Consider the following 71,306-nt stretch of genomic DNA (forward strand, 5'->3'; position numbering starts at 1 on the left):
CAGACTGCAAGAAACTGATTTTTGTTTTGAAGGCATGTTTGGAAATTTTTATATATATATATGTGTGTGTATGTGTGTGTGTGTGTGTGTGTGTGTGTGTGTGTAACAATCATGCTAATCAACACTATTCAGTAATATAATAGAATAAATATTAAATGTACCCAGAAATGGGTTGCTGTGAGTCACAAAAGAACTGACGTGAGCTTTCAGTCCAGGCCTGAATCTAGTCAAAGCAACATTCCTCTAGAAAAAAGCATGGCATCTGTAACAGTGTGCTCAAAATCAAGGATCTAAGCACACATATATTTTTATTTATTTATAATATATATATAGATATGCACACAACAAAAAAGTTTTTTTTTTTTTTTAAAACAACAAAAGGTTTTTGAAAGAAATGTCTTGTTTACCATGGCTCCTTTTATTTGGTCAAAAATAATTAAAAGGTTACATTGATATATTAAAAAAATATATGTATTTTAAAATGTTATTCATTCCTGTGATGGCAAAGCAGAATTATTAGCATCATTACTCCAGTCTGCAGTGTCACATGATCCTTCAGAAATCATTCAAATATGCAGATTTGATGTTCAAGAAACATTTATTATCATCCATATATTCTCACTATGAACTAGTTGCTTACAAGAAGTAAAATTACAGTTGTTGCAAACATATTTCAGTTTTACACTATAATCGAGTGCATATTTACATAAAATCAAGAATTTATAAAAATAGCTGTTGCAGCTATATTTTAAACCAATAAAATCTTCAATTAATGGTAACAGTATCAAAGAGCATGTGACAAATTACCATCAGTTCTTCACAAATAACGTTATCCACTACATCAACCAAACACAACTAAAAGCCTTGGAGAAAGTTGTTGTTTTGTACTGCCAGCAGCTGCGGATGCAGGTCATGCAGAAACTCTGTCCGCAGGGAATCGGTGCAGGACTGCAGCGTTGCTCTTGAAGCAGCAGATCTCTCAGCTCAGCCGTTTTGATGAAGACAATGCAGTGGAGTGACCAGGAATACTGCCAAAGGCAGGTTTTCTGCTCTGAAAGCAGAGACTGTGGGGGTTGGATCTGTGCTGCTGGGAGTCGAGTAGAGATGCAGGGAAAATAACATCCCAGAGGGTACAAACTGATGATGTTCAATATGTTATGACACAATATTGATAGTTTGTTTTAAACAAATGCTGAACATTTACTGTATTTGTAAGGTTTCTGTCTGTCTGTTGCCGAGTTTGATTTTGTCCTGCAAGACAAAAACTACATTCGACATAATGATTTGTTTGAGGGTAAAATTAGTAAGCTGTCTCTGTACATTTCCCGATAGCTGTAGCAGTCAGAGAGCAGGTCTATCACTCAGGACAGCTGTACCCTGTCGCTTGTTGATCCCAGTAGTCTGATGCAGGCCGTGCAGTAGCTGTTCATCCTGGAGAAGGTGAGAAGGTTCTCTAAAGAGTCTTCAGAGCTGAGCGAATCTCCAGCATCCATTATATTAGGACAGATTCAAAAAAGAAAGGTAGACGAAACCCTGTTGCTCAGATTCCTTTTGACACATGAGGAAACTAGTGAGCTGCCTACTGCTTACTCAAAATCTATTATATATTATGATGCACCTTCCTTATGATTTTACAACAAAATTATGCACCGATTCAGTATTCATACCACACATAAAAAAGCCTGAGTAAATGAAACATTTTGACAGATCTGAGATGTGCTGGGCTGATGAAGGCTGAATTTAGTTACACAGTGACTAAAAAAAGACAACCTCAAAAACAAGATCGTTGTTTAATTATATACTCCACTGATTCAGAATATACAGAGCATAATATTGAGCATTTCTGACACTAAACATCGATAAAGATTAAAAAAAAACATGATAGAATGACAAAGGCACTCTAAAATGAGTATAAAAATACAAAAAAAGCAAATACTTGTTAACAGAAAATACTGCATAAAAATTAAAAAAATTAAGTAATCTTTTACAATCAGTATTATTTAAATCCTGATTTACATTGCAATTTGATTTACATTTGTAGGAAGGTAATATATAAAAAGAAGTAATACACAATTTACTAATTATTTGTGGTCTTAATGATTTGTATTATTATTCTCAAGGTCAGGATCTGAGTTGATCTTGACTGATTGCAGGTACTCCTTCAATCCCATGAGCCACCAGTGCCTCACGCAAGCAAGCAAGGTATGTGGAGTCTGGATATCCTTCGCTGCACACAAAAAAATCGTTCACATTCACACAAAAAGTTAAACTGGAATTTTTTGATATCAAATTAATGCATTCTGAGAAACTAAGTTTTCTTTCTCCCGTTCCACACTTATTAAATATGATAAACTAATGTTGATTTATCTTTCTGGCCTACAGTTTTTTTTTATTTATTTTTTACTTTCTTAAAAGATTTTCCCTAGTAAAAGAATACTATTAGTAGATACTAATACTATTAGTAGAAAAATCTATGCCATAATTTATTTAAAATACATTTATTTCAAACTAAGTATAGTTTAAATCTAATGACATATTTATTAACATATCATTTAAGACTTACTGATAAAAAATGTAAACTTTATTTAGAGTATTTCTTTAGTGCACAATACAAATTTCTTAATATTAAGCGTAAATGTTTTTTAATATCACTATTAATAATTTATAATATATATATAAATGCAAGTGTTCCACTTTAGCACAATCAAGTATATCTTTAGTTTGACCTCAGCACTACTTCTGCTGTAAATGTAAATGCATTTGTAGTATACTTAGCACAAAATGTATTTCAAATACATTTTAGTATATATTTCTTCACTAAGGTTGTCATGTCACTATTTGGATTGTTTTGTTGTTAAGAAAATTACAGTTAAAGGTCAGCTATAATTAAAGTTCTATAAATCTATTTGAATTTAATTAATCTTCCTCGTCATATTCAAATAACCAATATGATTCCTTTTTGTTAACCTTAATTTCAATTCAGAAATGTAACTGGAATTTAAAACTAAAACTAAAAGCATGACACCTCAGCTGGCAATAGCTGAGGGACAGCACATGTTTTGAAGGATTAGTTTGTGGACACTGTAGTTGGGGCAAACATCCCTGTGGTTATGCACAATCAACACATCCTTGCTAAAATGCTTATTAAAAGTGTTAGAAAAACATGCACAATAAGATAAATGGTGCTCTCTAAAATCATAGAAATCACACATTAACATGTCTATGCCACCAGCAATGGCATAGTTATCTTTGCAAGCTTAGCATCTGGACTCACCCACTCTTCCCTCCATCCACCCTGGTCTTGTGAGGGATCCTGCCCCAGGTTACTTTTGCATCACCAATACCCTTCTTGCTTGAACTTACAGTAAATGTTAGACCTTGATTAAATGCCTTTTCCAGGCATGGCAATAAACTCTGTCCCTTTAGGTCGAGTGGCAGATAAGCCACAAATTGACCACCCTCGAATGGTGACCCAGGATAAGGATCCTTGTCCTAGAAAATATGTGTAAGACACAGAAATTACAAAGTGATATTATATATAATAATAATAATTTGGATATTTTTGGACGGAAGCAATATGTCTTTAATGCTTTAATTAATAAACTGTACAATACCCCTTGAATGCCATCAGGTATGCAGTAAGTGATCTTTGCCGTTGTGTATTTGTTATAGCCTGGAAGACTAAAAGTCATCTCCACACATGTCATAGTGCCTTGGATGCCTTTATGTACTTTGCTGTCCTCTTGTCCTGAATGCTGATCTCTCGTCTGATATTCCTGCTGTGTATTTTTTGAGCTACAACTTTGAAATGGATCCCCTAGCCCCTTCTTCTGAGTGTTCATCTCTGCTTTTCCACACACTAGGCAGTATTTATGCATTTGTACGCTGTCAGAACAATGGATGACACCACTAGTTGTCCGTTTCACAGATGCATTATTTGCTCCACACATGCATTGCTCTGAAGTGGTATGTGACAGCAAGTCGGTCAGTTTCAAAGCCATTGAGGTGTCTTGTTTTTTGTGTGCTTCAAGTGCTAAAGAAGTTGGCCCATAATTTTTTTGTCTCATTGTGTCTTCTCTGGGTTTAGCAAATTGGTTTAGAGAATTTGTCTTGCTTAATACATCCTTAGTATATCTAGGGTTTTCCAACCCTCCCATTGTAGCCGTTTTTGGTTTGATCGATTGACCTCCACTTTTGCAACTGCTGTTAGCCACTTGGCTTGTATCCTGAAAAGAAAACTCATTTAGACTTTGTTCAGACTTGAAGTGATCAGCTTTTGTTGACCATACGCCCAAAGAAGACTTTGCTGGTCCCTGATCTATACCCTCCTGCATGGTCTTCATCTGTGGTAAGGAAGAAGACTTCTGCCCAGAATATACTTCCTTAAATATATCCCTGGCTTGTGAGCAGAGCAGTTTTGGGCCAATCAAGTAAATGCTGTTCTTCACGGTGTGCAAGGTGACTTTAGGAAAACGTGACTGCACATTCAAGCAGCAGGTTTCAAACAGTTTATCTTTTTCAACTCTGCCAAGCCCTGTCAAACTTAACTCCTGAATGCAAAAGTCGCTGGCTACCAAAGCCACTAGATTCTGAAGCTCCCGATGACTTTCTCCAACCTTTGATGAATCTGTGCCCTTCAGTGTAATGCTCATCTCACTTTTGCCTGCTTGCTTCTCAGTCATTTGCAAGCCAGATTTCATGGAGTCCAGTTGGTTGCAGTAGACCTCCTGTATGTAGCCCCACATCAGACAAGACACACTAAGTTCTGCTTCTACTGTAGGAATCTGGCAATCATCATTGGGTTTACCGCCACTGAGGCTATTGGATCTTGCTCTTTGATGGGCATAAGCACTAATCATTGGCTTAGCTGTAATCTGGCTATTTTTCACCTGATCTTTTAGCTGTGGCCGACCTGAGAAACTATTGGCTCTTTTTAAGGGGGATTTGGAAATGGGCAGCGATGTTGAGGAGGGAGCAGCTGTCTTCACTTCAGCATTCCTGGCTGATAGGGCGTTCACACTTGTGTTTACTGAAACTTTGACTCCTGTGGTCAGTGTTGAAGCGAGTCCAGCGGGAGTAGTTGGTTTGGCTATGGATGTGTTGAAGGTGGTTCCACCAAATGTATTCACAGATAACGGGTCTTGGTTTTTAAACAGGACATCCTCTCCTCTACAGCTTGGACTTGTCATCCTGAAGGTTTCAATTCCTTCCCCTGTCAGTTCATTACTGAGTGCGCCTGCGGTGCCAAGCGAAGACCTAAAGGGTGGTGTTGAGTCTAACATTAGCATGTCCATTTTAGCCGTGAAACTCCTTATGTCTCCACCCATCTCTCCTAGCCCAGAGCTCTTAAACCGTGCCGCTAGTTTGTATTCTTTTGTATTCCCAACCTCCCCTTTTCGTTCAGTGCTAGAGCCGATCAGTTTAGGGGGCACTAGAGTATGTACTTGACTTTTTCTCTTACCCTGTTGCTCTCTCTCCAAGGATTCAAGGGATGCTGATAGAGAACTGGAAGAGGATGGTGGCATTTCTGTCAAGTTCTGCATCACGTCTTCCTCTCTCCCAAGCAGTAGCATTTGTTTGGCCTGAGATACCTCACTTTTCTCCCCAACTATATAAATGCTATCCTGGTCATAGCTAAGCAGAACATTAGGCAGTAATAACTGCACCTTTTTTAATGCTGAAGTCAGTCCGTCTGGCATGTAAAGAGCACTCTTTTGAATCTGGTCTTTTCTCAGACAACCCTCTAACCGTTGGTAAAGCTGACTCAGATCCTTATGGGCTTGATGCATGTTCTGTTTAACCCCTGACCTGGTCGGGACCTCTGACTGTAGGTACAGGGTGGTGACCCCCTCGGATGTAACATGAACCACTTGCACTCCATGAAGACACAGTATCTGCTTGTACTCTTTAAGGTTCTCCAGGTAAGCGAACGCATCAGCTTCCATGATGATTGAAAGATCTTCTAAATTAGCTTCATCTATCCTGCACTCTGCCCCCTCCTCTACTTTGCTTTTCTTAGTCCGAGTACTGTGTTCAGTGAGAGCTTCATTGTTATCTTGCAGTCCGAAGTGTCCTAAACCTGCCGTGGATATAGAGCTGACATCTCCAGGTGACTGCGATGTGAAGCTGGCCCATTTCTTTACACTTGCCAGGTCTTCCCTCTTCTCAAGATTTTGACCTCTGTCTCGACTAAAATTAGGATATCTGGCTTTTGAAAGGTGATGATTAACTAACGTCTGCATATAAGGAAAGGCGCCTTGAAAATCAGAGTAGCAGCCTTGCAAGGTGCATGTGTCCTGTAATAAGCCACGTTGTGTACGTAGACCTGGAAACTCACTACGCAGGATATTCAGAGTCTCCGCACCCAGAGGAAGCTGACTGCAATCCACAGTCACAGTCATATCGAGGATCACCTGAAGGAGTGCAAGAGCATCAGTTGTGTGATTGGGAAGTGGAACTTGTATTTTTTTTTCCAAGTTATATGGTCAGCAAACCTTATTTAGACTCATAGACTCTTGTCTTGGGAGACTCAGGGAGAGTTCATATTTTATGCCACCCAGCTGTAAAATGTGAGGATGATGACGAAGTACGCGCTGGACCACTTAATAAAACCAGAAAGAGAAGATCATTCTCATCTGAGAGGCAAAAACTGCCTCAGCTGTTTGCACACTAACAAATAAGATGTTAGCGAACACAGACGGAAGTACATTTTTCATAATGGCTGATCAATAAAAGTATCAATTCTCATTTTCTCTCTGTCTCACCGAAGATCTGGCTCTGCTGCAACACACACACACACACAAGCACAGTGTAAACTCACTTACTTGAGTGAGTGCTTGATAGGGCATAAAGAATACCCCGTCACAACCTGGCCACCCCCCATTCATATACTTTATCAGCAAACTGACTACACAATTAAAATGTTGCCTTGGCAGACCAATCGGCCAGCAAGAGCCAGAAAATTCATTAGATATATGCCAGCTGTCTGGCTGACAATCAGTGCATTTTGGATTTTTTCCCAACTACCTGCTACTTTGGCAATGACATTTGAATGCACTGAAATTCAATGTATGCACCAGAAATGGATTAATATGTGTCAACATTTTATTCTAAAAAGTAAATGCAAACATACCCATGTACTAAAATATATACAGTATCATACAATGTTGGAAAATTTCAGTGTTTAAACCATGTTAAGTGTTTTGCTTATGAATATCCATGAATTATTAATTTATGCATTTTAAATTACAGTAATGTGTGATACAACCAGATACAAATATATATATATTTAATGACATTAATTATGCATGTTGTGGATTAATCTATTGCTTAAATGAATCAGCTATTCAGTTAAATAATTTGATTTTAAGGTTCTAAGAAAGACAAAAAGATTGTATTATTACATTATAATACAAATATAAGAATAATCAACTTTTTGGGCATTCAGCTTTTGCTCTGCAATAAAACAACTATTTGTGTAAACACAAAAACACACACGTTTGTTTTTGTGAAAAGTGGGGACATCCCATAGGCGTAAAGGTTTTTATACTGTACAAACTGTATATTCTATGGTCCCTACACCAACCCTTCACCTAACCCTAGCCCTCACAGGAAACTTTGTGCATTTTTCCTTTCTCATTAAAAAAAAAAAAAAACTCATTCTGTATGGTTTATAAACGTTTTGAAAAATGGGGACATGGATTATGTTCCATAAGTCACCCTCTCCTTGTAATACCTGTGTCATACCCATGTCATTATACAAAGATGTGTCCTGATATGTCACAAAAACATGCCCATATATACTATATGGTTCATGCTACAGAATCTTTTTCCCCCAGAAACAGAATTTGATTATGTTTTATCCTTTTTTTTTTCTTTTTTCCAGAGTAAAGCCTTAGGTTGCAAAGTGGCAAAATTTCCCACATTTCTCCTAGTTATTCCATCAATCCATTTATTTATCTTTTTACACCATTTACTCAGATGTTTAATAGCAGTCATCATTCATAAACATGTAAATAATACCTCTGCTCTCCTCAAATGTGACGAGGGCACGCGGAGGTGTCCGACCGATGATAGTGACTGACATGACCTCTCCTCCTCCGTTCTTCTGGCGTAGGAAGTGAATCAGAAGTTTGTCCCGGAGACATTCATGGTCCACGTCTGTTGGCAAACCGTGAACGCACACCGTGCGGCCTTCCTCTGCCATCCTTCCGGGGTGCCACCTATTAACACTGATTCTAAGTAAACAAAAGTGGATAAGGGCGGTACATTAATGCGTCACCAAACAAGTAATTTGAGCAGATAAATATCTAAACATCCTTTTCAGCTTTGTCAGTCACTATACCTTCCTCATTATTATAAACAACAAGGACGTGAAAGTCGTTGTCCTGTCCAGCGTTTGTGTACGTAGCTCGAGCACACAGGAAGTGTAACTAACAACAGCTCGTGAGAAGAAATTCGGTTAAACTGTCGTTTTTAAAGATGATTATGTAATGTGTTTTTTCTTCTTCGCCCATTTGTATCGATATCAACACCTTAACAATAGAGGATTCCTTTTTCCTCAAGAGTAATTTCTTTGACTTAGTGCCTGGCGTCGTTTACTTGAGAAATAAAAGTGAAAGTAAGGACGCAGAAGATGAGAAATTACGCATTTTATGACTTGAGCCGCATGCAAACTGGGAAATAATGAGTAAAAGTCGTGCACCTAATGTATTCGTTATTATTTAGTGTTTTATTTTTTTGTTATTCATCTAATCTATTTTTTATAGATATAAATTATGTCCCATGTCACGTCGTAGTTTGTCCTTTAAAAGAATATAAATAATTAAAAACAGCATTTATGGGTAGATACAAAAATAAAATAAAAAATGGTTCAGCTACAACAAAGTCTTTTTTATAAACTAATAAAATAAAATGAGTGTTTTCAGATCCCAAGGACAATATTTTATTAATGTTACCTAACGTACCTACGTTTAGACGTTCAGACGTTCACTCATTTTAATTTTCCTACAGATTCTGTAAAAAAAAAAAGAAGACAAAAAACCCCCCACAGAAACAGAAACAGCTTTCAAGTAAGTTATAATACATGCAATACAGTATAAAAGTAAGTATTATTTTGGTGAATTCATAAAATTAGTTTTATTGATTCAGTGATTGAGTACTGAATTTTCAGGAACTTTACACAGGACTACACAAAAATGTGTTGTGGTGCTAGTGCAGGAACATGTTTGCTCACATTCTAGTCTATTAATACCCAGAGCTCCACCATGCGTCAGGTCAACAATATCTTGTGCCAGGCAACTTTTATTTTTTTATTAACAGAAATAGCAAATATTTGAAGGATTGACCACTATACATACATAAAACTCAAATGTTTTAAGTAAGTTTATCATTGATTATTAAAGTACATCCTGGACAGGAGGAACCTGAAAAGCATTTAAGGTAGGAAGACCTTATCTTTAGAGCATATACACTGTTCTCTGTGTTTTTATTGCAATTTAATAATGTGACTTATTAGTCTTTTACTTTAACTCATGAACAAAAATGCTGGGTACCACACATAGGAGTTTTACTTACTCAACTGTGTTCCTATGGCTGATTTGAAAAGTTTATGCCTGTTGTGCAGTGCTGTTTTACTAACAAACACTCATAGGGTGCAAGGCCATAATTTCTGTGCCAATAATTTTTGTTGTAGGCATATTACTTTAGGACGCTTCTAAACACAGAAGCTCTTGTTGGGATGTCCCGGGACACCTTTGCTTTCACTTCTGCCTCTCTAAGCTCCTTTAGGCTGGAGCAGGAGCTGCAGGACTGGGAGGACACCTGGGTGAATGCTCTCTTCTCATTCTTTTGCAGGAATGTGGACTCTTGTCTCAAAAGTAAAGCAGACGTCTGCACTGTGTCTGGCTGCCAGCAGGGGTCACCCTGGTTGTGTCGAGGAGACGCTGTTTAGGAGACCAGAGGTGGATGCAGAGCTAGACCCACGATGCCTGTTCAGGAGGCCATCACATCTGTGTGCGCCCGCTCCTAGACCACGGGGGCTGAACCTGACCTTCCTGCTGTTTACGGCAATGCCCCGCTGCACCTCTGCAGCAGAAACATATCTGTGAGTAGGCCTGCATACGGTCAGAGGGAACAAGAGGGAACACAATGTAAAATGTAGTGAATAAAACAAACTTAATGATTAAAGTACATGGTCCAGTCATTAAAGTCAAAATCTTTCAAAGTACACAAATGTTCAAAGGTAAGGGGTGAGTTTTTTAGATAGATACTTTTATTCAGCAAGTATGCATTAAAATGATCAAAAGGGACAGTAAAGACATTTATATTCAGTGTTATTTTGGTTTCAGTTATTATTTTCATTTTAGTAAAGTTTCAATAATTTTGTTTTGGTCATTCTTACTAGTGTGTATTGTTTATTATTAAGTTAATTTTATTGCAGTTTTATTAATTTTTTATTACATAAAGATAAACTACAATGGTGCCTTGCCAAGTAGCTGAAAAATGTTTTTATTTTTTAATATATTTTATTTCAGTTCAGGTGTACAGTACAGACCAAAAGTTTGGAAACAAGCCTGCATTTATTTGATCAAAAATACAGAAAAAACTGTAATATTGTGAAATATTATTACAACTTAAAATAATAGTTTTCTATTTGAATATACTTAAAAAAAAATTATTCCTGTGATGCAAAGCTGAATTTTCAGCATCATTACTCCAGCCTTCAGTGTCACATGTAACATCCAGTCAATCACATGATCATTTAGAAATCATTCTAATATTCTGATTTATTATGAGTGTTGGAAACAGTTCTGCTGTCTAATATATTTGATCAATAAAAGGTTAAAAAGAACTGCATTTATTAAAAAAAAAATATATATATATATAATAATATATATTCTAATAATATATTTTCTTTACTATCACTTTGTATCAATTTAACACATCCTTGCTGAATAAAAGTATTGATTTTATTAAAAAAACTAAACAATTATTGACAATTAATTTTTTTACTTCTTTTTTTTTTTTTTTTTTTTTTTTACTTTTTTTTCATCAAAGTATCCTAAAAAGTATCACATGTTTTGAAAAAATATTAAGCAGCAGAACCGTTTCCAACTTTGATAATGAATCATTGTATTAGAATAATTTCTAAAGGATCATGTGATAATGATCCTAAAAATTCAGCTTTGCATCACAGAAATAAATGATAATTTAAAGTATAATACATTTAAAAACAATTATTTTAAATTGTAATAATATATCACAATATTACATTTGTTTCTGTATTTTGATCAAATAAATGCAGGCTTGATGAGCAGAAGAAACTTCTTTCAAAAACATTAAAAATAGCAATGTTTCCAAACTTTTGGTCTGTATTGTATTTTATCTCAAGGTAAATACAGTACAGGTGTTTTCAAAAGGTGTTTTTTAAGGTTTAAGTTTAGTTAATTATAAAATCTTGTTTATAATGTTACAAAAAAATGTATTTCAAATAAATGCTGTTCTTTAGAACTTTATATTTACCAAAATATCCTGAAATCAAAACAGCACATTAAACAGCACAACTGTTTTAAACATTGATAAACCTTTAGTTTAAACTTAGTTTATCTTAATAATAAATGTTTCTTGAGCAGCAAATCAACATATTAGAATCATTTCTGAAGGATTATAAGACACTGAAGACTGGAGCAATGATGCTGAAAATTCATTAATTGTAATTCAAAAATCATAAATTGGTATACTATATGTGACCTTGGAGCACAAAACCAAGTCGCTAGGGTATATTTTTACCAATAGCCACAAAAAAAAAAAAACACTTTTGTATGGGTCAAAATTATCATTTTTTCTTTTAGGCCAAAAATCATTAGGATATTAAGTAAAGATCATGTTCAATGAAGATAGTTTGTAAATTTCCTACCATAAATACATCAAAACTTAATTTTTGATGAGTAAAATGCATTGCTAAGAACTTCATTTGGACAAATTCAAAGACGATTTTCTCAGTATTTTGATTTCTTTGCTCCCTCAGATTGCAGATTTTTAAACCGTTGCTTATCTGCCAAATATTGTCTGATCCTATTAAACCTTGCATCAAAAGCTTATTCATTCAGCTTCAATTTGATGCATAAATCTCAAGTTTGAAGAATTGACCCTTAAGACTGGTTTTGTGATCCATATATTGTATCATTAGTTGCATTTTATACAGTAAGTTTACTTAGATTTAGCAATTTGGTTGGATACGCCCTGCCATTTCTATCAACAATGGTTGATGTTTTTATTCAGAAACTAATATCTCATCTTAATGAAAAAACAGTTGTGATCTCAGGAGCATCAGTCTTTCTGTGATGCGCTGAGACCGAAGAGTGGTCAGCTGTGCTCTCTTCAGCATCTCTGACGCTGTGCTCTCTGTAGCCACCTGAGGTCACTGTGTCGCAATAATCCAGCTCAACCTCAGCACTTTAAAAGGTTATCTGCTGCTGCATAATGATGGACTGCTCCTTTGAGCTCCATTTTTAGACAAACTAAAAATAGCTGACTAGAAACAATGGGCTGAACTGAATACTGTTTTTCACTATTGACTCTTGACAATAGAAGTAGGATGGATCATGGCCCCTCGTCAAATAGGGCAGTGCCCTGGGACTTTCACTGTCAGAGGCGTCGAACTAAGAGGACCACAGGGGCCTAAGAGACAGACATAAGGCACTGCAAACATAATATTACTGATACTGGTAGATGGATGGTGCTTTCATATGTGCCTATGGTGGTTCTCGCATATGAAATAAACAAAGACAAGAAAATGAGATTGTCCCAGGACCCACCTTGGCACTAACTGAATGTATTATTGTTTTTTATGCATGTATTACTGTGATGATGTATATAAATATACAAATGTGGAGGATCATATCACTGAATTATCTACACATCGATTCCAAAAAAGTTGGGACACTGTACATATTGTGAATAAAAACAGAATGCAATGATATGGAAGTTTGAAATGTCAATATTTTATTCAGAGTACAACAAAGATGACATATTAAATGCTTAAACTGAGAAAATGTATCATTTTAAGGGAAAAATAAGTTGATTTTAAATTTCATGGCATCAACACATCTCAAAAAAGTTGGGACAAGGCCATGTTTACCACTGTGTGGAATCCCCTCTTCTTTTTATAACAGTCTGCAAACGTCTGGGGACTGAGGAGACAAGTTACTCAAGTTTAGGTATAGGAATGTTGTCCCATTCTTGTCTAATATAGGCTTCTAGTTGCTCAACTGTCTTAGGTCTTCTTTGACACATCTTCCTCTTTATGATGTGCCAAATGTTTTCGATGAGTGAAAAGATCTGGAATGCAGGCTGGCCATTTCAGTACCCGGCCATTTCCACTTTGCCACAGTCCATTTTAAATGAGCCTTGGCCCAGAGAAATGCCTGCGCTTCTGGATCATGTTTAGATATGATTCTTTTTTGACCTATAGAGTTTCAGCTGGCAACGGCGAATGGCACAGTGGATTGTTTTCACCGACAATGTTTTCTGGAAGTATTCCTGAGCCCATGTTGTGATTTCCATTACAGTAGCGTTCCTGTATGTGATGCAGTTTCGTCTAAGGGCCCGAAGATCACGGGCATCCAGTCTGGTTTTCGGGCCTTGACCCTTACACACTTTGGATGATATTATGCACAGTAGATGATGATAACTTCAAACTCATTGCAATTTTTCTCTGAGAAACTCCTTTCTGATATTTAGCCACTATTTTTCACCACAGCATTGGGGGAATTGGTGATCCTCTGCCCATCTTGACTTCTGAGACACACTGCCACTCTGAGAGGCTCTTTTTATACCCAATCATGTTGCCAAATGACCTAATAAGTTGCAAACTGGTCCTCCAGCTTTTCCTTATATGTACATTTAACTTTTTTGGCCTCTTATTGCTACCTGTACCGACTTTTTTGGAATGTGTAGCTCTCATGAAATCCAAAAGGAGACAATGGCATGACATTTCAAAATGTCTCACTTTCAACATTAGATGTGTTATCTATATTCTATTGTTAATAAAATATAAGTTTATGAGATTTGTAAATTATTCCGTTCCTTTTTAACTCACAATTTGTACAGTGTCACAACCTTTTTGGAATCGGGTTTGTATGAACTACTTTAACTTGAAAAATTACTGTTTGTTATTGTCCTCTTGCATTAATGACGAACTATTTTCTTGTTTGCCACTGTAAAGCTGCTTTTGAAGTTCAATACAACTTGACTTGTTGCAGTGTTTATTTGTTTATTTGCATACCCATTCCTCACTATCAAGGTAGCGGCTATTCTTCATGAGGTCCTACAAGTAAAAAAAAAAAACACCTATATATATATATATATATATACATTAATACACAACAATAAAAGTCAAGTCAATAAAACATACAACCCTAAAATTCATTCGAAACATAAAAATCAACAATTTACTGTATATTGTGCCATTAAATATTCATTTAAATATTTTTAAACCTCTTTTTACTTATTAAAAAATATTGTATATATTTTCATTCCACTGTACATTAGTCCGTTTCTTTACATTCATTTTTTAACCAGAAAAACAAACAACAAAAAATCCTTTTGAAGCATGCCTCTTGTTTAAATTATGACTAGCACTACTATACAAAATTTAACAATACAGGACATGAGGAACTCTAGACACTGAAATATTTCTAATAAAAATAAAATAATAATAATAATAATTGTCCTTTTATATCACTAGTGGCCAGCCTAAAATTTTATGCGTTCTTACATTATTAGCTCTTCTATTAAGGTTTAGAGTGAGTCGAATTTCTTCATTTCTTAAAGTTTTTTATTTTATTAAAATGCCACAATATTATATTTTATATCTACATCAATCATAGTTTTTTTTAAACCACCTCATTTGAAAAAAGAAGTTTTATATTCAAAACAAAGAGCTAAAGTTTTAAGTAATTTATCTGCAGTAATTTTATAAATAAAAATTAAAAATGTAGGGGCCTGATACAACCATTTTTGCCCTTGAATTTAGTTTTAGTTATATGAATTATTCTATATTTAATGTATAGACATCTAACAATAACTACGAACAAAAAAAATATTTTTAATTGATGTTAAGTTTTATACATTGTGTCAGATGTTTGTTTTTTTGTCACCAGCGTGTCATGTTTCGATCGCTTTGAAACAGTGAATCATTTTGCGAGGTTCAATTGATTCGAAGCTTCGAAAAGATTCGTTTCTCCCCGTCACTATCGAACACCACGTGACCTTCATACGCTGAGCGTCAGCTGTGCGCGTGCGCGTGAGATTGTACGTGTGTTTATTTATTTCTTAGCCAAGTATTTTGTCTTTCAACCGGTGTAGGGATTAAAACATCGACGATCCAAGATGATCTGAAGTAAGAGAAGGTAAATGTGCTGTAATATCTGTTTAAAGGACATGTGTTCTGTTAAAACTCGTGAATCAAGGTCGTCCTGCATTGCTGCTAAGTTACGTTACATGATTACCTGCCTCCCCTTGCAGATAGACAAAACAAAGCAGACTTTTTCATTCAATTTCTTTTAATGTACGGTTTTCGTCTCTTTTGTTTTTTATATCGAGTGTAGCTCATTCTAGGCCCTGTTTGCGACATTAAATGTGCAACGGTGAAGGTTTGTTAAAGGTTTTTAGTGGAAACCGCTAGCGAGCTTCTAAATGTACAAACTGTCTGGTAATATTGTATTATTGATGAGCTAATATATAACTTAACAGAGGACAATTATAGTTTTAATGCAAGAAGTGTATATGTCATTCAGAACTTAATGTCATTGGGCTTATTGCCTAATGCGGCTAAGAAGTGTGTCACTTAATGTTAGGTAACAGAGTTAGGGGTCTTTACACTCTTAACGATCCATACAACGAACAAACACTCTGATGTTCTGTTAGATGATCTAACCAGACAGGTAATGCTTTCTAACAGTGTAACCCAAAACTGAAGTCCAATGACAATTAAACATGACAATATGACAATAATTACCTGTCATAAATAGAATATTCAAACAGGTCACCAAGACTGAGATGACTTCTGTTAAGTTCGATTCGCTTTCTTAATGCACTTTTTTTTGAGTTTGGTCTAACTTTTGGTCTTGGTATTATGAAATACTCAAGAAATAGCAAAATAACTGTTTTGAACATGTTTTCATTTGAATATTTTCCATTTTATTTTTAATTCCAATTAAAGTAATTTAGTCATTTTGTTGTGGTGTGATTAGTTTTTGTTGAATGTTTTTAAGGTTTTTAAATTATTTCAGTTAACATTTGTTTACAAGTAACAAGTATTACAAGTGGTTTTACTTTTAGTTAACCCTTAATAACACTATTCCAGGGGAAAGAAATGTTTCTCATCCAAAAAATGTCTCTGAAATAGCATTCTTTTTTTTGTGTGGTGGCATCACCGAGCCTCATTTATTCTATTGGATAATGTTAACTAATTGTCTTGTTAAATATCCTATTTCACTTGGTAATTTGTCACATGATGTAAGTAAAAAGGGTTGTGAGCATATTTAATGCTGATCTTTCTCTTTCTTGTCTGTGCAGGTGGAGAGGGGCTGGGATGGCGGTGTGTGCTCTAACTGTGCTTGACGGGCTCGGGGAGGAGGCCACGGCTTTGGGCAGCGTGGTTGTCCTGTTCCTGGCTGTGGTTCTTGCCTGGCTGTCTACCCACGTGGCCGACCGTGGAGATCACATTCTGGGTACCATTCTCACCGTGGGTGCCCACGCCTCCCTCATCGGCCTTGGGGGTCACGACAGCTACGCGAACCCCCCACCCAGCTCAGAGCCCAGCGAGCAGCTGGATGAAGAACCCGCTGAGGAGGAGAAACAGGAAGAGGGCGAGGATGGGCGAGAGGATGTGCCTGGAGAGGAGCTGCTGGATATTCAGGGTGGGAGGAAGAAAGTGATTTATGTTCAGGCTGAGGAAAGGGAAGAGGGGAAAGAGGAAGGGATGGAAGAAGAGGCGGAGGATGAGACCAGCGGTATCACGGTGAGACTGAAGTTCCTGAATGACACAGAGGAGCTGGCAGTACTCAGACCACAGGACACCGTTGGACTGCTGAAGAGGTGAGACAAACACACACATGACACAGCAAAAATATAGTGCACTCTTATTTGTGAATTGGAGAAATTTAACTTAAAGGGGACCTATTATGCCCCTTATTACAAGATGCAGCGTTAGTCTTGGGTTGATTTTAATATTACATAATTAGACATGGGGGGAGGGGGCATTTCAAAAAACATAAAAGAGCTGTTTTTGTGTGTATTGCTTTAAATGCAAATGAGCTGCATATGTCTGCCCTGTCTTCAGAAGAGGGCATGGCGTATACATCTCTGCTTTGCATACCTACAGCAATAAGCAGCTGGTAGAAGCAACATGACTGAGAATGAACATATGAGAATGAACCAGGACATCTCAGAATGGTTTTTTGATACTTTTATGTAGTCTTCACAGCCCATTTGCAATGATGGATGAGCAACACACTTATAAACAAATAGTTATATAATGATCGCTGTGTGCTTTAACGAAATGACACGCTCACACAAATGTGGTCAAAACATTATCCACTGTGTCCTCAGTCGCTCGGATGTTGGGAGAAAATGAAGACTCTTACATTCAGTGTTATATCCGAGCACTGGCATTTCTTAAGAAACATTGTAGACGTCACAGCTGCTCGAGCGTGGAGAAAATGGAGGACAGCATACAACCAAGCACTACTTGCTGAGGACATAAACTACTGTAGCTCAGGGCTGTCAGTCAGCGGTCATGGGTGGGCCTAAATAATGTGACCTCACATTGCTATGAGAATCAAAACATGTCTGATGAGAGTGATTTGGTTTAATGGAGAAGTGTGTGGATTTTTCTCATGCTGGGGTGGTTCTGTTCACACACAGCCAACACATTTACAGACAAACACCATGTAAAAGTGGAGTTTGCATAAAAGGTGCCCTTTAAAGGATTAGTTCACTTCCAAAATAAAAACTTCCTGATAATTTACTCACCCCCATGTCATCCAAGATGTTCATATCTTTCTGTCTTCATTCATACACAATCCCAGCCGAGGAATAAATGTGAATGATCGGTCATTATATATATATATATATATATATATATAAAGAAAAAGTTTTATGTCATACATTTCGCACACAATGTTTTGCCATCCACAGGACCACGTCACCCTGATAGAGAGCTCGCTGTATCAAGATTTTGCTTCTGAAGTTTAAACCACATCAAAACATTAATGTCTTAATTCAATAACATTTGTCACAAGACAGGGTGAGACTGCAAGAAAAAGAAATGTAATGGCCAAAAGCAAATGCAGTAAAATCCTTCCTTTCTTTGGTGTTGATTAATTGCACATGCAGCTCAGTTTTGTTTGTTAATGATCCCTCTCTCTCTCTGTGTCTCTCAGTAAGTACTTCTCTGGCCGTGAACATCAGATTAAACTCATCTACCAGGGTCAGCTGTTGCAGGATCCTCAGCGCTCTCTCCTGTCCCTCAACATCACCCACAACAGCGTCCTCCACTGTCACGTCTCTCAAGCCCAGGCGCTGCGTGAAGCGGCCGCAGAGGAGAGCCCTCGAGCTGGGAGGGGCTCCGTGCTCAGCGGGGGGCTTCGCTCGGCCGGCCTGGCTCTCAGCACAGGAAGCCTGGTGATCCCCGTGTTCGTGGTGCTGCTCGCCGTCATCTGGTACTTCCGAATCAACTACCGCCAGCTGTTCACTGCCCCGGCCACCATCTCTTTGGTTGGGGTCACAGTCTTCTTCAGCTTCCTCATCTTCGGCATGCACAGTCGATGAGAAGATGGATGAAGAGAGGAATGATGCCAATATTAGGGAAGAAGGAAAACGAAACAATAGGACATGAAAATAATCAATCAGTGGTAGCCGAGAAAGTTCTCAGGGAGTTCTTGAGGGTTCTGGTGCCATGGAAGTTGTGTGTGTGTGTGTGTGTGTGTTAGGTGAGAGTGTGTGCTAGTGTTTTCAGCTTCAGTCGTGAGCAGCACAAAGTAATACTGCTGAATAATTTAGCTTCTTGGGGAAAAAATAGCTTTATAATTATTCAATCTCAGCCTAAAGTGTAGCTTCTCCGTGTAAAGAGAAGTCAGGATCCCATGTCTGACTGGTCTTTTCATTTAAAGGGAATCGCAGATTGTCAACTGATTGTTTTTTATCAATGAATGTGACTCTTCTTCTCTGATAACAGCACTACTATCTTCTGTAGTAGCAAAAAATGTCATATGTTTAAATGTTAATACACAAATAACAGATGTGATGTGCTAGCTAGCAGATATTTTGAGACATCAATTTACTCAAACTCATGTTTGATGTTCATGATTGGCAGATTTTATTTTTATTTTGCCAGTGTCACTGAGGTCTGTATTTGTTTCATACTTATTTCTATATAACATTATGGTTAAGCATGTCTGCTGCTAGTTACAGCTCAGTTATCATTTAGGATATGAAAGTTTTATATATGACGAGTTTACATGCAAACATACGGGAGTATTTGGACGGCTATAGTCTGAAGAGTCTGTAGAAAACTCACTGCATTAATAGGCATTTCATATGCAACGTCAGTAACAAAGCAAATAATGTTTTGTCCTGTGTGAAATCTGTATATAAGCAATGTATTTACTTGAGATAAATCAAGAGGGGCATGGAAGAAACTAAAAGCTCTCTGAAGTTGATGATATACGGGGCAATGTTTTTGAGCAATATTGCTTGTGCCCTTTCCCATTGAGAATGGTTAACAAATGTCTATATAGATACTTTAGATCAGTCGTGGGCCATGTCTCACTTGGTTGTCCGTTGGTGGCAACATGGCCTAAAAAGTTGCCCTGTGTATCACCAGCCTGACAGTTTGATGGTTCTTGTATAAATGGGTCATTTCTCTCAGTATTTTCAGCAATATCTGCACGTTTTAGGGGAAATTCTCTACTTATTCTCATTCTCACTATTACAGTGGACTAGCACCTCTTTAAATGCTTTTTGGTTTTGCTTTGATGCGGTAATACAGAATAAATTTGCTCATCTTTGAAATGAAATTTTTTGTTCTTATCTACAAACCGTCCCATCCATGATCCAGCTTAAAGGGCAACACGCACATAATATATTTTGAAGAACGTTGGAAAACAAGCAATATTGGAGCCTATTAACTTCCATTGTATGAAAAAAAGAGACATTTCTCAAACTATAAACAAGCATATTCCATAAGATAAAGATTGTCAAACATTTTTGAAAACGACATGACATTTTAAGGGTGAACTGTCCTTTTAAGAGTGAATTAAGAATTTGTGAGAACAAATAATCCTGAGAAATATTTATTTAGACTATTACAGAGATAATACAGTCCATTGAGAGCCAGAGCAATTACAGCATCACAGAAGAAACATCCACCCAAAGCAATTGTTTATCCTCAGTTGTACCATCTTTTTTTTTTCTCCATCATGCGGACACTTCAGTTCACACTCTCAGGTCATTTAAAATTTCACTGAAAATACAATAAGGCGCCTATATGGGCTGGATGTTATCCATTTAAGTGCATGTACAATTACCGTACTATTTGCATTTGAAATTTTTATTTAATTTTTTATTAACAAACATTTTATACAAAACAAGCAGACATCTAACAAAGTCTCAGCAATTTAAACTTTGTAATCCAAGAAAATGCATACGTTAAAGATCAAGAGGTCAAAAAGCCATGATTCGATAATAAAAAAAATTAAATAAAAAATTACTTTGACACTAAACTAAATAAATAAAGTATCAGACAAGAAATATTAGCCATGACAACAAACAAGAATATTAACTTCAAAAGAGTCCCAAAAAGCAAAGGATTGTGTATTCACAGATTTGGCAGAAAGCTGTCGGTAGCACAATGTAAGTCCATTATTTAGCATGACATTGTCTAGAGAGAGTATGAGTAGTAGCTTCACTTGCAGAAGACAACAGGTTGCAGTAACATTAGCAAGATGATATGAAGCAAAGACACCCTTTAAAACCAGTAGAGGACATTGCACAGATTAACCTAATGTATACATGTGCCACTAGGAAACAAAATATTTGCAACATCCCATTCACATACATGCAATCTGTTCAGCATTCACCCACACATGCATCACTTTAAACCCAAATCTCATGTATACACACACAAGAGTATTCAATAACACAATGACAGTGAACTGCATAGTAAAAAAAACATTCTTGCTCCAACTCACATCCACATATGAAAACTACATCTAATCACAAGAACACTCACTTTTCACTGTGCAACAATGTGCCATGACAAATGTAATCTATTGTGCCCCAGATCTTTCCTCTCTTACACATTCAACTGAGAGTGTCTCATCTTGTTCATATACCTTGAAATAGTGGAAACTAGAGATCACATAAGGATTCATCAAATCAATCATTATCAAAAACTGTGTAAGTGTGTGTGAGTATCATGTTCCCTAGTTCAGGTCATCGTAGTGGCTAGGGGCTAGGGGAACTGGCAGTTTTGGTCGCTTTTTCCGACTGGACAGGCCCAGTGCATTCTGGGAGCTGCTGCTACTGCTCCCGCCACCTACTACTCTATCTCGGTCTCCTCTCTCTCGTTCCTGCCCTTTGTCCCGCTCTCCTCCACTTCCAGTGGTAGTCAGAGTCAGTGTGCTGGGCTTCTTCTTTTTCTTAGGTCTCTTAGATTCTGAGTTATTGGTGCCTGACAAAAAGACTGTGAATAAGTGGAAAAAATAACACACACACACACACACACACAAAAAAAAAGACAGAGCATGCAATTTTTAAAAGCTTTCATGAAAAACTCACTGGCTTTTGAAGATGCTGAGTCTGATGGTGAGATATCAGAGGAGCCATCCCACTGGAGGCGAGACATGATGAGCTGGCCATCAGGGGCATCATAGCCATCATTTTCCAGCATTGTATCAGAGTCAGGTAGCACTGACCTGTCAAACAGGAAAGAAGATATAACTGCACAGAGGAAAATGCTGAATAAGCACACGTTTACCAAGAACCCCAGTTCAAAGAAACAATCAAAAGATCTGAAACCAAAGAGACATTTGCTGATGAGCTGACATAGTTTCCGCTGTCACCTTTCATTTTATAGGTTAAAACTGCACATTAAATTTTCAACAGGCATTATTAAAATTGTGACGCTAAAGAACATTTTTTTCTTTTATTTTACTTCCTTTGGATATCAGCATCTACAAAGTACCTTAAATGTAAATTAGTCAACAAAAGCTTGACAAATAAGATAAAAGTGTAATTTATGGAAATATTATGCTCAGTCAATAAAAGAAAAGGACTAGACGAAATGGGCTTCTTCAAGAAAAAAGAAAACCATGAACAGGCCATCATTTAAACAGAATGTTATTAAATAAGGTCTCATTTGTTAACATTAGATAATGTATTATCTAACATGAATTAACAATGAGCAATAGATTTTTACAGCATTTATTAACTTTTGTTAATATAAGTTAATAAAAATACAGTTGTTCATTGTTCATGTTAGGGTTGGAATACATTATACAACTTTTAATATCTGAACAGATTTTATAAAATTAACATTTGCTCACTTTTAAATGGTTACAGAAGAAAAACTGGGCATCATCCTCTGTTAAAAGTTTAAGGGCATTCAGAACACAACAAACTCACATTGAAACATGCTTCCTGTTGCTAGGAAACACATTTCGATTGAAAACAATGTTTTAAAATTTGTTTAAAGACTGAATCATAGTATAAAGCTAAGTCTGCACCCACAATACACTAATACACTGAAATCTGCAGACTGACTCTGTCTTGCTCCAACTAATGTTGACTCTTCCAGACTGGGGGGGAGGGGCAGTGAATTCCAACCTTTACTTAAAAATGCATTAACTAATGTTAACAATAGATTTAACTTAAGAAAAGTCACAACAGACTAAGATGTACACTGACTCCAGATGGTGTGCCTCAAGCCTCAATACGAGGACCTATTTGTTTTTCACCATTATGTTTGCGCAGCTGCTACAACTGAACACAAGCTTGATAAAAAAGAGGTACATTAAGAGAGAGACAGATGAAGGGAGAGGAAAACGGGTGGGTACATTGTTTTCTGATCAGGGTTGGGAGAAGGGGTGAAACTCACGCGGACGGCCCAAGGAGGAAGACCCTGACTGCCCTCCTCTGTTCGTCCGTGTGCTGGGGACACCGCTGGGACCTGCCAGGACACAACGTGGCATTACGCACTGCACCAGAGACAATGACGGGCAAGAGACTGAGTGAACACGGCCAGCAGGACTGGAAAAGAGGCTCTAGGGTTAGATATTAGCATTTAGGGAAGGGGGTTTCCATGCTGGCTGATGCTCAAGAAGTCTCTTGCTGCGTAAAACAGGCAGTGCTTTAAAACGATCTATGACTGTCCAATTGGGAAATGATGGTGCACTTTTATGTCCAATTGGAATGGAGACAGATTATTTCAATTAAACATTTTTAACAGAAGCTAGGCCAAATTAAATGACACGAAAGAAAACTGAAAAGTGAGCACCAATCAAAAATATGGGGTTTATATGGAGTTGCCAGTTGTGTTCCGTAAAATCAGTCCCAACACAACATGATCATTTCCATTTCCACGAATGAAAAAGACCATGTGTTCACACATCACATGCACAATCAATCTATGGGTCAAAAGCAGCAGCACACACACACACACACACATCCTCGACACTCAAACAGTAAAAAACTATGTCCCCTTGACTCTACCTTTTCCTTGTACTTCTGATCACATGACAGGCTTCATGAGAGGAATGGTTTGCTCAAAAATTAGCATTTTAATCATTTCTTCATCTTCATGTGGTCAAATATATCATCTTAGTGAAATTTTTAACCAATTAAAACAGTATATGCTTCTTTTTCGTTATGCAAATATGTTCATAAGTATTGATCATTTTAAAAGCTACAAAAATGCAAATGTTGCTTAATGCAGGGTTATAAGCAGCCTTAACATAAGTGTAAAAAAAAAAAAAAAGTTGATTGGCCAGGCCTAAAAAAATATGCAAAGATCTCAAATCTCCTAGACTGCTTTCACAGATGTTTCGGTCTTCAGTAAGTTTGTATTCCTCATAATATACGTCTTCTGTGGAAAAAATACTTACTCTTTTCTGGCAAAAGAAAGATGAAAAACGTGATGACTTTCACAATGACTAAGGCAATGGACAGGAACTCTAAATGTCAGTGGCCTGAGTGTAACACTGTGTGCATTTGTGAGAACAAGTCACAGATGTTTATTTATATGGTTTCCTGTTAGTTCACAAATATAGACTGAATTCTTACCGAGTACACATCTTCTTTGTGTGCTCTGATACGACCCCACATTGCTGAGGAAAGACAGAGTTTGTTAGCAAGAGGTAAATTCCAGTGGTTGAGAGATAGTATAATGCCAATAATACCATTTAATGGCAAAACAGCTGAAAAGAAACTAAAATGATTAACACTTATTTCACATATTCACAAAAGATCTTGGTACATTTGTAACCAAAAAAAAAAAAAAAAGGGGGCAAAATACCACTTTTATTATTGGTCAAACTTATCCTAATATTTGTAAATGTTCAAAATATTAGTTCAATATATTATACATAATATAGTTTAATAAAGATTTTTATTTACCTGCATTTAAATCTGAAACATTACTATATGGTAGAAAAAACATCAAGGGTTTGGATAAATAGATATGATTTTGAATTAAATTTCAGTTTTGAATTGCGTTTTTTGAAGATGAATTAAGATTTTTTTTCCACTGTAATTAATAATTATTTAATTATTATTATATAAATTATACGACTTTTATTTGTTGACCTAATCTTTAATTTATAGATAACTTTATTTTTATATAGATTTATTTTTAGAAGGAAAAATAAAAAAATATATTTTATGGTAAACGGTCTACATAATAGTAATAAATATAACAATTATGTAATAATATAATATACTTTTAATAAAATATTCTTAATATAATTATATATTCTCTATGTAAGAATATAATAATAAATGTATGTATGTGTATAAGGCTGTTTACTGTAGTTAGTATAGAGCGCAGCTCCTCAGGTCCCAAAGTCTCATAACTGATACCAGAGCTGTAGTTATACTGCATGAGTGAATGAGAGAGAGAGAGAGAGAGTGAAACAACATCGCCGTAACACTACTGTAATAAATGCAACAGTGAAAGCAAGAACCTATGTTATGAATGTTAACATAATGAATCACCTCACCTTGTACAGGTCTGGATTGACATTACTGCTGAGCTCTCCTGCAGTGCAACAAGACACAAAAAGACTCACAACACGTTCAAGTGAAGCCTGGTGTCTGTCGTGCAGTGCACTACCTTTAAACAACTACATTCAGTCAGAATAAAACCCACCGTTCTTTTGCTTCAGGGACTTGGATCTCCTGGGAGAGTTTGGATTCTAAAACAAAACAGTTCCGTTTCAAACATTATTTTCAATTTATTATAATCTAGAACATCTGGCTTGCATTTTCAACATGTTCATATCTGCTAAAAGTTTTATACCTTTTCTGATTTTCTTTTCTTGGCTGTGAAAATAAGAAAAAAAAAAAAAAAAAATAATAATAATGGCGCAACATTTGGCGACTGATAGTGGTGAAGGACGTAAGGGGAAAAGAGAGAACCAGACAGACTGGATGAGCTCACCTTTCTTCTCTGAACCATAGGACCAGTCATTGTCATTGATATCATCATTGTCTTCCTGGTCGCTTTCTGACTTGCTTGTGTTGTTGCTGCTGGCTATTCTGTAGAAGCAGCAGAACAATCAATGCTTTGGAATGCCATTAGAATTTTCCCTCAGGGATCAATAAAATCTCTCTATCTGGCAGAGAGTCTGTGTTACTTGACATGTGTCACCCCTAATTTTTCACATTTTCCCACCAGTACATGGCAATAGAATCAAAACGCTGAAGTAAAACAAAAAAGCAAACAGACATTAGGATGAATTAATAATTTCGGTCAACTATTGCTTTAAGCATTCCCTTCAATGTCTGCGTATTTAGTGAGAAAAGGGTAAACTCATTCAGTTTTTAATGTGAACTAAATGGTGTGGCACCTGCGGTTGGCTATTCGGCTGCTGTTGCGGCCCATGCCGAGACACTTCTCCAGATGAGGAGCGAAGCGAGAGGCTGCAATACTCCGGCTGCAGTTGGGACACACACACTCCTTATTCTTCCACTGGTTGTACACCTGCCCAAAGATGTCCACACCAGGCTGGTCCACTATTTCTACATCAGAGGGAGCATCAATCTTAAAAGCATGCAGCCTAGGCCTTAGAAATAATGAATTTGTTTATTTTTTATGAATGACTCACCAAAATCCTTCATACTTTCTTGGTCCGTTTCATCCAGGAAGAAGTAGCCCTGTTTGACCGCCCTGTGCACCTCAAAGCACAGCCCTAAACAGGCATCTTCCACTAGGTCAGAGTAAACGTCATGAGCCAAGGCCTACAACAAAGCAGATGTTTTGCAAGAAAAGGTCATTCATTTTTGAATGAATCATGTGCCTTATTTGTCTATGATACAGGCTACTTTGTGAGCCTGTGAATTTTAGTGGTTAGCCTGCATGAAACAATTCTTACGCAAACAGATGCATTTATATGAAACAACATTTACAAAGAACTACAAATGCAGACTCTTTTGTACATTTCATAAATGAAACTCATTATCTGCAACACTTTACCTCGAGCTTGGTGTTTTCCAGGCCTGACAGAGACATATCCTCCATTTTCATTTGCGACAACTATTGTAGGAGAGCTATCATTGTGACAATGCTGAAAGAGGAGGAAAACACTGAAATACAAACCGGCACATTACATCATGTACGTATGGTCCTCCTACTGTCTAAAGATAAAAGTGTGATAAAAGCGTTTCTAAACAATTAGTAAACATTTACAAGCACATTTGTTTATATTGTTAATTATTTATTATCGACTATTTGTTATTTCTTAAAATAAAAAAACATTTTCTAGGCTATAAGGTCCATTTTATAACATGCGTGTCATATTTATTAATTATTTATCATGTTCAGCTAGCTGATATAACGGGTATACTGTGAAAATGGGCGGGCAAAGCAATTATTCAGTAAAACAGCAATCAAATAAGATAAACGATTTCTGGTAATTAATAAACAGTGCATATTTAAACCTACTAAAACTGCTGAACACACATGTACACAGTGTCATTGTAAACATAGCTGACAGGCACGAATGTGACACTGCCCTGTTTTCTCTGTCATATAACTTCCCATATGGCGGATATTGGAAACACTGTTTCAAAATCGCAGAAATGTGTGATACAAAGTACTACCTGACGATGAGCGCGCGCATCAAAAAGCATATTTGTTGCGCTCTTTTTTAAATTGTATCTCTACTTACCAAGACTAAACGGGCTGGGTCTTGTGTCATTCAGGGACCCCCTGTTCTCGTTTAACCACAACATAGAACAAATTCAAAACGAACGAACATATGAAAATAATGAAAGTATTATGTTACAAAAATGATTAGATGCCAGGCCGAATAAGTCGTTTGCGTACAGATGATGTTTGAAAATATAACATCGCTGCCATTTTGGCTCCGGTTAGACATCACTAATCGATTACTGATTTTGGGTGACACATCGATTGAGATGCCTTGAATTCGTTCCAATTTCATGATTACACAAACGAATTCATACACACACACATATTGATTTATATATATAATTTTTTTATTTTTTCGTCTAGGCTATAAGGTCCACTTTATAACATGCGTGTCATATTTATAAATTACTAAATATTATTACATATATGTATACACACACACACACACACACACACACACATATATATATATATATATATTTGTATATGTACGTGTGTAAATGTTTGATATATGAAGTTTGTAAATAAAACTACGCTGCCATGTTGGCTCCGGTTAGGCATCTCTAGACTATTACCGATCTTGGGGGACACATCGATTGAGCTTTCTTGAATTCGTTCCAATTTCATATTTACATAAACAAATACACACTGAGATGTGTACACACACACACACACACACACACACACACACACACATGTATGAACACAAAGACAAAAACTGTTTAAGAGAAGGTTTATTTGCTCAAATTGTAAATTGCAGGGATATAACATCTCTTGCTATAGAAAATGTCCAAATGTTTCAAACCTGTAGTACAAATTTAAGCTTTTTCTCTTTTTTTGTCATTTCTACAAATAAACAAACACAGGAAGGGGTAAAAATTAAAACTTAAATTAAAAACGTGTCCCCAATTGACGAACAAACTCATTTTGGCTTCAGCAGCATATTGCTTAGCCAACTCAAAATACAAACGCAATAACGTTCACTCATTACAAAGGGAAATAAAAGAAAGATATATATGTACAAATACCTTACAACAGCATCGAACCCAACCCAAATCTATTTGCAAGTCTCAAAATCCTATAAAATATCAACAAATCTTGAAGGTCCACAGGCTTTCTTATCCCAACCTTTCATTCAAAACCTCTAGAACCAAATTATATCTATCAAACTAAGGCAAGAACAGAACAGAACATTTTTGCAAGAACAGAGCTTGATTACTTCAGATTCCTAGAACAAAGGTCACACATCTGGTACAGAAATTACAGCATCCAGATCTGTTTTGACAGCATTCCCCCCAAAAACGATTTGCTTGTCTTTACATGCAAATGATCAAAATTCAAAGCTTTGACAGAGGACAAATATCACTTACACTGCCCCTGTTAAGTTGAGGACTGCATAAACGTACTGATCAAAAGGTGGTAGCTCAGCAGAGAAAGCTGGGTTGTGGGTTTAACTAAATTTAGTTGCCAATTTAGACCAGGGCACTGGAATGAGAGAATATACCAGTCACCCTCAAAAACTGTTCATATATACATAAACACATAACAAATAACAGTACCCCTCTCTTAAATAAAACATCTCAATTACATTCCTTGAGCTGGTGCGTGAAAGACCTGGGAAGTGGTAGACATTATGGGCGAATGAGTGAAATGCAGAAAGAGCTGAAAGAATACTGAAAAAAAGGTCACTATGTTTTGTGAACAAGGGATTCCATCATAAGTGCACTGAATTGTGGGGTAACTCACATCCATCATATTTAAAACGCATCATTTTAAAAAGGAAAACAGCTATTTGGAGCACCAAATAAAACAGTGGTCGGAAAGAGGAACAAAAATGTCAGCTTCAAGAAATACATAACCATTGATAACAAACAGAAGAACTGAAGAAATGTTGGTGCGCCATTAAAATAAATAATAACCCAAGCATACTTCTGCAAGACCTTTGCTTGTGCTGCCAAACAATTAACTGATGAACTAGTCCTCATAATGTAACATCAGTCAGTTTTATTATCTGAATGAACAGCGAACTCAAACCCATCAGCTACGGGCAGCTTTCCTAAAACAGGACAGAAATAAATAGTCCATTTTCACCTTTAACCCCTCGTCAGGTGCAGGTAAGGGCAGCGCACAAACGCCTGATGAACAAGAACGGCGTGCGAGACCAGCGGCGACATTCAAAATGGCTTCATTGTTCCTGAAAATACCACAATGTTTTGAACCGAAGAAGCAAAAACAAACAGCAGAGCAAAAATGGAGGGAGCTAAAAAGGGGAGAGGAAGAACAGGAGAGGTACAGACAGAAGAAAAGAAAGCAAACGTTGTTCAGAGTGCAGTTATTTGGTCCCCTGTACCTCCTGAAATAATCTGTGAAACCAAGAGACTCTTTGGCTCATTTACGGAAAAGATAATGGTACCCGGTGCTCTCCATGTCCTCCTACATTTAACGTATAAACACAAGACGCCCTAATAACACCTCATTACTACTGCAAGCCAATAGAAGAGCACTGCACCCTTTTCTGTGTTGGGAGGGACTTAGACTCATACACGCTGCCTAAAATGTCTTAAAACCTGCCAAGTGAATTTATCGAGGGAGGACAAAGTAAAAGCAGAAGTGCAGGGGAGAAGAGAAGCAAAGGAAAGAGTGTGTGAGAGGTGTTGCAGATGTGTGACGGCGGGGTGAGCCCCCTCCTGTGGAGGCCCAGACCCCCGGCTCATGGCTCAGTTCACAGCATTTCTGGCAGTCTGTGGGCTCAGTCTGACAGGACTCTGGCTCAATCGGAGTCTGAACCCGATGAATCGTCAGAGCTGGAAGCGCTGCTGCTGCTTTCTGACTTATTCTCTTTATCCTCGACCTCTTCATCCTCTATGTCTTCATTCTGGAAGGGAATTTGGAAAGATTATTTTTCATTCACTTCATTCCAGGTCTGATGAGGTCTATCAGCTGTCTCTAAAAATTAAATCCCCTAACAAGAAAACGAATGGAAACGAACTGCTGCACTCCATAGCGCTAATCAAAATCAATATTGCCAAAATCAAATGCTGGTCCTATATCATCAAGACAGTTTAAAAATATGTGGAAAAAATTAACGGCATGCTATAAATCTTACATCATCATCATCGTCGTCGTCGTCATCATCATCATCACTGTCATCAGAGGATGATTCGTCATCAGATTCCTTATCCTCGTCATCATCATCGTCATCGTCATCATCATCGTCCTCATCCTTTGGACAAGATCACAATTGATATAGAACCAATCACATTATACACTGTGCTAAAAAAAAAAGTGCATAGAAGCTAATAAATGCGAAATGATTTAAGACTCACTGATTGTTTGGCCTTGGGTTTCACTTTAGCAGCAGTGGCACCTGGTTTTGATGTGCTCCTCCGTTTCTGCAGAAAAGTTTAAGAAACAAAAAACATTAAACAGGCAAAAAATTTTTTTTGAAATGAAATAATATTTAAGTATTTCATGTTTTTAAATGATTAAATATCACCATTTTAAATATGAAAAAGTAAAATAGTTAATGTATATAATTCAAGTCTATTTTGATTACACTTCAATACGGAGTTGACCCAAACTGATGACTCACCAGAGAATTATATTCTTTATATGTAGCTTTCTCTTGTGATGATAAACCCTGTGAAGTAAATATATATATATTTATTACTGTTGTAATATATTAGATATTAAGCTGTTTGCACAAGTGTTGAACAGATTTAATAGACGTAAAGAGATGTACCGCAAGCCACTGCTCGAGGAGCACTTTGTACTGCCTCTGCTTCTCTTCTGCCAGTCTTTTGTAACGGTCCTTCTCTTTCTGAGGCAGCCGCTGCCAGCGTCCTCCGATTTCACCCATCCGCTCTTTCATGGGCAGATGATTCAGCTCGCCGTTTGACAGCATCTCCTGAGAGAACTTCTGATAACCGTTCCTGAAGTCACAGGTGAAGAGAGCAGAAACAGAAAGAGTGAGAGGCTAAGACAAGTCAGCTGCCTCAAACACACCAACAGATTTCTCCTTGTAGAGGAACACCACAACACAAGAACAAACTTACGAGGGCGGTTTCTTAGGTTCCCCATCAAATTTCATTTTCTTCCCGGGGGTGATGACTGGGGCAGGCGATCGCATCTCACTCAGCTCTCTCTGCACAAGACAGAAGATAAAAATAAAAAAGAGAGTATGAAGACTTCCACAGAGGAAATCAGGAAGAAGCCCTCAAATCCAAAATGTTTGGATTTGTCTGGACTCACTTCGTATCTCTTCTGGTCCTCTGCAGCCTTCTTGATCCACATTATCTTCTCTTTCTTCTCCATGGTGTTCCAGGTGGCCTCCATGGCTTTTTGAGCTTTCGTGCGATCATTCTGAGAAAGCATTGAAGAGGGAGAGACCGGTGGAGAAAACAGTAAATTATTATCAAATAGGGAGGTCGTAGGGGTTGAAGAAATCGAATGTGTATCATTAGATCATATTGGATACAGCAGTCTCTTTATAAACACCTGCGGCTGTCAGTAATGCTAATCATTTAACAAAACACAGCCTTTTACTTTACACGTAAAGTAATAAAGCTTAAAGTAATAAATGGAATGCAAAGTTATACTGAAAGATTTTCTTTTCTTGTTGATACGAAAAACGTTCTGATCAGTGACTCAAAAACCATAATATGATCTGAACTGTGAGTTTTGTGTTCCGTTGAACCACAAGCAAGAGTCGACTGGAAGATGTACATACTGATCTGAACAGCTATGAGTGACTGCTTGATGTTGTCTATTCTGTGTTTGAAAGCAGTGACAGAAAATTGACAAATTTCAAATAAATGTGGTTCGTATTACTGTTTTTACTGTATTTGTGACCCTGATGAGAACTTCTAGTCACAAACACTAATAAAAAAAATAAAATAAAAAAATAAGTAACTGACCCAAACTCTTAAACAGTAATGTAGGCAAATTTTCCACTACTGTATTTTTCGGACTATAAGTCGCACCTGAGTATAAGTCGCAACAGTCCAAAAATACGTCATGACGAGGAAAATAAAACATATATAAGTCACACTGGACTATGAGTCGGATTTATTTAGAACCAAGAACCGAGAGAAAACATTGCCGTCTACAGCTGCGAGAGGGCGCTCTATGTCTTCAGTGTAGACTACAGGAGCACTGAGCAGCATAGAGCGCCCTCTCGAGGCTGGAGATGGTAATGTTTTCTCTTGGTTAATTTCTCTCGGTTCATGTCAAATTAATTTTTATAAATAAGTCGCAGGACCAACCAAACTATGAAAAAAAAGTGCGACTTATAGTCCGGGAAATACGGTAATTTACTTACAATTATGATTCCATACCTTGAATCGGGCAAGATAGTCGCCAATGACGCTTTGTTGCCAGATTTCCTGAGCCGTTTTGGGTGTTTCTGGTCGTTTCCCTTTGTCGTCTTTGCTCTGTTTTTCAGATTCTGCCTTCAGTGTCATCTCCAGGTTTTTATACTTCTCCTACAAAAAAATATTACGTTAGTATTTAAAAAAACGATTTAGTTGGCTGATAAAGTAATGGAAGGTCTTAACGTCTCTGGAGCACTAAAAGTGTCATGATCACCTTCTTCTTGTCAGAAAGTTCGCTCCACATGCGGGCCAGTAGTCTGGTGAGCTCCATGTCAGTAAGATCAGGCCGTTCCTCTTGAAGTTTTGGGCGCTTCTCCTCAGAAAAAATAAACATTGCGGACACAGGAGGCTTGGGCTTCTCTGTACTGGACTGTTGGGATAACAAAGAGGGGAAAAAAAGAAAGAGTGGAGGGGATATAAAAATGTTAATTTGTATTTACTATAAGCTCATTTAAATACCTATCCTTTAAGTTACTCAAAAATGACTGAGAGGTGAACTGACCTTTGCTTTTGAGTTCTTCTTTTTGGAAGCTGGACTACTGCCTCCACCTCCCTTTTTAAAGCTGCCCATCTTCTGTTCTGACAGTATTCTCTGCTGTTCCTCCTCTGAGATACTCTGGGATTCACAGACAACATGTTCAAAATTCAAACCGAACAGAAAATGGCGCAAACAAAACACTGAGTGCCTGTTGTCAAAAAGGTATACTTACTAATAGGTAACGATTCATCTCAACTTCATATTCTTTCTTTTTCTGTGTACAGAAGCAATACAATAAAATATAAAAGAGAGACAAACGTTCATATGTATCCCTGTTATTATTAATGGGTGGCTGAACTGTTTACACACAGAAGGAAGCATGCAAAATAAGAGCAATCTGCATAAACGTGTTACAAACCTGCTCACAGCGCTTTTGGTAGGCATCTTTCTCGTTCTGTTTGAGGAGTTTCCAGCGCTGGCTGCACATGACCATACGCTCTGTACTGGGAACATCTTTCATACTGGACATCAGCTCAGCACAGAACATAGAATAACCATTACTGAAAGAAAGACCAGAAAAACATTCACTTTAAACTTATCATACAGAAACTATTGTTCCTAAAACTATTAAAAATCCACTTTCAGCAATTGAAATAAATTGTATAAAACATGCTGGAGTACAATATTTCAAATTTAAAAGTAAAAAAATAAATTAAATTAAAATATAAAAAATAAATAAAAAAATGACAAAAGCACAAAAGTATTACATTTTTTTTATATAAAAATATATTAATATAAATATTATAATAGATAAATTATACTAAACTAATACTGAGAAGAAAGATACATAGAAAACAAACGTGAAAATGTCCAGGTCATATTGCACCCCGCATAAAGAAAACAAAACTTAGGAGTTAAACTTACGAAGGCGGTTTGTCTGGCCGCCCATCAAACTTGTCCTTGAGCTGTCTCTCTGCTTTGGTCAGAGTGGATTTGACGATGTTCTCCTCCGTGATGTTCATCTCTGGGTGCTGCTGGACAAACTCACGCATCTTTTGCTAAAAAAGGATGGGAAAGATCAAACGTTACAAAGAAGGCCACTACTCCTGGCAAATATGCCGTATAAAATGCTTACCTCATACAATTTCTTCTGCTCCAAAGACTTTGTGATCCACTTTATCCTCTTCTTGTCTGAGAGCTGTGGCCACTGCTTGCCAAGACTGTCCTTGATGTCTTTGGTAGTCGCCTAGAGAGGTAAAAACAAGTATTTTAGGGCATTCGTGTGCATCAATAAGCCAGGTTCAAATTCTTGTGAGTGTGAGTGTAAGGCGTACATCTGGGTGTGCTTTGAGAAAGGCCTTCTTCTCATGGCTGTACCACAGCTGCTGGGGCGTCTTGGGCTTCTCTGGAACATTGGACTTCTTGTTAACGTTCTCAACAAGGTCGGGATGATCTTGCCTTTTAAGAAACACAAACTCTTTGAGAACACCCAAGATTTAAAAATGTAAATGTGAAGGTAAAGTGTCAGTTAGTCACTTACTTGAACTTCATCATGCTGAGCATAAACGTTTCCTTTTCTCTGAGAAAGTCATTGACATATTTCTCCTGTTGACAAAAGGTTCAGACATAACAAACAGGTCAGTCAAAACAATGGCTGATTTGTGAGTTCTAGAAAGGTACAACTCAAAACAATAGGTGATCCAGACCAAACAGAAAATATTTTCTTATTTTCAAAAGGTACAAAAGAGCAGCCACAGATTTGTAATCCACTAAACTCCAGATGAATCTTAAAACTTTAGTTAACATACCAGTACACTATCTCCATAATTTCAATTTCCCATTTGCCTAAAAATCCACATTGATTCCTCTTTTATAGTGGTTCTTGAAAAATTGTACAGACTGTGATTTAGTGATGTTTTGTTAGAATTTTATTGCACTCACTTTTTTACGCTCTGGGAGCTCCTTGTACTTTTTGGACAGGATTTTTGTGAGATCTAGGTTGCTCATCTCTGGATGTAGTTTAGCATACTTGGCACGCTTCTCCATAAAGAAACGGAAATATGGGGTCAGCGGCTTTTTGGGGAAGTCTGGGTGCTTCTGCAGATAGGACAAATAACAAATAACAGTATTTGTTACAGTTGCAGGTGACACAGGAAAAAGCTGCAATTCTTATTCCAATATTTTTCAGCACTGAGCCATTAAGATTGTCGACCTTCAGCTTCTTTCCTTTGTATGGATTTTTGACGTAGTCTTGCGCATCCACGATCAGCTCAGTAAGGGTGCGAAATTTGCGAATCTGAGTGAAGAATGAGATTTTAATGAGACAAACTTTATAATCATTGTCCTATAGCTTGTCATATACAAAGTTTTTTTTTTAATTCTAGATATCTATCGATCAACAACTAACACATCATTGATGCGTGTTTTTCTAATTGAAACCCACTGGTTACTCACTAGCGTACCTCACGTGACACTTCATGCCATTTCTGTTTGCACATCTCCCCAGAGTACGAGTTGAAAGCCACTTTCTCCCAGTCCAAATGGGACTCGGACGTCTTGTACTTGGCCAGATCTTTTTCTGGTAGGTTCACCTTCATGGCATCCAACAGCTTCAACAGATCATCCTGCTCCCAAACTGTAATAAAACATAAGGCAAAAATAATCCACGAGAACCAGTGAACACATCTACATGCAAACAAGAATAGCTTACACATTTGTACTACACACAAAGATTGAATACAGGTTCACATGCAGTGGGAAACATGGTTCATGCTAAGAGCAATTTGTTTCGCAAGGCAATTATTGTCATGAGTATAAACCTACTTATTCAAGACAATGTATTCCCTGGGAATCAAACCAATGATCTCGGCAATGCTCAACTGTTTGAACCATCAATTCAACACACATTTCAAAAACAAAATTCTCTACAGCCATTACAGTTCATGGAGAAAAAAAAAAAAAAACTTTACTAATATTCATAAACAATTGAGAACCACTGATCTAAACGATTCATGTTGCTTACCGGGTTCTTTAGCAGAGGAGTCCATTTCTCCATTCATTGTCTTGAATCACTCTAGAGAAAATAAAATGTGTTGAGAATTAAATTAAGGATTACAAATGTTGAGGTAATATGAGGTAGAAACTCATACTTCAATGGCCATAAAAATATAATAGTTTATTATCAATAGTGTTTATTTTTAAGGAATACAAAATGATGGCTAAAAAATACATAGCAATTATAATTCAGAAGACAGAGAGAATAAAATACTAATAAACTATACAATTACATTAAAAAAAATTAATGGAAAAAATTAATAGATCCCATAAAAATAAACAAAAATCTTTCCTAAAACACAAAAATTAAACCAAAATTCTACAAAACACCAAAAAGTGAGCATACATTCAAAGTTTTAGTTGCCTATTTGTTACAGGAGGTAAACAAGGATTTAATATAGATCTTAATATGTTCTAGAATGGGGGGAGGGGTAACTTTCCAAAAATCCAAACAAAACATTTAAAGTAAAGATCAAAGTCATTTATTTATGACCTTCACTATGAGCTGGCAAAGTTATTTTTATGAACAACACCAAAAAAAGAAGCAAGACAGTTTCTGGTTTATGAACAATATTTTTAAATAAAAAATGTATTTCTCAAAAATGAATAGTGTTTTTGTAAACAATTTTTCTTTCTTGAAAGTTTAATGAGTACCGTGTGTGTGTTTTATAGGCTAATATCTCGAAACATGAATTGCTGCCTGAAGAGTGGGATTAAGCTCCAGCCCGACACATAATGGTTGATGTTCATTACACCGCCCCTAAACGAGAGACAGAGCCCATTGCTTGTGACGGTTTCAAATCTCAAATAACTCTGCAGTCGACACCAGCAAGAGCAGCCAATCCGTCTAATCTTCCATTTTGTCTTCACAACTAAGACTTGAAACGGCTGCTCCTGCACCCAGCACGCTTTTGCGAGGCGAGAGTTTCGTGCAGTCGCTCGGAATTGGAGTATATTTTCGGCGGACGAGCGGATACTGGGAGGTCCTACAGGAGGAGGAAGCGTTTTGGGCGAAAGGCAGGCAGCTGCTTCTAGACAGACCAGCTGACCACGGATCGGGATCTGCTTTCGGTCTCCGTCGAGAGCGAGGGGGAAACACAGCCAGGGATCCTGATGAGTGACTTCTACAGCATGCAGCACCAGAGTCTGCCTCCAAACCGACGGGGCGCGGGGCTCCGCTTCCGCCACGGACGCGTTCTGGGTCGCCCCCTGTTATTCATAGCGACTGTTTTAAAATTGCTTGAACACGAAGGGCTAGTCATAATCTGATGTTGTTTAGCAAACGTGCACGACGACTGAATTAGTCAAAAAATGGCTTTTTCCAGGGCGAGGCGCTGAATGTGTAATGGCGGCGCGTGAGCCAGCAGAGTACAGCTTTAAAATAGAGCCAGGCTGAAGGACATTTTAACACCCTGACATGTTTCTAAAAAAGTGGATGGCATAATCAGACCCCGTTTGGGTAGATTCGAGTGCTACTACAATAGAGATGCTCAGATAAAAACTATTTTGTTGATTTTAATCACATTCATGAAGAAAAGCTTTGTAACGGGGCTCTAAGTTTAGACCAAAACACGTCAAAGTGTTTAAGTATTTATAGGGCTCTATTTAAAACCTTTGTTAAACTCAACGTTTTACATATCAAATATCATTAAATTACACAATTGGTGCAGTGTATTGTGTCTTCGCGTGTTAAGTGCTAAAAATAATAGCTTAGAGACATCTAAAAAGTACGTTTTTTGTTTAAATAAAATGTTACGGTGTTAAACCGATCTGCACCGGAGCTAGCCGGTTGTAACTAGCACTTGAATCCCCCTACAGCCCTGGTGAAAGTCGAACCAACAGTCGTCAAAAATAACCTTAAAATGCTGCTAAAATCTAGCCTTATTATATACTGTTTAACAGAGATTGTAGTCGGCGTCCAAAATATCCCCTTACCGTGAAGAAATCTGGTTATTTACCCCTAGTTTCGAGTGATGAGGAATGCGGGGTGAAAGCGCGGCGTGAGCAGCCCGTGTGGCAGCAGGGTCTTCAAAGGCTTGGAAGACAAAAATGAAATAAATATACGATTAATCTCACTGAATACGCGGTGACTGAAGCACAGTTATGACAAGCGACATCCACTTATTTAGAAATAAATCAATCTGTTGTATAATCATGTCATTTAGTTCCCAAGTCACAATGGAAAAGCTCGACAGCCGAGAGAGCGGACGCTTCAGTGGCGTGTCGACTGTTCTAGAGCCGCCATACTCGCCTCCACGCGCTGCTGCGAGCATAATTCACCTCCACCGAGAGGAAAAAACAGCGCGAAAGCTTCAGAACTCACCCGACTTGCTCCTCAAAAACAGATAACCGAAAACTGTCAAATGAGATCGCGAACTTTGTTCTCACGGCAGGCGCACACAAAAACGAGCCCACACGGCGAGATCACCGAGCTCCCTGATGGCGAACCAAGAGGCGGCTGTTCTTCCCTCCACAAGCCTCATGGAGTCCTGACTCGGAAATGAAGACGACCGCGAGGGCTCCAAACACGACAAAGGTGCCCTTTATCGCGTTAAAAAAACGAGTTTGGCGGCTTCTGGAGATATATTCGAGATTAAACGAAAGTAGTGGTAGATAAACGGGGTATGTTTCCCCCCCGAGTCACTGGACGGGAAATTCGGTTAAGGCGACCTCGGAATGTACCGTGCCTTGCACCAAGTCAACGCAAATTTAAACGACGCGGCTTTACAAAAACACAAAATCCGCGAACAATCTAAACTTAGAATGTTTAGATTTTTTTTCGTAGAATCTTAATAAGGTTATTTTTTTTTTATTTTTTTTTGAAGGTTTGTTTACCCGACGGTTGGTAGGATGAGGCGCTGGTTAGACCTTACCTGTCGCTGTTTGTGTGTGGAAGTGCTGGTGGAACAAGGGGAGGGTTGAATGTTAGCCAGCACTGCGCCGCCGGTCCAGGGCACGGGCGCTCCAGTCCCCGCAGAGCTGAGAGACTTCCCCCCGCCTCCATCTCTCTCGCTCTCCTTCCAGTCAGCGCGCAGCTCTCTCGATCCGCTCATTTCTCTTTCCAGAGACATCCGCGTTTTCAATCTCTCCGCTGCTCGCCGCTCTCATCACGGATGGATCGCCCGGTTTCGCTTCCATTTGGATTATAAACTTGAGCTGCCGAGGCGCCATCACACCTCCACCCGCTTGTAGCCTTTCGGGCTCGTTTTGAACGCATTTCGAGATGATCATGTAAAGTTTTAATAAAATAAGTTAATTTGATTTAATATGTCCCAGAGTGATTTACGTTTTGATTTGTTTTTTGTTTTTTAAGAAGAAAAAAAAGAAAAGCATTTTTCTTGAATTTAGTCCAAATGAACTCCCAAAGTGCATGCATGATGTAAAGAGTGGACTGTTGTGTACTTTAAACATCTTTTCGGTATTTTGAGTCTGACAGCTACATCTTTTTGTCACGTTAAATAATTAAACCCCACCTTGTCTGTTTGAGGGCGTCACCTGCGATGTCCAATCAAGACGTTCTGATTTGGAGAAAACACGATTTTCCATCGAGCGCGCTGATTCGTTCAACATCAGAGCGCTGACGTGCGCTTTTTATTGGATTGCTAGTCAGTCCCAGTCCCTCACCGAGCCCTTCTGCTTCCGGAAACAATACATAGGCCAGTGCTTTCCCAGCTTTTGTCTTTTCTCACTGCATCCCTATCTGTACACCTGCACTGACACCGAACCAAAAATGAACTCACTATATATATATATTTGAAATAATTCAGCACTATCAATAACCTACTTAAATGATTCACCTGTAAATAGGATATACTGTTGCAGTATCTCCCTTCAGTAAAACATCTGATCTTGTCACAGGTTTTGATTTTAAGGAAATGTATTTATACATGAAGTCCTGATGAGATGTTTGGTAATTGTAGTCAATTATAAAATGCTGTACACAGGTAATGTGACTCTCAAATTTACAATAATTGCAATACCATTCAAAAATTTATTTTATTTTTATTTAATTTATTTAAAAATTCAGAAGGTGCATTAAACTGACCAAAACCTAGTTAAATGTTTATTTTAATGATTTTTTTTCCCAAATGTTATTTTGAGCTTTCTGCCCATCAAATAATTATGGTTTTCAGAAAGATATTAAGCAGCACAACTGTTTTCAACAATATTTACTGGGCATCAGATCAGTATATTAGAATGATGACTGATTTCTCATGTGATAAATGGCTGAAAATGTCTTCACAGAAATAAATGATAATTAAAAATATAAATTAAATTAAAAAATAATTTTGAATTGTAGTATTATTTCACAATTTTCCATTTTTACTGTTTATTGATCAAGTAGATGCAGTCTTGGTAAGCATAGTTCATAGACTTCTTTCAAAAGCATTAAAAATATAACCAACTTCAACTCCAAATGGTAGAGTATACACTATTCACTGACAAAAATGTAAACACATATATATACAGTACAGACCAAAAGTTTGGACACACCTTCTCATTCAGTCAATTATATACATAACAAAAAAAGTGTGAATAGCTGAAAATATGTCATATTGTAGGTTCTTCAAAGTAGCCAGCTTTTGCTTTGATTACTTCTTTGCACACTCTTGGCTTCTCTTGATGAGCTTCAAGAGGTAGTCACCTGAAATGGTCTTCCAACAGTCTTGAAGGAGTTCCCCAAGAGATGCTTAGCAATTGTTGGCCATTTTTCCTTCAGTCTGTGGTCCAGCTCACCCCTAAACCATCTCGACTGGGTTCAGGTCCGGTGACCTTGGAGGCCAGGTCATCTGGCGCAGCACCCCATCACTCTCCTTCTTGGTCAAATAGCCCTTATTGCCTTCAGTGTGACTCTACAATCTTCATAGTCATGAAAATAAAGAAAACTCTTTGAATGAGAAGGTGTGTCCAAACTTTTGGTCTGTACTGTATGTGTACAGACAATTTTTTATAATGGGATTATTTGAACCAAGTGATAACACTGCATTTTAAGTTGAAAATGTGTGTTTTCCTATATTTTCTGAAAAATAATAACATTAATAAAAAGGTCGTCTTAAAGTACCTCTGGTTGGGAATCACTGGTAAAAAGCTGCTAATTTTCAGAAAAGCAAGTCCAGCTTTAACATGTAAGGAAGCTCATAGGACTCACAGAATGGGCTGGACATCCAAAAGGTGGGTGGAGGGTGATTGCCAGGGTGGGCCAAGTTCATGATTGGGTGGGTCAGGCCCGCCCAGGCCTCCTGTGAAGTCAAGTCTGCTGGAAAAGTGGATGTGTTTGCTTGTGCCGATGACTAATTTAAGACAGGAATATAAGGCTCGTTTACTAATAATAATTTTAGAGGTTTTAAAGAATTTTAATCATTATACAAAGTCACACACCATAACAGACCAAGCATCCATAAAACTAAATATTCATCTGAAGTATCAAATCTTTGCAATAGTAACCTGTGGTAACATTCTGTAAATGTCGGCCTATAATATTTACAGGTATGGTGTCCCTGAAACATTGCAATTCTAATAAGAAATATAAAGGCACATTTTGCATAGGCATCACCTGTTAAAACAGGACAGGATTTACATTCAAGCTGGTGTGTAGCTGACATGCTTCACAAGGACATGAGATTTCTTGCAAGGAAGCCTGACTACATAAAATAAATAAACAGGATGTATAAATCCCAAATGAAGAAAGGAAGAAAAAACTTATCAGGCACACAAACACACACACAAAAATAAATAAAGGACAATGTTCAATGAAAAAGTAAACAGAAGTAGGAAAAGATTGTGACGAACAACTATGGAATTCATATGAACGGTTCATGAATTTTAGGTGTGCATTAATTCTTAAAGTTTAAAGCTATAAAGACATATCGATTGGTTAAATTAAGATTTGAATGCACAACAGTTAAAAAATATAAGCAAAAGATTCTCATGTAATGCACACAGTACGATGAATTAATAGTGGCTTGGAATCAAGAAAGACATCCAGGGTTTTTGGGGGGTTATTTTAGTCATCCTCCTCATCAAATTTCACGTTTGCATCATCTGCATCCAGCTGCAAAAGGATGACAACATAAGCAGTCACAACATAGACAAATAAAAATGCATAGGTGTGAATGAGTGTTTTTAACTGGAAAAGAAAATAATTAAGGAAAACATATCGGTATAAAACAATACAACTTGAAGGGCTCATATAGCTTTTTTTTAACTAGCTTTGTTTTCTATCAAGACATGGTGTGTGAAAAGGTCATGCAGAAATGCATAGGGGTCCCAGGCCTATAAAAGAGATACTTACACATTTCATTTCCATGATAGTGAAGATGTGACCGGTCATGAACATTCTCAGAGGGATCGTGAGGATCAGGACAAAGGGCAGGGCAAGTGAAAATGCACTAGACTTTACTGCCCACAGAATCGCCAAACACATCACTTGGATCAAAGTGTACAAGTGCATACGCATAGTAGGCACCTGTAGAGAAACAGAGAGAGAGAGAGATTGGTACTGTAGATGGATGGATAAATAAACTATGACTACATGGCCAAAAGTATGTGGACATCGCCTTCTAATTATTAGGTTTCACCATGCACTACTGATCAAAAGTTTGATATGCTGATTTGCTGCTCAAGAAACATTTCTTATAATTATCACTTTTGAAAATAGCTGTGCTGCTTAATATACAGTTTTTCCTCTTTGATGAATAGGAAGTTCAGAAGAGCAGCATTTATTTGAAATAGAAATGGTTTGTAGCACTATAAATGTCTTTACTGTCACTTTTGATCAGTGTAAAACATCATTACCGATTGAAAGAATCAGTTTCTTAAAAAAAAAAAAAAATAATAAAAAGTGGGCGGAACCCAAACTTTTGAACAATAGTGTACCTTTGTCCTTATAATGTATATGTTTATCTGTAATTGAATCTTACATGGGTGACAAATGGAGCAGGTGGGTGATGCTTTTTGGGTGTAATAAGCAGAAGTATACGGTCCCAAAGCTGGATGCCACTCAGTGAAGTGATACCCATGTAGAGAAAGATCCCGAACAGAGCTGTCATAGGAATCATCTTCAGGATGGGCTCCATTAGAATCGAGACCCCTGTGGGTAAAGAATTTTTAGTTATTCTGTGTATTGTTTAATATTATTTTATTAAGTATAATTATGTTGACTTTATATTTTTGAATGGCAATTAAAACCACATTTTGTTTACGTATCATTATATCAGATAAAAGGCTTGGAACTCACCAACCATCACGGCCACCAAAATACCACTGACTCTTTGTTCTATCACGCGTTCAATCTGAGGTCTGGGGCCTTTGGTCATGACCGTCAGGGCATTGGCATGTGTGACAGATCTCACAGTGGCAGCACTGAGCCAGGGGACACCAAAGATAGAGGCAACTCCTCCCAAGAACACCAAAAGGAGGAGGTCCAGATGGAAACCAGAGCCCTTGACCATTTTTCTCTCAGGCTTACTCACAATCAGCCTGGATGATAAGGAGAAGGTGTGAGGTTAAGGCAGTAGCTCCACCAAAATCCTTGCATGAATCTTAATTTTATCATAATATTAATCGTAATATTTCACAGTATTCCTGTTTTTACTGCATTTATGATTAAATTAATGTTGGTGAGCATAATATACTGATTTCATTGTATCTTTTTATAATGAAGATCTTCTAGCATATGTGTCTTCACCCAGTGGGAATGTAAATGTGCTCTGTTCTGAATATCACACTCACGTAGTGATCTGGGACTCGAGGAAAATAAGGATGAAGACCAACAAGGCAGGAACAGCACAGGCGAACATCATCCAAACTGGGAATAGCTTCTTCTCACCAAATGGGTTGATGAGCCAGCCTCTAGCAGATGTGTTGGACACGGTCAGCCCCTTTGGCACCACCAGTTTCTAAAGCAGGAAGTGAAAAACATATTGAAACTATCCATTATAATGTTCAAAACCCCAGGTTATTTGAATCCATTAATTCTATGGGTCCAGAAGAATAAAACATGTTTATCTTCATTAGGGTCAATTCTCTAATAAGATTATTTTTCTCTCTCTCTCAAAACGATAAGTTCAGATTTTAACAGTTAATTTCTCAGATTTTAATTTTTTATTAGTTTAAGCTAATTCTTCGTGTTTTGGCACTTGTGTGAAAAAAGAGAATAAATGCACATAAATGCACATAGCTTGCTGAGCAAAACAGATGAGTAGATTCTCAGTGAAACACAATCACTACCATTTTTGGACAACATGTAGGAACATCACACCCTTACACACTACTTCATGCAACTTGTAGTGCTACATTCTGTGAAAAAAAAATATTTTTTTGTTTTGTTTACTGCTGTACATGACTTCAGATATAAGAAATGTGTACAAATGGACATGCAAATACATTCTCTCTGTTTAGATGCAATATAATTTTTTTTTACTGCATACATACAAATATGCATATTCTTTTTCTGTGTACTACAGTATTGGATTTCCCAGTAAACATTTACCTACTGTGTCAGCAAAGAAAGTAGAACAAAAATCTAATTTGTATATTACAAACATTTCCGAGGTTGACTGCCATGGGAAAAAAATCAGTAAAGCTCACACAATGACACCAAAAAAATAATTGAAGCCATTGCTTTTCGAAGCATGATTTAAATATTTTGCAGACATGCAAAATCTAATAAAACCATTGTGACAGTTGCATTTAGAGAAAGTTAGTGCCAAAGCAATTGAGAAAACCAATAACAGCAAACTACGTTAAATGATTAATGTTAGTCAAACCTGTGTGTAGGCATCACTGATGCTGATATCCACAGCAATCATGAAGAAGATGGCAATGGGGACACCAAAATCTCCAATCATTCGACGGATCTGGTGGTGAACAGTATTTAAACAGTAACACGATTTACTTTTAAAGGCTTGGCTGGATGGCATAATTGCTAGAATGTCTTTCTGTTCTCCATTATTATTTGAACTTTTAAACCTATTTTTGGCTAAACAGTATCAGAGTTTTAAATAAAAAAGGTAAACTGAGCACACTTACAGGGCCGGGAAGGAAGGTGCTAGTTTTAAACCCACGGAGATACAATGCAATGAAGAAACAGCCAAACATAAGGCACATGGACAGCAGGGCAGTGTTGGGATAGGCCCTCTCTATCATCTCATGATGTTCAGTAACATTGCCATCAGGATGAACCGTGATGTTGATCTTTTTGACAGGGTGGAAGGGGTCTTCCAAAGTATCATTCAAGTGTTCGTAGTTCAAAATCAAAGGATGGGTTTTGAAAATCTGCGGAGATTAAAGAAAGAGTACAAAGCATAGAGCAAAAACTGAAGATTTCATTACGGTTTATATGATGTGAATTAATCTAATTTATTGTGTGTCCATATTGAAAGGCTAAGTATACCCTGATAAGCTTGGCAAAGGTCTCATAGATGAAAATGAGAGAGATCAAGATGGAGAAGATCTCTTGGGTGAAGCGTGAGATGAAACGGACAAGGAAACTCCCCTCCACTGCCATAATCACCACCACAATGATGATCAACCACATGCCCACCCAGACACGGCCCACGATGTACTCAAAGCCATTAGACTTGCAGAACTGAATGGGAAAGATGATTGTACTTAGATGGTAGGTGGTGATAATCGACATCATTAAATCGCTATAGTCACTGATAAAAGCATCACCTGAAAGAATGCCTCCTCAAACACCATCAATGGACCGGTAAACCCAATGACAAGCACTGGCTGAGCTGCAAACAGACAAAAGATGATGCCCTGCACACAGGTAGCGACCATCAGCTCAGACACCCCCATCATGTGCTCTGTTTTGTCCGCTGAAACACAGAAAGCAATGGAAGGTTACATATGATGAAGGAATACTCAACCAAGAATGGTTTTGGGCTCCTCAAAGAAACACCAAATATTGTATTCATAATTTGAAGAGCATTTGAAAAATCTAAAAAAAAACTTTTTACAATGACTATTAAGAACCTTTTGTGGAATGGAAGAGTTCCATGGATCTTAAAGGTTCTGCGTGGAAACTTTTTTTCATTTCGGTTAAGAAGACTGGGGTCATATGATTTACCATCATGATCAGTTTGAATGTTTTTTAAGCATCAACTTGTGTATATTGTCTTGCACACCTGCATTACATGGACTCACATCTTTTTAATGATTTCATCTGGTCCAGGTGGGATAGTTATTGGCCACAATAAGATGAATGTGGACCAGATTTTATACTGCAAGCCAAATGCTAAATGAGGCATATTTAGTTATTTTTCAATGGTGTGATTAGTCTATGCTTGCAGTGAATGTACTCACCAAGGAGTCCTCCGAATGTAATGGCAGGAGAAAGGGCAGCGAAGTAGATGAAGATGACAGCAGACAGCACCTGAGGGTCCAGTGCATCGCTGAAGTCACTAAGGTAATGCTTGTAGCGGCGTTTTATATCTTTAACCATACCGCCAAACGGATAGCCGGTGCGGGCCAGTGGATCATCCCGTGGCTTCTCAGGTCCAGTTTGGGCTTAAAAAAACAGTTCAACAATTAATTTGAAGAAATTCCAGATTTAAGACTAGGACGTCCTAGACACACGCAGAGGAGAACTTTTCTATGTAGCCATTATTGATTATTCTAGACTGCATATAAAAAAATATTTAATTTGAAGGTATTAAACCCTCAAGATGTACACAGAAAAAAAGGAAGCATGTAGTATAATAAGCTGAAAGCATGCATTTTATTAAATCTTACTAATAAAAGTATTATTGCCTCTTTCGTGATACATTTATTGATTTTCTTCATTTGTTAGTGAATAAAAGTGTCTGCTAAGTTACCGAATATAAGTGTAACTATATTAAATATTTTGCAGTAATGACAGACCAGCATCCTACACTAAAATGAAATAATTCTAATTAAGTCAAATTTACATCTCAAGAAGACCTAGGCCTAGATTGAATCTGCAGCCTTTAAAAAAAGATAAACAATTCTACACTAATTCTCTAGGAAATCTGCACAATACTGTAAAATGTAAGGACCTAAAAGCATTACCAAATTATTGAATAAACATCAGCCTGTTTATATTATTTAATATTCAAATACACACAGGGAAGTGACGGAATTTAATAGCTTAAAATGTGAACTAAATGAATACAGTGACACCAGTATCACCATGTCAACATATAAAGCCTGACCTTTGCCCCCAACCAGGAGTCGGGTGTCATATGGGCGGACTCTCTCACGTAGCATCTTCTTCTGAAAGTTAATGATTGGCTTCAGCATGCTCTCATCCTGGATTTCTGTGGGAGGGATCACAATGCTGCAGTCCATGAAGTCTGCCATGGCATTGGTCAGATCCTTCTCGTCTGTAGCTAAGTAAGCCTCCAGAGTGAAAACCTGTTTGCAGGGACAGAATTAAGATGATACTTCAGAAAATGATTCATTTTATTTGATCTATTTAATAATATAGAGTCCGTAGCTCTTCTTTACCCAGTCAGCCATCAGTGACGCCATGGCCCGGCCACTCTCATGATAGTCCATGTCACTGTGACTGGGGCCCACGAGGAAGAAGACAAAACGGACCGGAATTGGAGCTTCCAGAACCCCTTCCATCACCACTGAATCCCGTAGACGTGCAAATGCTGTCACTGGTTTCTGGAGGTTCTCCACCGCACCTTGAGAGTAGTGTAGAAACAAGGGCATGAAGTAGGCTGCAAAACAAAATAATGTGTTCACATAAAATACATAAATGAATGTACTATCACCTGATAAAACCACAGAGGCCTCCACACGATCAACCATGTCTCGCTGAGGAGGAACAGAACAGTCCAAAAGTCAGTAATTGAAACTGGCAGAGTATGTAAAACAGGTCTGGAAAATCGTCATGTAGTTAACAATTTATTTTATTTATTTGGAGGATATAGGTTTTTAGTTAGATATCCAGACAGACAGACAGATAGATAGATAGATACCTGTTTGGTGACTGAGAATGTTTGCAGCTCTATGTCTGCTGAACCAGGGGCCGAAGTGGGCTCTAATTGACTGTGAAGAAGAAACAGCGATTCATATAAGGTTTATAGTCATATAGTCATATCCAGCTATTAATATAGACACCTGTGACCTGTCCTCCATATGCACACAAACACACAAACACAGATATCGAGGAGTCTAACCTGCGCTTGCGTTGCAGAATGGCTACAAGAGCATCACGGTCAGTTGGCTGGATCTCTTTTTTGAGCAGAAGCTGATCCACCATCTTCTGACAAATGCTTGATAAGCTGCTCTCATCAACATCTAGCAGCACCGCACCTGGTTACAGTCACCATAAAGAACATGTAGAACGAATGTGAGTGTGAATGTTAACTGGTCAACACAGAGCAGTGCGTCTCAACCACGGGTTCTGGAGCCCACTATATATACAATTATGTCAACGAGTTTCAATTTTTCAAATATATGTTTGTTTTGCTTTGTTATAAATTACTTATTTTAATCTACGAAAGACTCCTCATTTCTGTAAATTAAAATAAACAGGGCAGGGGGTCCTTCAGATATTGTTGTGAACAGTGAGTCAATGAGTTTGAGAACTGCTGCCGAAGATAAAAAATAAATAAAAAATAAACCCTCTTATTGTGATCCAGTCAGTGAATTAAGATGCTCTGGTTGAGATATGGGCCTCTGTTAGGAGTATATGTCAGTGTTTATGCAGGCAACACACGTTATGCAATTCCTGTTCTCTCTACACTTTATTTGAAGTGTCTAAAGGCCAAAGGAAATGTGTCACTCTGTGTCTCACCTGTGCTCATGACCTTGCGGAGTTGAATGAGGCTTTTGAAGGTGAGATAGGAAATGTGGGACTGACTCCACTGTCCCGTGGCAGGGCTTAAGTTCTCCTCATAACCCAGCCAGTGTCCCATTTCCTGCCACACCTCCCCACGAAGCTCATTTAACTCAACGTATGCCTAGTGGGGATGAGATTTTTTTATTAAGATTATAAGTCAAAGATAAGGGTCAGTGAATTAATGTGTTTGTGTTTCACCTCTGCATCTCCTCTCTTGATGGCATTGGTGTTGGTATTTCGGGCAGCTGAAGAAGGGAAATGGAAAAAATAAGCAGTGAATCAGTAAGATGCAGGGTTTATGTTTGTATAGATGCGTGTGTATAGCAAGCACACCCTCTAAGTCTCTAGAGAAGGTGAAGGTCTGATGCTGCTCCTCTTCCTGCTGCCTCGTCTGCTCTAAGTCATAGCTGCCTTTGTGTCCCGCAGGCGTCCTAAACAGTGTGACAGAGAGCACACACTACAACACACACCAGGGCACAGACCTGATTGTCACAGCTGCGCACACTCACCATATCTTATGCACCATAGGGCAGACTTAGCTCCATTCTCTTACAAACTGACTCAAGCCATCCCTGATACAAGAAACATAAACCTCTGTCCAGCCCTCCTAGCACTGCCCTGGTCGGCCACAAGGGAGCGACATTTTACAACTTTACTGTCAGTGATCCTGTAAGTACTGTAGTGCATAGTAATTCACTATTTTATTTATTTATTTGTTTATTTATTTATTTATTTAACTAGAGGAGGGCATAGTTGGGCTTGTGAACATTCATCAATACCCACAACACCTCATATGAAAGTCAATCAAATAATAACCGATAATCAGAGATTCAAGTAAATAGCACATTTTTAGAGATTTTCAGATGACAGCTCTTTCTGAATAGCTTCTCCCCAAAATAAGTGACTATATAAATCAATAAATAAAATAACTGATGGGTTATTAAATAAAAATTAGATCCAATTTTATTAAAACTAACAAACAGCATGTCTGTAGCATATAACCCCAAAATAAAAATAAATATTGCATTGCATTACATGGTTATTTTCATGACAATTATTCTCAATAATTTGTAAAAACGTATTGTAATTATGGTAAAATGAAAACATTAAAATTGCATTGTATTTACACAACATGTTGTACTTTATGTACTACAGTTTAAGCTCAGTTGCAACAAATGCTATGTATGTTTGTTTTCTTTTTCTTTCTTTTTTCTTGTTCTTTTTTTCTTGTTGTTCAGTTTTCAAAATTTTACAAACATTACTGGACCTAAAACAGGCTTTACCCACAACAGTATATTTCTTTTGTGTAAAATATTTCTTATAACTAATATATATATATATATATATATATATATATATATATATATATATATATATATATATATATATATATATATATATTAGTTAGAAGAAATATATATATATATATATATATATATATATATATATATATATATATATATATATATATATATATATATATATATATATATATATATATATATAGTGCCTCAAAAAGTTGGATGAGAAAATAATCGATATTTAAAAAATAAAACTCTACTCTAAATAAAACTCTGTAATAAATTATATTACAAGTTTAAAAGTAACTTGTTTTTTTATAGTGCCAGCCGCAGGTAAAGTAACAGCGGAGGTTAGCCTCCCTTCGGTCCATAGACTTTCTACAGTGACCCCTTCTGGAGGCTCATTGAGATGAATGGGGAAAAGTCACTTGAAAGAAAGCATCGCCTCAATCGCGCTATAATTGGATATAATCTGTTATGATTTAAACTAATGTTAACAAACACAACTTTTTATTTTAACAATGCATTAGTAGCCTAAATGTTGAAATTCATAAATGCTGTAGAAGTAGGCTTGTTTATTCCTAGTTCATGCTAACTAAAGTAATTAACTAGCGTTAACTAATGAAACCTTATCGTAAACGGTTTCCAGAATATTGTTAAAATTGTAACTGCATTTAGTTATAATTATTTTGGAATAAATATAAAAATGCATAAACAGTTGAAATGTATAATTAGTATTAAAATATTAAATAAAAATATTAACAAAATACAGAATAGAATATATATGTTCTCTTTTTTATGTAATTATGGCAGCATTTTGATGACAATAATAACACTGCCTCCTCATTTTAAAACACCACTGCACACCATATATATATATATATATATATATATATATATATATGTATTTTTTTTATAGGATTCTTAAGCTGTGGCTGAAAAATACAGTGAAGCAGATATAACTTTATTTGCATTTTTCTATCACTGTGTGTTAAGTGTGTGATAGGTCTACTCACAAAGTGGATGGAGACGGTAGAGGTGACTCATTGTCCTCATAAGACATGTCACTATCCTATAGAGAGAGAGAGACTGTTTAGTACACATTATGACTTACATAAATGTAATCTATGGATGAACTATTGTACATCAACTACATATGCTATGAGATGCTCTCCTCACCCCTTCAAACGATACTGCTTCCATCATCAAAACTGTCTTCTCTCTGTCCCAGAACTCACACATAACCTTATTCACAAAGAAAAAAAAAATAACACAGTAAGAACTGCACACCTGCTACAGGCACTGGTTATCATTCATTCATTCATTCATTCATTCATTCATTCATTCATTCATTCATTCATTCATTCATCTTCTCATCGACTGTTACTATAGGCCACATAACAAATGAGTTTCAACAAACTATTAGTTTTACCAAGTAAATTTGACTTCAAATGATTTGCATAAAATATGTACAGTATTTTCATTAGCATATATAAATATGAATTTATACAGTTTTTAATGTTCTGTATGTCTTTGACTATTTCATTGAAGTAAAGAAAAACAAGGCCTCTATTTATAAGCACTGAGGTTTAGATCACAGCTCAGTTTTCGTGTCTTTCAGTGGTTTAAAACTGAGACTCACTCTGAACCAGCACAAGGTTGTGTAAGAGCCACAAACAGACAATTATCTGAAGAGTGAACTTCTATGGTGTGATAAGGACTCTTCTGTCCCTCATGGACTGAGGCAGATAGAGCACATCAGAGGGGTTCGGTGAAGTCTACTACGTCAACAGAATAATAAAGATGGTAAACACAAATGTTTTCCTCACTGAACAAAAATATGATTATCTTATCGATGTTTACAACAAAACTACTATGAAATGTGAAAGTGTTTTACAGTTCATTCAGTTCCGCAATAGTTGGGATTTGTGCTGTGAGCAGTGATAAATCTAGTCTAAAATTGTTTATTAGAATATTGCCACTAATTAGTTTAATATGATAATATGACCATCTGTATGTTAATTACGAAGCCTATATAGATCAGATACACTGAAGAAAGTTCATTTATAGACAGAATTATAGCCCCAGTGTTCAACTTCAACAAACTGAATACACCAGACTGCACCAATTTAAAAAACAAATGATTTTCAGTAAGAAGACATAATTCATCTTCAGATTAACTGTTAATATGTACAAATGAACTTTTCTTTTATCTTAGCAGTTTCAGCAACTCTAAGATATTCTGAAAAAAAAAACCCTAAATTGAGACAATATGATATAAAGTTCAGATTTCATCCAGAAAAACACTTGCAAAATGATAAGTTACTGCTGCAAGTAACAGTGAGATCTGTACAATGAAAAACACTAAATCAAAATTGGTATAGAAACAATTTTCACTCAGAAATTTCTAGTATGTTTCACAAACAATGACAAAGAAACAGCAAGCTTCGCCATGAAGCAGAAAAACCTAAATAGAAGTTTCCTGGAAAACAGACTTTTTTTTTTGGCAGTGTACATTTAGCAGGTGTCCCCCTCTCCACAAGTGACCACTCTCTCATTTTAACCTACTGTTTTTTTTTTTATTTGCACCCACTCATACCTTCGAATAAACACTTAATTTGGCTGTTTAACAGAGCACAGCACACCCTTACCTGAGCCCAGGTGGTCCTGCCGGGTCTCTGTGCTGGGTGTCCGCGTCTACACTTTGAGTGCCCAAATCAAGACTGACCTCGGACTGATTCAGAAAACATGGGTGGAGATGAAGGGGTAATGGAAAAAAGAGAGAAAGATGTAAAGTCATGTAGTGCATGGCAACCCCAAAAGCAACAGCATGCGTATAGCACCCAGGGGTCGGAGGAAGTGATAAGACCCCTTAAAATAAGAGAAAAAGCCTTATCGATGGGACCACCTTACAACAGGAATACCCCAACCCTAATACCACTCCCAAAAACAATCACCCTCGACCTGGTACAAGACGGAACATAGTAAGAGAGGGAGAGAGAGTTTTACAAGCTACCTGTGCTAGTTAATTCTGGATCCTTATTAAACAGATTCAAATGGCATTGGTTCAGGTGAATTGTGCATCAAGGCCAGTTCCTTAGGTAAAAAGGCATCTGCAAAAAACATTATTATAAAATATAAATAACCCATTGTTTATGCCAGAGAGAGAGAGAGAGAGGGAGAGAGAGAGAGAGAGAGAGAGAGAGAGAGAGGTTTATGTGGAGTTTTAATGTGGAGCTCATCATAAGCAAGGCAAATTGATCAGCAAAACAAATGATTTGCCTTCTGACGTCAAGCTGCACAGAGGTTTGGGATTCCCTTCATGTAGGGTAATGGTGGACACCCCTCTAAAGATGGTTGGGGTGGGGGGGCTTTAAGGGGTTTCCCCCTTCTTGGCCCTCACATGAGTTTGATATGCCACCTTGTTTTCCTTTGAGTCACAGAAACACTACAGCCTCTTGAGCCAATGAGAGGTCCTGGAAATAAATAAAAACAGAACAATAATCCAGCATGTGTGTCATCTGAAGCTTCTTGGTTCAGGTTATTCTCTAGAAACACAATTTGTGTTCCCTTTATGTTCCTTACTATTCATTACTACTCTAGACATACTTACATGCATACATACATACATACTGTACATACATACATATACATATATATATATATATATATATATATATATATATATATATATATATATATATATATATATATATATATATATATATATATATATATATATTCGTAACAGTGTTTGTGATCACATGGTTCAAACAGTTTATGTTTTGCTTACAGAATGTCTTTACACTTATTTGCCTTATCAAGCTTAATATTTCAGTGTTGGTGGAAAAATCAAAGTGGTCATTTATTTTATTTTTTTTTGGCAAAAAGTAAAAAAAAAAAACATTGCATTTCAATTAAATGTGTGATTTATTAGTGAAAGTACCAAAATGTATTAATTTATATTTAAATAGTTTTTTTTTTTTTTTAAATCTACTATGAAAGAGTAGAAATAATGGCATATATTAAGGATTGTGGGGGAAAAATGTTAACCACTGAATTAGTGAGAACCGTGCGCTATTTTTATATTAATCTTGACCATGCAACACTGGGTATGAGGTGAAACATGGATGGGGAAATAACTTTTGAAAGAAACAGTAACCCGGCACCAACACATTATCAAGACACGCATGACCCCACAACTACCATTGCACTCAAATTTACACAAGCTTTTAGACACAAACATGCAATTCATACAAACAACTAATAATCACTTTCAATATTTAAATACGAAAAAACAATTTATGTGACCGAATGTGCTACATTACCTGAAACATGGAGAGGGGGGTTGTGTGGTCAAGGGTCTTGGGCTGCCATTTAGAGTTCGAAAGTTCAATCCCAAGTGACACAGATTCAGAAAACAGCGCACTTCTGACATCCTCTTGTATCATTCCCAATGTGCCCTCAAGCAAAGCAGGTTGCTCTAAGACAACCAATCCTGCTCCTGGAGAGCAACCTTCCTCCAACCCCAATGAAACACATCTGAACCATCTAATAAAGGTCTTCATGATGACTAAAAACTTTCAGACAGGTTGCAGCAAAACTCTGCAGAAAGCTGGCCTTCATGAGCAGGACCGGACGGGTCTGTCCCTGCAATTATTATGCTGCTGTCTTGACCGAGAGCTGAAAACTAAAAAAAAAAGACAATGGCAAATAAATGGAAAGAGGTATATAAATAACACTTACTCCAACATACAATGAATGCTAATAATATACAGTCAACTTATCATTTACCCAGTGTTCATTTAAAATAATATATACATAGTTAAAGTCCATAGGGAGGAATACACACCTTTATACCAGGTGCATTAGAGCCCATTTTCACTGGGGACATCAGGCAATGATTACAGTTCACTGACAACACATAAATGATGTCAGCATTCACGTGGCTAGAGACCTTCCAGGAGTAAAAGAGTAATTAATGCTCAGTCCTGCAGTTATGAGACCTATTAAAGGATGGAATAACTGCATCTCCAGAGGAGCATCACATGATCCGTGAGCAATAACTGAACCCAAGCGCCCCGCTGCATGATTACTGAGACAGTCTTTAATAGCATAACAATAATGTATGTTCTCTGCTTCTCTGTTATTGTTTACACCCTACTTTTGGAAGGCAGTTTTTCTGTGAATGTGATTCATTAGCCACTAACTAGAATACAAAACAAGTGTGTTTATGATTACTACAATAAAATAAAATGATAAAAATGTGAATATTAACACTGACAATTAAATGCAACTTGATTTGATTCAATTATTTTGTTGGGACTACAATATTAGCCAATTTAAGAACAACATGGATTTGCTTTCAAACTGTAACATATTTAGACATATATATATTTAGCAAGTGCAGGATGCATCAGTCAATGATTTCACTTAATAAATCTATAGGTTTTAATAAAAGTAAAGATGATATAAGTTTTAATGAAGGATGCTTAAAATGTACATCTAATTCATGGAAATATTAGCAATTACCATTTTTCAATTTAGGTTTGGTCTTCAAATGAAAAACACTGAAATTCAATATAATACACTGTCATCAACATTTTCCAGAGATATATACAACTAGACCAGTTACATCAAGCCTTTGAGTTAACTGACTAAATCACATTGATGTTGTCATATTTAGATGAAATGACAAAATTAAAAATAGCATACATTTATCAAAATTGTTCAGATATTTAGAGATTTTGTGCCATCTATAGTCAAAAGAGAAAATTAAAGGGGTCAGGGGTTCATCTCGCCCTGAGAGGCAATTTTCAACAAAGTTTTGACAACACAAATGACAATTTAACCACCATTTTTTCACGTTGTAGAATCTTGCCAAAATCATACTGTTTTACATTTACAGATTCAAGATTTGAATTTTGATTAGGTAATTAATGCATAATATATTTAATATTATTGGAATGATAACAATCAACAATTAGAATCTTGGAATACATTTTTTTTTTTTGCACTGTATGCTTGCTCTTGTGTGTATCTCTGCTCTTCACAATAACAGCAGTGTGCCTCACATTAGAGTGTTTGTAAGATATTATTCCCCAGCGTTCATGCTATATTTTACATAGTTATTATTCCATTGTACGGCACACAGCATGTGTGTGTGTGTGTAGGTGTGTCCCTCCTGCACTCTCTAGCGTTATATGATAAAACACACCAGATTGACTGTTCTGTGATAACCATACACACAAACTATCACCTGCTACTTTAAGGGCGTTCACAAAATTCTCATTTTGAAAATTACAGTGCAGAGTTGGAAAATCTTAACTGAATTGTCCTCATATTATCTTAGCCTTAATAAGCATGTGAGTAACATCACATGTACTTTAACACTTTGGTATAATGAAATGTCGGTGTCAGTGCCCTAGCTGTGTTATGTCTTAAAAAAACAGAGATGTTATATTGATTCTGAGCCTTGCTGACTTGAACTCAATCACCATACTTAATCATTTTGTTTAGTATGCAAGAATATTAATAGTACCATTACACCTGAATCCTGTGAAATAATCCCTGCTGATAATAGTTGATAATACTTCATTTAAACAATTTCTGCTCCATTCTGTTAATGCATGAGGTGAAAACTGAGATAACATCAAATACACTGAAAGAACACAGTTGCAAAGACTACCGCCCTCTACTGCTGGCTAAAATATTTACAGCCCAGAGGATTCCAATAAAACAATTCACTGCTGTGCGAAATTATTATAAAGCCTGAGAGCTAAAGCAGAGAGGCTTCATGAGAGTTAAAAATGAGGTAGCCTGTGTGATAACACTTAACTCCTATCAAAAACAATGTGCAAATATTTTCAGAAAATATTAAGTTTATTTATTAATAGATTTTTTACATAACATGGACCACATTGATCATGTTATAAATCTAAAATGATAATGCAATGATCTTTGAGCCAGTTAAATCATCAGTTTCAGTACTCAAAGTAAGAGAAACTTTGTTTTTAAATAATTGAGTAATTTTACCAATTGCCCAATAACAATATTTGTGTCTATGTTTCAATAAAGTTCATTTTAATAAATGTATATTTGAAATCCTACACAATACAATAACATTTAAGTTATAGGTATAAGAAAAAGTCTAGGTGTGTCTGATATCTCATGAATTAAATTATTATTCTGTCAAGAAACTGACCATTCATTTTTTCCCTTTCTTTATTACTCTAAATTGAGTTTTACTGGACTTAAGCTTCATACTATAATTTTTTAACTTTAAACTATGGCAAACATTTACGTCCAAAAAACCTAGAGTGATAAAGGAGACCAGTGAAGAGCTTTAAAAGCAATTAAACTATTTTCTGCAATAGCCCAGTAAGATGCTTGTGTGGGTGGGACAGAAGATGGGAGCTGGGATGGTAATGGGCATCAGAGGCCAAAGCATTACAGCTTTTGGTGATCTTTTCAGGCTTTTCATCCTTTCCATCGTTAGCCTTAGCAATGTCCCCCACCATCTAGGGAAATTCGACACAGAAAAAATATGATGAAAATTAAAATAAGTAATCAACACACACCAGTTACAATTACACAGACTTGACTTAAAAATCTTTCGATCTAAAGGCTTTGATTAAATGCTTGCATTTACTCTGACCATTCAAAATTGTGCCTCATTATACAGTTTTGGACAAAACTTTGTTTAAATGGATGTTTTGCGGCAGATAGAGAAGAAAAACCAGCCAACAATGTCCATCATACATGAGAAACCGTACAATACTAGCTATTTAAAGGGGTCATATGATGTGATTTCAAGTTTTCCTTTCTCTTTTGGATTGTTACAAGCTCTTGGTGCATAAAGAAGATTAAGTTGCAAAGACTAAAGTGATCTCTCGTACGTATACGTCACTCATTGTTTACACAGATTTCGGAAGTGTTACCTTTTACTGTGAAGATCTAACATATTTAGACGTACAGGACATCACAATGGAGGATGATTTTGATATATCAATAGACAATGTTGAATTTTTTTCCACAACCATATTTATTTGAACCAGAATACACAGACCAAGAACTCAGAGCGATAGAGGAAGCATCCGCTGCAACAGCACGTCTTCAAGCCTCATAGAGACAGATCTCTTAAAAATAGTAGCAAGTGTTGTGAGATGCCAACAGAAGTGGAGAGCATATGTTGTCACGAATGGAACATAGCAATGCCACAACTACAAGACGAGGACGAGGACATTGACAGTATCGTATCACACACCTGCCTGACTCCGCTGTTGAAACGCAGCATTATACACGTTGAGTTTAGTTTGCCACGTATAAACTGGAGGCGACGTCCAAGGCCAGAGGGAACCAGTGGCACACTTTCAATAGAGTGAGTAATGTGTTGTATTTTTATTATTGCAACGATTATAGGGTGCATTATAAATCATTACAATTACTGCATTATATTTCAGACAGTGCAGATTGGTGGCGTATCGTGTGGTAAACGGTAAACAATGAGTGACGTTCACGCATGAGAGATCACTTCCGGCGCTTTCCTCGCTTGCACAGACTAAGCCAGAACGCGTGCACACATCACATCAGGAAGCACTCGGATCAGTTGGACGTGGTTGTGTACAAGAGGTAAAAACAATATAAATACTGTTCGTTTTCTCACACAAACCGCTAGTTTCGTGTCATATGTCATCAATGTGTACTTACGATGGGGAATTGTTTAATTTGGTGACCATAGACATCCATTATGTGAGTCACAGACAAGAACGGTTTGACCTAAATATATCAAAATGGAAAATACTGCAGAAACAAAGACAACTACATCTTAAGCTAAAACATACCAAAATTTAATTTGAAAGTGAACTATCCCTTTAAAGTTAAGAGTCAACCACGCCCCCCTGATATGCCTCATTTAAACAGGCCCACACAACTCTACGTCATGATGTGGGAAGGTTTGCATAATGCCGCCCAGATGTTCACGAAAAGAAAGAAGGCGTAACTTTGATTCTTGCTTTTGCCACCGGCGACATGTCATGGAGACCCTATTTCATTGTGAAAGAGAAAATACTTTGTTTGGTCTTCCAAAAGAGGACACAACTACTAATAAGTGATTAAGCTGTATTTACAACACTGTTCCAGAACAGTTTAACCCAAATATTTAGATATGTGCAGTAGAGGTCTTCACGGGTCCAAAAATTTATGGCCGAACCCAAAAGAGACCCGTAATGTCTATTATTTCAAAAGCTGGACCCGGACACATGTAGATCTGAGAAATGCTTACCCGGACCCGTCTATTATTTGAAAGTTGGACCCGAACCCTGCGGGAAGAAACAGACCGACTGGACCCGACATATTCCAACTTAAATTGCCATTACAAGTCAATAAACCTGTTGACTGCCTGTGATGCACAATCCTCTGTTATCCATGTTATTCCTCTTGTTATTCCAAGTCCAAGCTTAATCCATTTAGTATTTCAGCTTCAAAAGTCCACTTGATGTCACGGTGACAGATGACAAATGCAACTGTGCACATGTACATTCTGACTCGAGTCAACTCGCATAATAACTTAGACTGTTTGCTCATTTGAACTATAATAACGCCACTGACATTATTTATTTGCTATCATCTCTGTGCTCTCTGCTCTGCGTCGAGTCTGATTCTGACCAATAAGACTTTAAGATTAAACGGTTCCTTTATATTATTATAAAAATGGTAGAAGATGTAAAGCCCGGTTTGGCAGTCGAAGTGTCCCTCACTGGTTGCCATAGAAACATGAAACGAGCTCGAGACTGCACATGCGTGCTAGCTGGATCAACCTAAAATATGTTTAACGCAATCTGAGCATCATAGAAAACATTCATGTGACAGTTCACCTCAGATTGTGTTGCTGATTTGAAATATATTAAATATGAGTGTGTCAAGTCTGCAAGCATTATAACCGTGCGTGCACACCCGACCCAGCATTATAACCGTGCGTGCACACCCAGTTCGAAGGGACCGTATATGTTCCATTCAAAGTTCACCGAAGTGTGTGAGATGTGAATTTAAATTGTATTTATTTACAGAGGTGTATGATGCCACACTTGTCCGTGTGTGAAGACATTGAGCAGTGCAAATCCGTGAATTAATGATCAGATTTCCCCTGCTCAGGGAGTAGGGAGCAATGAACACTGTGTAGGGACCATATCAATGGCAACACAGTTAGTGCAAGGAGCTCTAATGAGATGATTATCTGACTGACTCAGGTGTGTTAACAAACAGAGACATGCAGAAATATGCAGAGCTGGGGGGTGCGAGGACTGGAATTGAGAACCGCTGGTGAAGAGAAATGCTTGTTTGTCGTTTCTCCGATCTAAAATGCAGTCGTGGTGTTATGTTTACTTGGTGCAATGCAACGCAACGTATAAAAACAGGGGCATAACATTTCTGTCACACTCTTGAGGCATTCGGCCAATCACAAAGCACTGGATAGCTGGCCAATCAGAGCACACCTCGCTTTTCAGACCGATGAACTTTGTAAAAAAAAAAAAAAATGCGTTTCAGATGTCATTGTCACAAAGCATAATCCCACATCTATAAATGTTTGTACATACCAAGTAAAATTCTAAAGCATTGGCTTTTAAAAAGTATAGGGCTACTCTTGATCCTATAGGCTACTGTATGCTATGTAACCCAAAAGGGCACATCAAGTCTAAAACTATATAGAAAACAATATGCTTTACAAAGTACTTGGCCACACATCACAATCAAATAAACACACAAAAAAGTAATATTCTCTGATGTGTACATCCTCTTCAAAAGGGAAAACTCCCGTTTCTAATTTTGAGAAGACAAGATGTTCATTGATCTGTACCTCAAGACTTCCTACAGAAAAAAGGAAAGAGAGAATATGTTAACATACTGGCCACAGACACAGGTGACACTCACTGTTACTATGAACAGCACAAATGTTTCATTTATTTAGTTCATGAGGAATTTATGTTTACTAGTACGCTATATGACTATAGTGTCTATACGTAGAGAGTCAGAAGGACACTGTACTCAACCTCTACGGCCCACAAAGTCTGACACCTCGGCATCAGGAGACCTCGCGTTGATACCTCGCTTCAGCTCCTGGAAGCGAGGCCCGTATCATCATCCGCTTCTGGTGGGTTAAAGAAGACTGGTTATTTCTGTTTAAAATGTGCTCAGTCATTTCTGCATATAACTGTTCTTTTTTTCAGAAGTTGAAAACACGACTGCGTAAACCGGTTTCTACGAAAACAGATATTCCACCATGATTCCAGTTAGAAGGGAGCGTAAATGTTCCATTCAACGTGCATTAAAGTGTGTGAGACATGAATTTAAATTGTATTTATTTACAGAGGTATATGATGCCACACTTGTCTGTGTGTGAAGACATTGAACAATGAACAGTAACAGTATGTGGAAAATAATGTAAAAGAAAGATAGAAAAATTTGAGGTAACACTTTAGAATAAGGTTCCATTAGTTAATGTTAGTTAATGTATTAATTAACATGAACTAAGCAAGAACAATCCTTCTACAGCATTTATAAGTCTTAGTTCATGTTAATTTCAACATTTACTAATGCATTATTTAAATCTAAAGTTGTGCTTGTTAACATTAGTTAATGCACTGTGAATTACCATGAACTAACAATGAATAACTGTATTATCATTAACTAACATTAACGAAGATGAATAAATACAGTAATAAATGTATTATTCATTGTTTGTTCATGTTAATTATCACATTAACTAACATTAACTAATGGAACCTTATTCTAAAGTGTTACCAAATTTGAAAATTAAATTGAAAGAATTTACAAATGAGGAACAACATTACTTCAAAGCCATGTGTACTTAAATACAAAGTTAAGAATCGTACCTGCGTTTGTCTTCTATCTTCGGGTCCATGATTCTTGTCTTTAGATTCTGAAAACAACACTTGATCTCTTCCTCACTGAGACACCTGTGTCAGGAAGTCTACATCAGGCTCACCTCCACCTGTCTGACACACCCACAGAGAAACTGATCCTCACTGTCAATCACAATGAACCTCTTTTACCTTTCACTATTGCATCAAAATAAATGTCAACAGCTGCATGAAATGATCATTTTTAGGGTACACTTGAAAAAAAACTTGGCAAACAACACTAAGCTATGAGGCATTCCCTTCTTACATTTATTTCCTTAATATATCATTATCCATTTTTCACTTTAAACCTCCCAAAACAAAAACAAATAGTCAGCAGAAGAACCGTGTTTGGCATCGTGGTATTGTGGCTTCAAAAAAAAAAAAAAGAAACAAAGACATTAACCCTTCCACTGTCCTCCTTCTTGGCATCCCCGCATCTTACTCCTCCAGCTTAAAGGATGCGTGGACTGCAGGACTCATTCCATAACTGCTAATCTCAAAGCTCCCTGGAAAAGAGAAACGGAAGAGCTAATGATGGTTGCTTACATTCACATTTGTCCAACGTTCCTTGGCGGCCAACAAAGCCACTCATATCCGCATCAGTGAACTCCGCAGTAATGACCCGCTTGAGCTCCTGAAAGTGGGGCTCGTACCCTCATCCGCCGCTGCAACATAACAGTAAAGATAAATGTAAGCCTACAGTAAAATACATCAATATATGATAGCATGAGAACTCAAACTCGCACCAAATATTTCCTCCATAGCAGCCTGTGTAAAAGAAAAGAAAAGAAAAAAAAGAAAAAGAAAAAGAAAAGAAAAACATGCTAAAGCTTGATTGTTGTTAAGATTGAACACGGCTCGCTTCTACCTATGACTCACTCCATTTTCAGGTCAAGTCATTTTCACAGAATAGTGCACTGATTCACTGTGTCATTTGTCATTAAGAGCCAGGTGGGCTTCACATGAGAGACAGTGATTTGGAGCCGCATTAGACCATTATGATGATGTCATACAGGACTCACGACTGACACCACTCCGTAATGGTTTTGACAGACCAAGTGAAACGTTTGAGAGAGAGAGAGAAGCACAGATGTGTCATATTTTGAGCTTTGTTTTTTATAGCTTTCAACTATTCTCCTGCATTTATCTTATGGTAAAACATAAATGCAGGTATGTCTAAATAATAATAGATGATATTGCAAATATGAGAAATAAAGATGGAGGAACAGAATCTACACACTCATGGGGCCATTAAAGGGACATCTTACCGTATTTACCCCTAAAAGGGTCATTATAGCACCATAAGCGGACATATTTGTACTGTAAAGCAGGGGTTCCCAAACTTTTTTGTCAGCTGAACCCCTTAGACATAAACCATTTACGTGACCCCCCTGATATTTTATAGGACTGCATGTATTACACATTACTGTTTAGACTTTTATTATAAAAGTGAATATATTACTGGTGTAAAATGCAACTGTCCAGTAAAATAAAAAATAATTTGATAATTATTGGTCTAATAATTATTTTTAAATTCATAAATGTAAAACATTCATCCTTTACTTTAGCCGAATACTGGTGAATTACTGTAAACCTCTATCTACAGGAATGCTGGAAATTGCATGAATGTGTAAACAATGTGAACCGAAAGTAAAATTGCAGCCTTTGATAGATAATCGCAATAAGCTATATCCCAGTTTCAGTTTTGTTTGATTAAAGCTCCAGCAACATTCATTAATTTTAATTTTACATTAAATTTAATTATGAGCTTTTCATCAGTTCACGAACACCCTGCAGCTCCCTTACAAATAACTAGATAAATAATAATAATAAGAAGAAAACATTGGGAAACATTGCTCTATGATAGTAATATCCTTTTAAGGGTACTGCCACAGTGACTACCCGTTTAATTTGTACACATTTTTTTCCAGACAGTGTAATGTCACAAATTCAGGAACCAAAGTTGTCATTACAATATATCTATAATATATAATATACCATGAATTCTGTTAAGGAGAAGCCAGGAACAGATAATATTTTCCATTCTTCATTAATTTCCCATTGCAAAATCAGTTTTGCATCTCTAGTGGCTTATAACTTGGTTTCTCTCACCTTCAGGCATGTGGAAGTCAGATTATCTATTGGCCTGAGCCATAATCTTTTCCTGCATGAATGTGTTAAGATTTATGAAGATGTGTGTGATGGGAGAAGGCAATTAGTCGTCAACTCTCAGCAGTTTCCCTTCTCTCCCTTCTTCTCTCCCATCCATACACTAGTCCTCATGGCTCAACAGAGCAGATAGTCTCTCATTCTCTTTCAATCTCTCCATCCAGCAGAGAAGAAGGGAAGATGATTCCAGCCAGCATCTATCTCCATTAGTGTAATGGTGTAAAGCAGCTTAGACAACTACACTCCTCTGCAGCCTATACTCTTCTGACAGGATCACATTTCTCTCACCACTGTTTTTCCAGGTGGAGCGCGAGAAGTAGGGAGGGAGGGAGAGAACGAGAGATGATTTAGACCCTGGCGAAAAAGAGTCATCCATCCACAGCTTCCTGTCTGTGTGCCACAACCCACAGGGGAGGCCCGTCTCAAAGGCCAGCTTCACTTCGAACTGCTGAAAAAGCGTGTTTGCGTCTCCTGCCCCATTTATGTACCTCTAAACCTGCCGGTTCGTCCTCTAGAGGGGCTTCACAAATGTAGACCCTTACTTTTCCCACCATCAGGAACCCTCTAGTCTGCACATAAGCCACCTGCAGCCTGAATTTTCCCAGCATGCTTTCCGACGCCCATATGTCTCATACTGCTAAACCAACTATGGGACCTGTTTTGTCTGCTTCTCAGGGGTCCCCTTTCCTGATCCCCAGCTGGGCAACTCTTGGGAACCAGAACGGGACGTGACATGTCAAAGTCAAGCTGTCAGGGCAAAAGTGAGGAAGCAATTATGGATGGTTAGAGGTGATGGGATGGCAGAGACTAGACCAGCTTGAAGGCTGGATCACTGTTTAAACCTCCATAATCCCATCAGCAGTGTTTCAGTAAAGCCTCAGCACTTTGTGCTCCAGTCAGTGATTTATAAATCAGAAAAAAAATCTGAGTTTGTTCAATTATATGTTACATTGGTGATTCAGAAGGGCAAATGTCAAATTTCAATAATGCTAGTATGGATTTAGTGTTCCCATGTGAATTGAATGCCAACAGTATTAAAGAAGCACTTTTTTTCTCTCATTTTGATCTGAAAATTGTACTCTTTATTTATCGTCTCTAGGGGAAACTGTTAATGTCCTTCTCATTACAATATGTCCTGTTTTGAATATAAAATCATGTGAAAATGATTATGAAATAGTTCAGATTAAATAAAAACAGGCCAGCGTGTGTGTTTTTAAAATGACAGGGCAACATAAAAACTCAGTTCTGTGAGTTGACAATAACTGTAACCAGACATCATACAGGAATAATGTGGAAAACTCTTTGAACTCAGTAAACTGACAATCATATCTGTTAACAGATACAAAGCATTTAGATGAATCAATGTATTTTTGTCACACACCTTTTAAAGGGGAAGTCTGTCACTTATGCGCCACTTGCAGCACAAAAAAGCAAAAATACTAGTTTCAATTATTCCCATGTCTTCTACTGTATGGACACAGGTGCTCACACCATTTGCTGAGCCAGCATTTTTATATCTGATCCAGGCTTGCCACTGGCTGCTTTGTTTACAACACAATCCTCCTTATCTTGTGGCTATCCTGTGTCATGTTCTTTATTGATGGCTGTTGTATACCTGAAGCACAGAGGAAAGATATGATGTTCACTATGTGTATATACACTACATTTCAAATGTTTGGTCAGTAAGATGTTATTGAAAGAAACATCCTATACTCATGGGGTGCAAGACTGCATTTTTTTTATTTGAAAAATGTAATGTATTCCTGTGATTGCTCCAGTCTTCAGTGTCACGTTATCCTTCAGAAATCAATCTAATATGCTGATTTGATGCTCAAAAAAACATTTATTATCACTGATGCCGAAAACAGAGGCAGCACTTTCAGACAACCAGCTCTTCACTCGGGAACTTCTGAAACATCCACAGATTGTAATCTATTGATCTCATGGCTCTCTACAGTATGCTATTCAGCTCATTTGCCTGGAAGAGTGCAGATAATCAGTGGTGTGCACGGGGCTGGGGGGTGATTGCCCTTTTAATCGCCAATGCTAAAGTAGTGCCCTTTTGGCCCTATCTAGGATTGGGACCCCCCTTCCCGCTCTTGCATAGTGACAGCAGTTTGTATTATATATTGTTAAATAACTTCATGCTTCATGAATATATGCATTAAAAGAAGCTGAACTAGAGAATTTAACTAACTGGTTTGTTGACTGTAGACAGTCCATTAACATTTGTTTGACTAATGGTTTGATTACAGACATGAATTCTCCAGAGAATTTCTGTCTGGAGTATTTCATCTAGAAGAGGAAGCCCTATCAAAGCTCCTGATACCAGCTTCTCCAAGCAATGTTCACAAGTACAATGTTCACTCTTTGTTAGAATGCAAAGAGGAGGATGCATGGACAAAGATGAACAGACTGATGAGATCCAGTGTTATGGGGAAAGGAAGGAATTAGAGTGTCAGATAAACTCTGATGTATATTTAATACGTTACACTTGCGACCACCACTTTAGCCCTGATACTGCATGCTCTCTGTAGCCTCCAAATGATCACAACATCAGTATCTTCAAAACCTGAGAGAAGTAAGCAGCCTCCTGTTCTCTTCAACTTCCTCAATGAGAAATCAGAAAAAAATGATATATGTAGTCAGTCATTGGGACACATATGGTGCTGTCTGTTTAGATGGAGTCCTGAACCTCATTATATCGCACATGGTTTTATTGTATCATGCTATGGAATAAACTGCCGTAGTCATGTGTCTGATTGTGTGTGGTGTCTAATGGTGTGTGTAACTTCGGCAGAAAGGATACGTGTTCTGTTCCACCAGCAGGGGGTACGGAGACCACAGGCATAAACACATACGCAAGCTGAGACCACACACCCACGCACAGACAAACAAACACACATGCACATGGTCTAAGACACATAATCAACGAAAAGTCAAAGTCACGTTTTTACAATAAATAAATAAATACATAAAACTGAAAAAAGAAAAAGAGGTTCACAACTAAACCTGAAGTTGAAATAAATAACGAAAAAAAGCAAATGATTTAAAACAATGATATACAGCACATATCAGCTGTTCAAACATGATGAGCGTCTCCTTTGACCCTCACAACTTCTCACCTCATCTCCCACTACGCCTTACACCTGACCTTTCACGTTTCATATTATGTGAGTCGCAGGGGTCATGAGGTTTAGTAAGATACATTTCCCTTTGACTCTCACACATAAACACAAGCATACAGTAGTCCATTCGTTGCGGTAGTGCTTTAGAAACTGATATGATATTAATAAACATTCACTGATAGTATACTGGACCACAGTGCCATTCAGTTTTTTTTCTTTTTTCTGTGTGAATGTGTGTGAAATACCAGATTCAAACATCTTATCCCTTTCCTGTGCAAAACACAGTCAGATGCACACACATTCCACAGATGGTAAATAAAATCCCATACTATATATTATCCTGACATATTAGCCTTATAGGTTCACTGTGCTGATTCTCCTTAAGACCAGTCATAAATAATGCAGTCGAAAAGTTTATGCTCCGTCGTAAAGTGGTCAGCGTGTTTGATGTTGCATCTCAATATATGTCTGACTGCAAACTAAATGAATGACCTGGAGGTACTGCAAAATATAACTTACATATGGGAGTGAGTGTGTGAATATATATGTGTCTCCTTATGGCTCAAATTGGGTTTAAATGGTCCGGAACACAATAGAAACGATCGATTCAAAAAAATCGCTGCATGTCATGATTGAACTTTCCGTCATGGAATAAGATATCACGAGCTCTGTAATAAAACCTTTCTCCAGTAATCAAACAGAGGTCAAATAATTAATCATACACAATAGAAGAGAAGTTTAAGATAATAGATTGTAGCAATATGCTGAACTGATTTAACCCCTGAAGAGGAAGTATACTTGTTTGCCTGATTGAGACTCAAAAGCTGTGGTGTCTGTTTCTGATATTTATGATTGTTATCTTCTCCTATTGAGAGTCTCATCTGCTTTTGATTCAGGACTCAGATTTTATTTTGGTTATCAGGTGACAACCCATCATGATAAACACGACCATATTTGGGGAAATATATGTGCATATGGGGGAATCACAATGCTTGCTCAATATTGTGATGTCTATCAGCCATCGGAGTTGTACCATGGCATCGTCTATCGGCCCAACCGTATTAAAAGATGTACTTAAAGATAATTTTTAAGTGTTAAGTCATTTAAAAGTGATGGTTTCTAAGTGCTGGAGCTGTTTATTTTGTTAGTCTGAGTATCCGTTATGAACATCATACTGTAAATGGGCATTATGCCGTGATTAGAAAATCACAGCCTTTGCCTATATCTTGCATTACTCTCCTCACACCATGTTTTAGGATGAGAACACAGTGGATCTGAACTGAGGTGGCCAAAAATGAAACTTCATCAGCCCAAAAAAGAGCAAACAACATGTAGCTAAAAATACGACCGCTGCACTGATTTCCGTTACCATCTGTGTAAACAACTTTATTTTGCATGGCAAAGCAAAAGAGACATAATTTCATCAGACTGCATGTAATCAATAGCAGTGACTGGAACATGTGTTTGTGTGTGAGAGAGAGAAAGAGAAAGAGAGAGAGAAAGTTCAAAGCAAACCCAGAGAGAGGAAAGTTATAAAGACATAGAAGAAAACATAAAGCAATGATGTGACTTTGATGGGTTCATCACTCACCAAATTCCTCTTCTATTATGTTTTTCAGATAAGGTATAAAGGGGCCTAGAAAATGACAGCATGATAAACAGTTAGAATGAGAACTCTTTTAAGATATTCCCCCACTCTCCTACAGCTTGGCTTGACTCCACACAGACACATGTCTGCTTTACTATCCTTGTGGGGACTCCCCATAGGCGTAATGGATTTTAAACTGTACAAACTGTATTTTCTATAACCCTATACCTAAACCTACCCCTCACAGGAAACTTTGTGCAATCTTTTACATTCTCAAAAAAACTAATTCTGTATGATTTATAAGCTTCTGTACCCATGGGGTTCTCAATTTAGGTGCCCACGGTGACACAAGTTCCCTTGAGTTGGTGTGCATTCAGGTTTAAGTCCCCACCAGTATAGAAAAACCTGTACACACACAGAATTTGTGAAAGAAGGCATATTAACCAAGTTTAATTTCTTCCCAGTAACCAATCACAGGTGATGTTCTCTCTCTCATGGTGGATATAAATGTTCACATGCACATTTTTCTTTCTCTCCAACTAATAGCAACACTCTTCTGCACACAGAATTATATTTACCTGCACATATATAATCGAACTACAGAGTGTTCTTCCATATTCAGATCCTTCACATTGTGTGGCTTGTTGAAGAAAGATTAATAGACCCTGAATAGGCAATGAGCACTGGTGTAGGTGGCAACTTTATCAATAATAATGAAGGCCATGGTCAGCCCTTTAAACCATTGGATAGTCCAGTGGAGTATGAACGTATATGAGCAACCAAAAGCACAAGCTCCAATTATAATTATTATTATATTATATTATATATATTATTTTTTCACTGTCTGTGAATGCACTCTGAGCAACAATGCAGGATAGGACATGACCTTCATATTTTGCTGCTGGTGACCCTTTTCTGTTGCAGGTTTGCAATAACTGGCAAAGCAAATGTCATCATGGAGTCAGCATGCTTTAGATCCGTCTGTCATAGGGATGGAATCAAAGAGGCATAGCTTTCCAGGTGGGACAACTCCACATCTGTAGTGGGGATTATTTGTAACAGGCAGGAGTTGGAAGCAGTTTTGGAGAGTATTCATCTTCAGCTCTTTTTACGGTTTGTGCTGGCAGTGTTAAACATTAAGATATTCTGTTGAACATATGGCAATAACAGTCTTAACCCTCTCAGGCTCAAATTAATTTTTAGTAACTTAGTAAATTTAGTAACTCCAGATTCATAAAATATGTAATGTATCTGGAGTAATAAGGTTTTTAGTTACTTTACTGTTGCAAATCTGCAACGCCTGCCTTGAGAGGGTTAATGTTGCTTATAGACATTGTCAGGTGATTGTTTAATATAACCTGCTCTTTCCCCCATCCAAATATAGCAACACTAGTGAACACTTAGCAGATTCATTACGCTAAACCTTCGGGAATCATACGCTGCCTTTTTTGAGCTGATGATGAACAAGAATGTACAATCAGATGACGCCACAAGTTCTCTTGCAACCCAGAAGTTTGTGTGAGCTGCATGCATTCAGGATAAACACTGGCAATGCTCCCATATCCACACCTTTTTAAATGGGTTTGTGCATGATACATATCTGTCATGAGAACAGACTGTCAGCTTGAAAAGACCTGCGTGCAACCATTTATAAAATCAATATGTGTATAGCAACCATGAAAAATGTCTTCTTATATTTACAAGACAGTCCATCAAGTAATTCCTAATCTGTTATAACACTCCCTCAAGAGTTCCCTTCCACCATGCCAATTAAAATCTTGTTTTATTGCTTCTGCTGTCAATTAACTCAATGACAATGGACTGTGATGACATTAAAGCAATGCATGAATATATGAACACTATGGTTGAGGATCAACTAGTGAACTAAAGAACCCTATCTTTTCATGCTAGATTGAACATAATGTCATGTTTGCTATATGGGTGGTGAATGTTGCTTTTTTTTTTTTTTGCTGATTAATGATAAAGCAGGTAAGTTGATACTGTAGCCATGATCGATGGCTGACTCGTATATCCAT

General features: G+C 37.3%; 5 protein-coding genes across 17 annotated transcripts; 1 reads left to right on the plus strand and 4 right to left on the minus strand.

Annotated features, from left to right (window-relative positions):
• Window positions 1-1,771: 1,771 nt before the first annotated feature.
• Window positions 1,772-8,989, minus strand: LOC113044150 (uncharacterized). 3 transcript variants are annotated; one of them, XM_026203820.1, is made up of 6 exons: window positions 8,967-8,989; window positions 8,023-8,237; window positions 6,495-6,601; window positions 3,615-6,413; window positions 3,275-3,492; window positions 1,772-2,227 (listed from the first exon to the last, which is right to left on the minus strand). In XM_026203820.1, exons 2-6 carry the CDS (start codon window positions 8,204-8,206, stop codon window positions 2,122-2,124), a joined length of 3,414 nt encoding a protein of 1,137 aa, XP_026059605.1. In that variant the 5' UTR covers window positions 8,207-8,237; window positions 8,967-8,989; the 3' UTR covers window positions 1,772-2,121. The 3 variants fall into 3 exon arrangements, with proteins under 3 accessions (XP_026059605.1, XP_026059598.1, XP_026059616.1); XM_026203813.1 differs by lacking the exon at window positions 8,967-8,989 and adding an exon at window positions 8,345-8,722; XM_026203831.1 differs by lacking the exons at window positions 6,495-6,601; window positions 8,967-8,989 and having other exon boundaries at window positions 8,023-8,138.
• A 6,274-nt stretch (window positions 8,990-15,263) lies between these two features.
• Window positions 15,264-20,084, plus strand: LOC113044202 (transmembrane and ubiquitin-like domain-containing protein 2). Of its 2 annotated transcripts, none has more exons than XM_026203957.1 (3): window positions 15,264-15,413; window positions 16,582-17,103; window positions 18,450-20,084. In XM_026203957.1, exons 2-3 carry the CDS (start codon window positions 16,598-16,600, stop codon window positions 18,835-18,837), a joined length of 894 nt encoding a protein of 297 aa, XP_026059742.1. In that variant the 5' UTR covers window positions 15,264-15,413; window positions 16,582-16,597; the 3' UTR covers window positions 18,838-20,084. The 2 variants fall into 2 exon arrangements, with proteins under 2 accessions (XP_026059742.1, XP_026059751.1); XM_026203966.1 differs by having other exon boundaries at window positions 15,276-15,403.
• A 260-nt stretch (window positions 20,085-20,344) lies between these two features.
• LOC113044190 (ataxin-7-like protein 3) lies at window positions 20,345-27,667 on the minus strand. Of its 4 annotated transcripts, none has more exons than XM_026203913.1 (13): window positions 27,453-27,667; window positions 26,759-26,818; window positions 26,391-26,523; window positions 26,133-26,304; window positions 25,724-25,821; window positions 25,583-25,605; window positions 25,433-25,478; window positions 25,284-25,321; window positions 25,091-25,159; window positions 24,349-24,392; window positions 23,165-23,236; window positions 21,847-21,983; window positions 20,345-21,739 (listed from the first exon to the last, which is right to left on the minus strand). In XM_026203913.1, the coding sequence occupies exons 1-13, from the start codon at window positions 27,480-27,482 to the stop codon at window positions 21,492-21,494; spliced, it is 1,170 nt and encodes a 389-aa protein (XP_026059698.1). In that variant the 5' UTR covers window positions 27,483-27,667; the 3' UTR covers window positions 20,345-21,491. The 4 variants fall into 4 exon arrangements, with proteins under 4 accessions (XP_026059698.1, XP_026059707.1, XP_026059717.1 ...); XM_026203922.1 differs by having other exon boundaries at window positions 26,759-26,849; XM_026203932.1 differs by having other exon boundaries at window positions 26,759-26,868.
• Window positions 27,668-28,153: 486 nt separating this feature from the next.
• Window positions 28,154-40,310, minus strand: LOC113044163 (nucleolar transcription factor 1-like). Of its 7 annotated transcripts, none has more exons than XM_026203882.1 (22): window positions 39,214-40,310; window positions 38,300-38,375; window positions 36,309-36,359; window positions 35,749-35,921; window positions 35,499-35,582; window positions 35,228-35,383; window positions 34,827-34,891; window positions 34,621-34,744; window positions 34,422-34,532; window positions 34,211-34,344; window positions 33,705-33,846; window positions 33,519-33,560; window positions 33,311-33,424; window positions 33,023-33,178; window positions 32,773-32,919; window positions 31,688-31,798; window positions 31,492-31,580; window positions 31,179-31,368; window positions 31,029-31,076; window positions 30,763-30,828; window positions 30,543-30,659; window positions 30,207-30,311 (listed from the first exon to the last, which is right to left on the minus strand). In XM_026203882.1, the coding sequence occupies exons 3-22, from the start codon at window positions 36,343-36,345 to the stop codon at window positions 30,207-30,209; spliced, it is 2,211 nt and encodes a 736-aa protein (XP_026059667.1). In that variant the 5' UTR covers window positions 36,346-36,359; window positions 38,300-38,375; window positions 39,214-40,310. The 7 variants fall into 7 exon arrangements, with proteins under 7 accessions (XP_026059685.1, XP_026059667.1, XP_026059629.1 ...); XM_026203844.1 differs by having other exon boundaries at window positions 38,276-38,375; window positions 39,214-40,309; XM_026203862.1 differs by lacking the exon at window positions 39,214-40,310 and adding an exon at window positions 38,664-39,192 and having other exon boundaries at window positions 38,276-38,375.
• A 616-nt stretch (window positions 40,311-40,926) lies between these two features.
• LOC113044212 (band 3 anion exchange protein-like) lies at window positions 40,927-53,167 on the minus strand. Its single transcript, XM_026203978.1, has 21 exons — window positions 53,116-53,167; window positions 51,644-51,709; window positions 51,481-51,536; window positions 49,497-49,594; window positions 49,362-49,408; window positions 49,119-49,284; window positions 48,499-48,634; window positions 48,298-48,367; window positions 48,091-48,133; window positions 47,816-48,000; window positions 47,521-47,722; window positions 46,652-46,855; window positions 46,016-46,164; window positions 45,735-45,929; window positions 45,371-45,616; window positions 45,109-45,198; window positions 44,072-44,238; window positions 43,578-43,819; window positions 43,261-43,430; window positions 42,633-42,806; window positions 40,927-42,392 (listed from the first exon to the last, which is right to left on the minus strand). The coding sequence occupies exons 2-21, from the start codon at window positions 51,704-51,706 to the stop codon at window positions 42,345-42,347; spliced, it is 2,751 nt and encodes a 916-aa protein (XP_026059763.1). The 5' UTR covers window positions 51,707-51,709; window positions 53,116-53,167; the 3' UTR covers window positions 40,927-42,344.
• Between the last annotated feature and the right edge of the window lie 18,139 nt (window positions 53,168-71,306).

Source organism: Carassius auratus, chromosome 3 (assembly GCF_003368295.1).
Source record: "Carassius auratus strain Wakin chromosome 3, ASM336829v1, whole genome shotgun sequence".
Lineage (NCBI taxonomy): Eukaryota > Metazoa > Chordata > Actinopteri > Cypriniformes > Cyprinidae > Carassius > Carassius auratus.

Bases quoted from the DNA above. Each gene is read 5' to 3' on its own strand.
- LOC113044212 (XM_026203978.1), bottom strand. From the start codon at position 51,706: ATGTGTGAGTTCTGGGACAGAGAGAAGACAGTTTTGATGATGGAAGCA. The intron at 48,001-48,090 runs GTGATAGTACAT...ACTACTCTCAAG, and splicing joins GGCCTCTGTGGTTTTATCAG to GTGCGGTGGAGAACCTCCAG. The intron at 42,393-42,632 runs GTAAGTATCTCT...ATCCTTTTGCAG, and splicing joins CTATCATGGAAATGAAATGT to CTGGATGCAGATGATGCAAA.
- LOC113044190 (XM_026203913.1), bottom strand. From the start codon at position 27,482: ATGACACAAGACCCAGCCCGTTTAGTCTTG. The intron at 25,822-26,132 runs GTGCCACACCAT...CTGCTTCTACAG, and splicing joins AGCCGAATAGCCAACCGCAG to AATAGCCAGCAGCAACAACA. The intron at 25,322-25,432 runs GTGGGTTTTATT...GTTGCACTGCAG, and splicing joins GTCCCTGAAGCAAAAGAACG to GAGAGCTCAGCAGTAATGTC.
- LOC113044202 (XM_026203957.1), top strand. From the start codon at position 16,598: ATGGCGGTGTGTGCTCTAACTGTGCTTGACGGGCTCGGGGAGGAGGCC. The intron at 17,104-18,449 runs GTGAGACAAACA...TGTGTCTCTCAG, and splicing joins ACCGTTGGACTGCTGAAGAG to TAAGTACTTCTCTGGCCGTG.
- LOC113044163 (XM_026203900.1), bottom strand. From the start codon at position 36,345: ATGAATGGAGAAATGGACTCCTCTGCTAAAGAACCCG. The intron at 32,920-33,022 runs GTGATCATGACA...ATTTTTTTGTAG, and splicing joins AACTTTCTGACAAGAAGAAG to GAGAAGTATAAAAACCTGGA. The intron at 31,799-32,772 runs GTATGGAATCAT...ATGCTTTCTCAG, and splicing joins ACTATCTTGCCCGATTCAAG to AATGATCGCACGAAAGCTCA.
- LOC113044150 (XM_026203820.1), bottom strand. From the start codon at position 8,206: ATGGCAGAGGAAGGCCGCACGGTGTGCGTTCACGGTTTGCCAACAGAC. The intron at 6,414-6,494 runs GTTTGCTGACCA...GCACTCCTTCAG, and splicing joins AGTCTATGAGTCTAAATAAG to GTGATCCTCGATATGACTGT. The intron at 3,493-3,614 runs GTATTGTACAGT...CATATTTTCTAG, and splicing joins TACCTGATGGCATTCAAGGG to GACAAGGATCCTTATCCTGG.